At 36.5% G+C, this 60,948-nt stretch overlaps 3 protein-coding genes and 1 pseudogene across 3 annotated transcripts; all 4 read right to left on the bottom strand.

Moving 5' to 3' along the window:
- Window positions 1-592: 592 nt before the first annotated feature.
- On the bottom strand, window positions 593-1,342 carry LOC146739221 (uncharacterized). The gene has a single exon (XM_085502641.1). It carries the CDS (start codon window positions 1,340-1,342, stop codon window positions 593-595), a length of 750 nt encoding a protein of 249 aa, XP_085358767.1.
- Window positions 1,343-7,567: 6,225 nt separating this feature from the next.
- On the bottom strand, window positions 7,568-9,497 carry LOC144358593 (uncharacterized; annotated as a pseudogene).
- A 1,354-nt stretch (window positions 9,498-10,851) lies between these two features.
- Window positions 10,852-11,781, bottom strand: LOC144345070 (uncharacterized). The gene is made up of 3 exons (XM_085502640.1): window positions 11,593-11,781; window positions 11,127-11,493; window positions 10,852-11,009 (listed from the first exon to the last, which is right to left on the bottom strand). The coding sequence occupies exons 2-3, from the start codon at window positions 11,470-11,472 to the stop codon at window positions 10,852-10,854; spliced, it is 504 nt and encodes a 167-aa protein (XP_085358766.1). The 5' UTR covers window positions 11,473-11,493; window positions 11,593-11,781.
- A 31,142-nt stretch (window positions 11,782-42,923) lies between these two features.
- Window positions 42,924-46,878, bottom strand: LOC146739220 (sentrin-specific protease 1-like). The gene is made up of 5 exons (XM_085502639.1): window positions 46,744-46,878; window positions 46,225-46,272; window positions 45,915-46,067; window positions 45,355-45,443; window positions 42,924-42,936 (listed from the first exon to the last, which is right to left on the bottom strand). Exons 1-5 carry the CDS (start codon window positions 46,876-46,878, stop codon window positions 42,924-42,926), a joined length of 438 nt encoding a protein of 145 aa, XP_085358765.1.
- Between the last annotated feature and the right edge of the window lie 14,070 nt (window positions 46,879-60,948).

The following is a 60,948-nucleotide window of genomic DNA, read 5'->3' as shown; positions in this document are numbered from 1 at the left end:
TTGGGAGGCAGATGGTGAATCTGAAGAGGTGTCAATGTTCACATCGCCAAGGATAATGCATTCATTACCACTAGCAGACAGCTGATCTAGACATGCTTCTAAACTGTTGAGGAATTCTGAATAGGGAGTATTGGGTTTTCTGTAATTAACACCTATGATAACTGTTTTGTTGTTAATGGTAGTTTCCACAAAGACCGATTCACAGTGCATAATATTAATGTCAATAGGGGTGAAAGACAAAGAGCTATGAATGTACAGTGCCACACCACCACCCCGCAAGTTATCTCTGTGATTGGTGATCAAGTTGTAAGCTGGAATATTATATAAATCGCAATTAGTTTCAGAATGCAGCCAGGTTTCACTGAGGCCAAAAAACATAAATGTTCTCTCCAATACATTAAGAAAAGTTGTTAGCTCATCAAAATGTTTAGACAGTGATCTAATATTCAGGTGAATAAAAGCACATGATTGTGAGGAAGAATTAAGACTGTTATTGAATTGGTTAACAGTATATGAATTACAATTGTACTTTAAAGGTGTTGAATCCATGGTTGTGGATAATGATAATAATGGATGCTAAAACTGAATACAGTTACATGATGCGGTGAATGTCACTAAGTTGTGTTATACTTATCACTGGTTCACCTTTGTCCTTCCTTACATATATTTTACCAGCGTTGGTCCATATGTAGCGATATTGAGCTGCTTTGCGTCTTTGATTTGCGCTGTAGAATAGTTGTTTCTTCAATGAAGTCAGGTTTTCGTTGAGGTAAATTGGATTGCTGCCGGTATTAACAATATCATTTGTGGTTTTGTTTTTCAGGTATTTTCTGGAACTGTATATTTTGTTATGCACAGTACGTCTTGTAAACTTCGCAATACTCGTTGAATGTCGTGTTTCTTCTAGTTGATTGTAGTCATGGCGAGTAGATCTGCTTGGTAGACGGTGTGAGATGTCGATGTCGCCGCGGGTGATCTTAACTCCAACGGACGACGCGACCTTAATTTCTATGTCGTCGGTGTCTTCGTCTTCCATAACAGGGATTCCTTTAATTTCAATGTTATTGCGGCGTGTGTATTGCTGTAGATCGTTCAAATCCACTTGCGTTCTAGCTAGCTGGGTTCGTAGATCTTTGTTTTCATTTTTTAGGCTAATCAACTGGGTTTTGAAGTCCTCAAAAAAGTCACATACATATGTGACTGACTTTTGAAGATTTGCTAGTTTGGTTTGAACATCTGCAAACGATTCCACCTTCGATGTTAGTTCGAGTAGTGTTTCCTGTATGGTGTCCAGTTTTGATACGTCAGGGTGTGGCAAGCTTTGTTCTCCCTTGGCAGCCATCTTGGGTGGTGATGTCGATGGGAATTGAGTCATATGATCAAAATATTACTGAATGTGTGTGCAAGCAAATTATCCGAATCAGACAATGAAAAAAAAATAAGAAGAAAATTTTCTTCGCCCCGTAAGGGGACTTCGGCCAAGGAGCTTCTGCTGCTTTCGTTGCAGTTTTGTCGACTTCAATGCGGACAAAGCAACCGAACTGATTTGTCGCCTGACCGACTTTTAGACCACCATACACTTCTCTCATCATTGCAGAAGAAACGCGGGACAGTCACTCTGGACAATATGTTCTCAAAGTTGTCTGGGCGAAACTCGCTTGCCGCTACCGACCTCTCGTATAGCTGTAAAAACGTCTCCCTGGCCAATGTCAATTGCGTACCAGTCTACAACAATCCCTCCGTTTCACCTCTGAACTTTTATGCTCACGTATTTTAGTGGTGTGGTCGCCATGTTGGATCATTTATGGCACAATTTGCATGTTTTGAGGCAATCTCTTTCCCATAGGTCTTTGCGCTTTACGTAACGCGCATCTAACTGTGCGGAGTTTGGTTTTGAGGTTGGCTGGTTCCCACCTCAAGTGTCATGGCGTAACAAGCCACAAGAGGCCGGTAACTAGTGATGAATTCTCATTGGTCCGTCACTTTCTCGTTGCTTGTTCTATTTCCCTTGGTTACCTGATAGCAGCGCTTACGCTCGTGGCCGTTCAGGGGTTTCCTTTTACTTTCGAAAGTTGGGTGAATAAAAAACTGTTTCTTTTGTTCAGAAACATCTCAAATGTGTAAATCTAAGCAGGCAGTATGTTTGAGCATGGCTTTATTGTAGTATTATAGACATGTTTACGCAGAACGGAACTTGGAATGTTTTCAAATTACGTTACTCAGTCACGTGACTTCCGGCCGGAAAACCGGCCCAAATGGAACAATATGGCGATTACTAGTTACATGCGTCCTACCTACCATTCGCAAAGGACGCCGGGAACCAGCGAAGTTTTGAGGTAGTCCAAAACGAGTTTTACGACAAGTCGGCGCTTTGCGACAATATGAGTCGGCAAGTTCCGGACAGAAAACCGATATGTGGAGACTCGTCGTAGGAGATTTTTTTTTTGAGAGAGAGAACAGGCGAAAACTAATGCGCGCGCGGATGTCATCCATAAAATTAAATCGGTGTAGCCTAATTAAAGTTTAACATTTTTCTGACCAGTTTGCTTTTGCATATTCATTCTGCACTTCAATGAAAACATTGGTGCGCTTAGGAGAATATTCAAATAAGCTCCATGTTTGTAATAATAAATGCTCCACTTCTTTGTTATATTAACTTCTTTACAAGTGTCAGTGCAAGCAAGCGCAAGTCTATGGCATATGCAATGGAAATTCAGTAGCAGTTAAGTATACAAAGCCTAGCAGCTACACCGTTTAATTTCCCTGTCATTGTAATGGCGCCATTAGATACAAAAGTTCTTAAATTACTGATAAGTAGGTTTGCTTCCTCAAAGATAAAAACTAGATTTTTGTAACAGATTCTGCATTTGCACCGCAGGAATCTGTTAATGCCTCCATTGAAAGAAACTCTGTCACTGGTTTATTTTGATGAAAATCAAAATATTTTAAAAAGATAATAAGTTGTTCCATCACTGCAATATCACTAGTTTCGTCTACGAGAAGTCCATACGATTTATAGTTCTAAACCCTTTCTAGGACAAGTTCTTTGATGGTTTCTCCTATAGTCAGAAAAATCTCTCTAATAGAAGGTCTACTACTATGACCAAAATATTGCATCTCGTCAATTCCTAAAGTTATGAGTGATAAAGAGTTTTTTATTAGGAATTTCTTCCTTGGCTAACCAGTATACTGCTGTAAACACTTTTTCTAGCATAACATTATTAACTTCTTTTTTTTCTTCAATAGTTTTGTGGAATACAGATACACGCTGCATCATTTCACTTTTAATTGCATTTTGATGTTGTGTTGATTGAATATGTTCTTTCACATCTTGTTTGCGAAGTCTGGTCGATAGTCCAATATTCGTAACTTTAGATTTATTAAACTGATTATGGGCATCATGTTTTCCACACAGTAGACAGTACATGCCAGCATTTTCCACATACATCAACCACCAGAGATCATATGCAAGTTCCCTGTCATTGATCCATGAATGAGAAAATTTACTATAAGTTCCACCACATTTCACTGTCAACAGGTCTCCTTCAGATAGCTGACAACACAACCCATGACATATGTAAAAAATATGGGCATGAGGATCATACTCATCACTGTCCTCAAATAAGGATGGAAATGCTGTTATTAATAATTCTTTTCTTCCCTCAGAAGCTGGACGCATATCCGGGTATCCGGAGTTGCTTCTTTTGGTGTTTTAGATGTTTTCTCAGCAGTTTCAGTTTCATAAGTGTCACCCTCTGTAACATTGGCATGCACTGGTTTCAGGATCATTCTGGCTGAAGTTCCAGGTTGATGATCATCCTCAGTATTAGCTAAAAGTATATAAAACATAAATATAATGAAACATTCAGGCATGAATATCGAGATGTATGGGTAAAAACAAAACAGACCTTAAAACTGTAATGTTGTGTACAGCAAATAATAAATAACAAAAATCAAATCAAATCAAAATCATAACAACTGGAATAAAGGTATTTTTCAAAGCTAAACAAATTTAAATAAAAATCCATGAAGATCAGTAAATAAATAAATGAAAGTAAGTTGGGAAAAATAGCATGCTATCACCTCTTAGGTTAATTAGCGATGCGTTTTTTTCTGAGTGTGTTTTTTCTGTGAACATTATTTAAGACGATAACGTTTGACAATCACATGCACATTGCAAAAAATATTTACCTGTGCCAACAGTTTTTGTGGAATCGGCGATTTTGAAAAACTTGATGATTCGAGAATGAAAACATATATACACTGCATTTACGAGACTGCGTTATTAATATCGTTAAGAAGCACTGCTGCTACGGGCTGTGTAACAGCGATTCAATGTACCAAGAAAGACCGCATATGAAGGATGTATTTACTTTAATAAACTTCCCCAAACCAAAGACGAACAGAGAAAAGTGTGAACGCTGGATTCGTTTATGTGGCCGGCCGAAAAAAACATTTTAATGTCGACAGAGTTAGGAAGTTTACTTATATATGCAGCAGACATTTTGTTGGCACGACCACCTGACCTCATACCTGCCAAGTAAGTAGAGCGATATGAATGTTTTTTTTACTACATCATACATGATAAATCAGAACTGAATTGTCCACTACTGCTGTTATAGGTAATTTTACTATATATACGATTGCTGGACCCTGGGAGCATGACATCGGTTTTCGAATACGCCCGTAAAGTTTAAATACGCGCTCATCAAAGGTTACATAAGATAACACAATAACGAGTGTTACATGTAAGGGTGATTTTTTTTACCACCTAATTTCATTCATATGAAAATGAAAAAAAAAATGAATATTCAACTTATTTTCAAAGTGCCTATATTAAACTATATATCTACCCATACAAATTACTTATTGGTTCTATTTGGGGGTGGGGGGGGGGTGGCCAACACAATAATTCAATTTTCTTATTGGATACTAGTATTACCTTCCAAGGCTGGTAGAATGTAACATGTTACAATAATCAATAATAACTATAGTTTATTTCGCCAGAAAATGATTACGTTTATAATACTGTGTTATTTTATTATTTGTATAGGTTATAACCATGGGAACATTTTTTTTTGAAAAATGAATTAAATGTGCAAAAAGCCAAAACAAAGGTCTTCAGTTGAAAGATAATTTTTTTAAGTCCTGATGACGTAAAAGATGACAATTTTTTTTACCGGATTTACCTTTTTACGTTTTATTTTCTCGGTCCAGTTGTCAACCATCTGACATACTGAAACTAGTCTGAGAAAAAAGGTAGTAAGACTAAGTTGATAAACAAGACAACTAATCCTACTGATGAATTATTCATGACACTTGTAAGACTTTGACGTGGATACTGCTTTTATACAATAACATTTTGCTTTAAATTATCTGAATCACGGATTAGATGTATATTTACAACCTGGCTCCAACTTCTCTGCTGATATTTTAATGACATTAGAAAACTCATGTTTGCTGACCGCACTGTTTTAAGAAAATTCATGCCCAAATTATTTTTTGACTTCAAAAATAGCCAAGGCTCGAATCCATGTAAAGAGATTTAATGAACGCATAAAGAGGTTTTTATTGATATCTGGAATAATTCCACTGTCCCTAGCTCCAGTAGCGAGTCAAGCAATGTTTGTAGCCTACTATCTTGTGAACTTTCAAGATCAACTTACCAAGTGAAAAATAATCTAAGAAAGGGGGTTATATTCATGTCAACTTGAGACATTAGCTTTCAAGTGTAGTACCAGGACTTGTGACTTTATATATTAAAGCGCCCTTGATTTTTTTCTGGATTTATGATGCTATAAAAACACCAACATTACCTTATATAATGCTAATGTATCGTCATTTTTCAGTTTCCATATTTCTTTTCTTTCAATGTTAAGGTATAGATGCAGGTTCGTGGGCACTATTTTGTAATTAATGCATACTTTTCCATTTTAGGCTAAAGAAGTTGGGCCACAGGACATGTCCTGAATTATGTTAGAATATTATTGCCAAGAAATGTGAAGGCAGATGTGTGGAAGGTAAACAACTATCTGTGCAGTATTTTCTTTCATTTAATGTTTCAACAAGATGGTGCAGATTTTTTTTTGCTTTTCTCTGTCAAGTTGGTTTCCTGTAATTTTGTGTGACTTATTTATGTACATTTTTTTCAGACTGCCTATGATGTCAAAATTGAAGAATTTATTGATGCAGTGTCTGCTAAACTTTGATTTTCCTACATTTATTTATTTTTTATCAAAGATAGAAAAAAATTAAGGAGTGAATAAATAAACATGTTGAATAATTTCTTCAGCGGAAATTTAGTATTTTACAGTAACATGATCTTTCAAGGTAATTTACCACATTTTCGTGAATCCAGAAAATAATTTCCAACCTAGGGTATTACTGTCCCTCAATTAGGGCCGATTTATATGTAACATGGACAGCATCAAGTCCATTCTAGGCCATTATCGAATCAATCAATTATTCTGGTTCTACCCAACCTTACCACCCCAAACAAAAGGGGAATCAACTCCAGGGACCAGTTATCTGCAATTATAAACTTTTCACAGATGACATTATTTTCTGACCAAATAAAAACAACAATTGAGATAAATATAGATTGGAGCAATATTAGAAATGATATTTTGAGATATTTTATTACCAACAATGTATCAATAAATAAACTAATCCCACTAAATTGTAAATGTCATTGAACAACATCATATACATAAACAGACTTTCACAAATTATATACATGAAGGAAGTAAACAAGAGGTTCTGAATGGCTTTACAATGTGTAAGAAAAGATACAATTGTTGTAAGAAATCCATAGAGAAAATATTTAATATATGCAATCTTGGTTATGCATATATAATGTACAAAAAGTGTTCTTTCGTTCTTCCAACAAATACAGTTAATTGTTAAATGGAAAAAAAATATTGGAAGAAATGTTACACATGCTATTTGGATGGGTCTGCCCATGCTGGCTTCACATCTAATAATTACAGTATTATATCAGCAACGTATAGGCTCATAATGGTTCATGAAATTTATAAATAAAAATTATTATGAGTACCGGTAAGCTAAATAATTGGATTTGCTGACATACTCTGACAAAAAAATCACTTGACAGTTAAACCAATGATTTATGAGCAGGCACCCAAAATGTACAGCATGTGACTTGCCACATGCTGTACATTTTGGGTGCCTTTTGTTTTTTAATACTGTACTATGACTATAAAATGCCCCAGACTGATAAGTTGTTTCTTCAGCATAAATAAACTTATCAAGTTTGCGTAGTCTTCTCCGCTTGTTTTTTTTCTCCCTGCAATTTCACTTTTTTAGAGTGATGGTTTGTGCTGTCCCTGACTCTCAAATAATCTAGTTTCCTCCAGATTTCATGGCTAGTCTGACTGGGGGTTAAATCAAAGTATTTGTGATGTGTTGATCCTTGTTTAACAACATCACTGCCATGTTTATTCCGAAACTAATTTCCTTATGACCATGACTTTGGTCCTTTGGAAGGATGTTCCACATGACATGGTGCAAGCTTTGATTTTGAGTGAGTCCATGCTTCACTCATACTTCAGCTTTGAGAACACTGGTTGCTACACATTAACAATAGCAGGAGCAATTGGTGTTTGCAATGGCATGAATGTCTTCCTTCCTGTAACTTTATCAGATTGCCATTTGCACCAACTGGAAAGTTATCATGGTTTGGGGTATCAAAGGTACTTGTGTAGTGGTCCAGAATGGCCTGGGTCTGTGTGCTCATAGCTGAAACATCCCCTGATTAATAAAAAAAAATATTGAGTCACTGAGTGATTTATAATTTCCTTTTGTAATACAAACTCAACATACCACATACCTGACACTTTAGTTTAGAGCCTAATATGGGTTACCCATCATTTGGGTACTAGAGAATTTTTAGTGTGAGAAAGACAGAGTAGATACAAATTTGTAAATGACTACACATTTATATTGTGAAATAAAATAACTACGCACCATGCAGATGTGAACAAAATAATTGCAGAAAATTAATTTTCCCAAGCCATACATATCTATAATGAAAACAATTTTATGTTTGTAACAAATTCTTTCAAAACTCGCCTTTGTTTTGTCGAATGGCAACATCGTAAAACAGCTGGAAAGCATTTATCATCCTGTTGGTCAATCGGGAACGACTGGTCAAGCCTTTGCCATCTTCCAACTTTTTACCTGATTGGCAAAAAGAAACAACAATAAATAAAATGTTAATATGTACTGGTAGTCTATTTTGCAAACAAAGGAAATGTGCACACTGCAATCAAAATCATAATAAATTAAATCTATGAATACGCAAGCATTATTTTGGTGGACTAATTGAATACAATGCTAAAACTATATCCCATTCTCTTTTGAATGTGGCCAACACAATCCAACTTTTCAACAATTATGTTGTCCTCTTGATAAATAAACTTCACACCTCGGTAAGCAGAGCTATCACCACCCCCTAGATACAAATAAAGATACTAAATAGCCATTCATTTTACCAGTGAGAAGTACATCATTCTGTTGGACACATTCGGCCATATAACCAAACTCACTCAAATGTAGTAAAATAATCTACAAGTTGATTAGAAACTCTGCTGGTTAAGGATATGGAAAATTAGAGTGACTGATTTAGCAGTAATAATATAAATTTATTTATTAATAAATATAAAGTAGCAAACATCTGGCAAGTTCAATGGTTGTAAATGATGTTATATAGTTACAATAACAGACCACAAATAAATTATAATAAATATGCAACACATAACTAATCAAACAAATATTTACTAAATAACAATAAATACATCAACCTGATGTTATGCCTTTCCTTAGACCTTTCAAATTAAACATAAGCACCACCTTCCTCCATGCTTTTGGCGAAACCGTCGTGATTTAGAGGACAATTCGGTTCATGCTCTAAAAACCATTCTGTGTAGTAAAAGTCCTTAACCTTTTCATCCCATTTGCTACACTGTGCGCAACTATTGCACATGATATGTGCGTCCAAAACTTTGCCTGAAAAGTAAGTGCAAAATAGCGATTTAAATTGGACACATACATATTGGGAGGTAAGATAAACTCCATGCCTTCAAGAATTACGTACAAATTCTGTCAGATTAAAATCATACATCCCACAAAATTGAAACGCTGTTGTGAAAATGAAAAAGTAAACAAAACATGTTACTCACCAGTGTTATGACACTGACAAAACCAAGACGAGAAGAAAATCCTCTCGAAATCCATGAACCATCCACAGATACTGTTACATTTGCTGTGTCGTTGATATCGGTAATTTTCCCAGCCTGACATTGCAACTCTCTCAATTCACCTGCAGCTGAATCAAATTCGGCAGCAATAACGCGGTCAGTCACTTCCGCGAATGTCGAACAATTGTCAGCGTACGGATGGTCAGACAGCGGAGTGGGAAGGCCAATATAACTTGCGAACTTTATGAGAGCTCTTCTAACTTTCCCTATTGCTCGCATACCCAAAATCTTTTTGCGGTTTACATCAAATGATCTGCCCGTCTTCGCAGAGGATATGATCTCCGTAGTAGAGTGAATCTAAGTCTACTGGATCTGAAAGGGAATCTGATGACTGTCACACCGCGTGACCTGTCAATCAAAGAGCAACGTAAACACTCTTTCCGGATTTTTAATCACATACGCGTGCCTTGATTCCCTATATTTTAAAATTGATTTTTGAGTAGGTTCCACTTATGATTGAGCTCCAAAATTTCAACAGTTTCTGGCCAAGACTGTCTTAGTATGAAAAAGCCCAAGTGCCCACGAACCTGCATCTATACCTTAAGTAGGTCAGGTATTTTTTGTAGGAAGATATCTTGGGATTTTGATCCAACTCGCACCAGACCAGCTCGCACGGCATCAATGCCAACTCGCACCAGACCAGCTCGCACGGCATCAATGCCAACTCGCACCAAAACCAACTTGCATCAATGCCAACTCGCACCACGACTATATTTCTAAGCATTTGTGTGGTTCGCTTTGTCCCTTTGTTGCTAGGGACGTTTCTTGGATAATAAAAAATTACCTAAAGTAGGGTCTGCTTAATTAATCAGCGGCAACCGGTACAACCGCCTATGAGTGGGAGGCGAACGTACCGGCGACTGACTAACCATGCCGACCCTACTGTAGGTCATTTTTAAACTCAAAGAAAACGAACTGCATTTATATCGAATTAATCACGATCAAAAGTGAAACCCGACAAGAAGTCCGCCATCGGGGCGCTGATGGAGTGCGTGGTGGCGGGGGTCGACGACAGACAATGGAAGGCTACTGTAGTACATTCAAAAACTAGTAACATGTTTTTTTAATGTATGTGTCTTAACGAAATAATATACGATAGAAATTAAATAACATCGGAGTTCTTGAAATTATTAACGGCGAAATAATATACGATAGAAATTACATAACATCGGAGTTCTTGAAATTATTAACGGCGAAATAATATACGATAGAAATTACACAACATCGGAGTTCTTGAAATTATTAACGGCGAAATAATATACGATAGAAATTACACAACATCGGAGTTCTTGAAATTATTAACGGCGAAATAATATCGATAGATCACTAACTTACATAACTGTTCTGTTGAATTCTTTACTGTGGCCGGGTAACTGTTGGGGCGTTTCCATATAACGTCGATGCTTTACTTAACAAATGGTCAGCCGAACACTCTTCTGTTTGAAATTTCTCCCACAAATTAAAAAGTTTTCCCTGCATCTCTACATATGTCCTCCTCTGGTATCTTCGTAGTTTATTTTTGGATACCATCCGAGCTTGTACTTTTAATAAAATTGCCTCCTTATATAGCAGGTCAATTAGTAAATAAAACGGCAAATGATTGTTCTTTCCGCGTTTGTTCAACCGTGCATGCCAACCCTCCAGGTCGCACACTCTGCATATAACAAGACCACGAGGAGGGCGGCATGACGGTCGAGTCGATCCATTGCGTTTCAATGTACATAAATACCTTAAAAAAATAAAAGACGAAAGCATTTAGACATGGTGAGTAAAATACATGCTTTTTAGCCGACATAATTTTACACAGGACTAGATAATAATTGAGTTGATGTAAAATTTGACTTGTCTCTTTGAGCTTATCTGTCCTTGCATCCTCTTTCAACTTGTAGAACATCGCTGGAATTACTTCATGCGGCAAGCAGGGTAATGCCATCAGTTTTCTTAAGAATTTACATGTGGCGTCGCTCTCTAAATAATCCCTTTGTAAACCTGTCCGCTGTATGTGTCTCCACACGGACTGCTTCCAGTGGAAGGCACATCCTTTTACAATAATTCCTGGAAATACACTTCTTATCGCCCGCCACATAGCATCTTCAAAATCTACCATGGTCTCTTTAAATTCTATCTCTCCTGGTAAAAGATCTTTGATTCCCTTCAGTGTAGCTTCGTAGTCCTTCTTACTTTTCCCGGACATGAGGACAAAGCAGAGAGGAACCTGACGGGGGTGAAAAAAAAACATTTAGTACCACTTTTCAACCTCCACGGATCACCCAAATTTTGATATATTCGGAATTTGTAAAAAAAATAAACACACTTACTTGCTTTGTGTCTTCACCTTTTTCAGGAAGCAATGTCTACTTAGAAATTGGGTAAACGGTGGTCTGATGAGCTTGAATGTCCCATCAATATACCACCGTTTTCCCCTTGCTAGAAAATCCAACTGCTGTCTAGTAGCAAATATAATGTGCCGTTTTCCTGCCCTCTGTCGCTTGATGTCCTTAGTTATAAAATCTGTGGAAGTAAAATTTAAAAATGGCCAATGTCATGATTGTAATCGTTAGAAAAATACGTATTTATTTTTAACGTAACTATATAAACTCTAACAATTAACGTTATTGAAATACCTGCTGAGATATCATCTTCGCTTAACTCAAAATCCATTAGATCCACGGGGTCTTCTGGCCTCAGCTTCTGTCGAAGACGATTAGCTACTCTTGCCAGGTTGGCTGCCTCTGGCATTGTCGGTACGGGCACATTGCCATCATGCTCCCCCAAAGTCTTTCCACTATTTCCGCTGCTGGAGTGAATATGTTGTCGCAAGCCTTCTTCTTTACAGTTGCAATTACATTTGCGACTATTGCTTGTCCGGGTTGTGATGAATGAATGTGATCATGACATCCTGGATGAAACCCATTACAACGTTGCCAAACTGTCGCCTTGCAATAAATCCGACCATTGCGCTTTGTACAACTAAAAAATAACATATATATATATATAAATGCATAAAACACTGTCCAGTGCTTTTAATGTATATACTATATAACTGAATAGAAAGTAACCCACTTCCAAATAACTCCGTTATGCGACCTTCGCTTCACTGTATATGTGTATCCAAGTGAATCAATGAGTTCTTCTTTTCTTCACTGGGTTGAGCCTTTCATAATCGTGTAGGATATTTCCACATCGCCGTTGGAAGGTAAATTTAAGTCTGTGGGCAAAGCATCTTCCAAGGAGTTCTCCATTACTTCACGGACCCGTTGAAAACCGTACTCCCCGGCGTAAATTGACGCGTCAGAGCCATGACCTGACTCTGCCTGGGATGTGTTCATCTGCATATCCCCATGGGATGTATCCATGGCTACACCAACTATTTCTTCCCGAGGTTCGGAATCATTTACCTGTGTTAGAAGAAAAATAGATTATATTGTGTACTAAAACGTTTTAAATCCTGTGGTATCTGACCTGTGGGGTGGACCATGAGCCTGAGTTCCATCACTTTGGTTCAAAAATTTAATGTAATTAAGGATGTAGTTCACTCAATGTAATTAGCATAAGATTTCGACATTATGTACCGTCCTACTTACCTCTGTCTCCATAGCAGGATTGGTTTGCGCCGAAACCTCGGTCTCCATAGCAGGGGGTTAGCGGGGTTGGTTACTATTTCTGCCACACAGTCGGAACATTTCCAGTCAAAATCCCCTCCATTATTGACTGCGTCCATGTATAAAGCCAATGAAAAACCTGTTAAATTTTATAAGAAATCTTACATTAGCACAGATAGGGCTAAAAAGTACAAAAATATGAATTGGATAATTTATAGAAAGAAATAAACTCACCACTTGTACATTTTCTATGTTGCCAACGGTTGCACTGATCACACTCCATCGCTTGCTGTCTTGATGTAACATCTTGTTTGCACTTGACGCATGGGTTTTCGGCAATGAGGATACGGCGGTTGTTTTTGTTTCTGGTATTCATTCTGGAATGCAATCTGTGAATAAACTAAAAGAAACTGGAAACAATTATAATAAAACGTGCAGTACTGTTCAGTGTCAACAAATCAATAAGAATGTATTAGTGATATATGTAAAATGTTAATGAACAAAATAAGATATATAAAGTTAGATAAAATAATCGTCTTGATAATATAATTGTAGCTGTAGAGAGTTTGCCAGTAATGTTCACTTGATGAAGATCAATCGAAGTGGTTAAACTCTTTCTAAAACGGTGATATTTTATACTGTCTTAGCAGCATGTGATTGGTTAGCGTATTGAATGAGATAGATGTATCTTGGATGTCATTGGCTTTCGAGAAATGGTTGAGAAATCTTAATGTGCAAAAGTGTTAATGTGACACCACCGTCGGTTACTGACAAAGGCAGATGAGTCGTTGACACGGAGCGTAACACGTGATGTGCTTTATCTTTAGTTGTGTTTGCTTCAAAGCTACATCGTTGACGATGCTGTTATTATGGCAAATATCGTTTTATACGATATCTATCATATCAATTTATTAAACGTTCTCTAGAAAACGTTCCTAGAAAATCCATTGTACAAACATTACTTTATTAAAGTTCTATCGATGTTTTGGTGCCGAGTCGGCACGTGCCGAAAAAAAAAACATCGATCTCGGTCCCGAAGGATGCGTTGGACCGTAACTTATTCCATGCCAAGATTTGCTGCCTGTACGCTTCGCACAGCCGAAATCACGCCCTCGGTGGTAAATATAAGAGAACATATACTGATTCATACTGGTATGACAAAACGATGGAGGGAAGTGCATATATGGTCGGTTGTTGTAGTAGAATGTTATCGGCGTTATCGACGTGAACAAATACTAGTAGTTGTTTTTAATCTTCTCCACCGTTTATGTGCACGATGCCCAACATTGAATACTATAACAACAAATGAACATAATTTCAATATAGCAATTATTATTATCATCATATGCGTATTGTTTTCCTTGTTTGGGCCAAATAACATATCCACGAATAAAGACGTGATTTTGGCACGAGCCGATTCGGTCCTAAGCGGATCCCCAATAACGTGAACGTAACTACTATAATCCCTCTACAAACACGAAGAATTAAAAATGTTCCGAGATCCCGTAACGTGAACGTACCAAGTGCGATTTATACACAGGAAATAATACGGACAATAGTTGTACAAAAATAGATTGGGGGGGGGGAGAATCCATTCTTGGAGAACATGTTGACATATATACTTACTGGTGGATTGAACTGCTGTTGTTCAAATGTCTGTTAAATATTTATTAAAAATCACGTGTACGTGTGCATTTTTTTGTACGTTGTGAACGGAGGATTAACATTATCCCCGAGACCGTCGCCTTTAAAAAACAGATCCATTTCATTAAATAAGCTTGGCCCCAAACTCGTGATCTTTTGTGATATCTGTAAATAGAATATGACAAATGCTTATCATAAGTAAATGTGACACCACTAGCGGTAACTGACGAAGGAAGACCGGTTGCTGACGCCACACACTCTTACCAGTATAAACATGCTAGCGTGGTGCTTTGTCGCAGCGAACAATGAAAGTCTTATAATGCGTCACTCTCCCGACAAACGAAGTACTAGTAATGGAAAGATCACACGTAGAACAATGACTAACACTGCGTTTAGTTATGAATAGAACGGATTATCACACCAGCAAGTTCAAATATTTACACATAGAACAATGACTTACGTTGTATATAGTTCTGAACGCATCTCATTAACATGGCGGCAAGAGCAATTACTCACAGGTTGCACGGTAGTTTATTCCGCCGATTCCCTACTCTGCTTGTAGTATACGAGTGTATGAAAACGAAGTAAATTCTCTGATACAACATTCATGATTACTAGACAGTTTCACATCGTGGATAAGCTGTCCAAAACTTCACGTTCGTCCACCCAATCGGCCTCATGCTGATCATGAAAAATACGAAATAAGCTTAGTCTCTGCAACGCTGTATAATAATAATTGCGTATCCCTATTGGGATTTTGACTAAAATGCAATACAGGTGTGGATAAAAACAAACAATTAAAATGAGAATAAAAATACACACAATCAAACAAGCAAATAAAACTTGAAAAAAAAATGAATGATAACGTAATTTGGAATCTTTTCCATATTTGTGTTGGTGAATGTTTGGTTTACTAATGCATGTACATGACCTTATCTTGAGTTAACTGACTATATTGTTTTCAGTTTTACCTCTCTTGTTTTGAAACAGTTTTCTTTGTATTTTGCTATTTCTATTATTGTTTTTGCATCTTTATTATTTAAAAAATATATGTATGTGTTAATGTGTTTATTGAACATTGAAGTCTATTCCCTACTTGAATTCGGATTGGTCACAAGAGATCCTGGCACCACAATACGTACGAGAGAACCCGGCACCAAACGTGGTGTGGATTTACTATTGTTCAAGGTGTCAGCGTTTGAACCTGCCGACTTGCGCAAGTATTGCGCTATTTTACCATTGTAGGAGGGGTCAGTATTTGAACCTGCCGGTTCGGTAATGTGTAGCATTCATAACTGGCGTAGATCGTCTCAGGCGTCGGTATTTGAAACTGCAATTTTGGTAATGTGCGACTTACACAAGGATTACGTAGTTTTAGCATATATATAGCGATAGCCCCGAGTACAGTCCTGTAGGTTGGCCTCCTCCCGCTGTTCATTCAGTTCCCACAGTCCTGAAAAGTCGCATAGACCGAGGATTCGACACCCGCCTACAAATGTATGGCGTTCTGCTAAAACATCCATCTAGCGACCACAAATACCTTTTTTTGGCCGAAAAATGAACCTACAGTACTGGAACTAGTTTTACGCCAAGAACAAGATGGCGGCGTATGTTTTCGGTTGACATTGAAAATTGTCGATTTTATCGACCCTGATGGAAAATCTTATGTAATTTTGCTTCCAGTTAGACGTATCGACCTGTTTATTTTTAACTGCAAAGCTGAATGCCTCTTAAATCGCCCAATACATTAGTGGTGGTGCGAGTTGGTTTGGTGCGAGTTGGTCTGGTGCGAGTTGACCTGTGACCATATCTTGGACCCTGTTGTCCCTGGCTTCTCATACTTTTTTGATGATATCAACCACTTAACGGAATGGAGATTGGCACAAGGTAAACGGGTACCTGGAATGAAGAAGGAATGTCCGATTTGTAAAAATAGGAAGAGCCATAGACGCCTGGACATTCATTTATGATTTCAAGATGGTCTCCGCTAATGAGGATGTACCTAGAAAAAGCCTACCCTCCTATCGAGAGTGGATTACATTTACATAGAGAAACAAACTATGTGGAAACTATTGCCTTGTCCTTCAAGGGATACCTACAATCAGTTGATGGGGGTCTGGAATTCTCACCTGAAAAAAAAAACGTCATGCAAAATGTGAACCAGGTGAAGATCTTACAATTTGTATGTGAATCACTAACTTCATTGGGTGAGTTGCGGCTTCATTCAGTAAAGATACATGAAGTTCGAAAGTGTTTTATATCATCAAAAAAGTACGAGAAGCCAGGGACCCAAGATATCTTCCTGCAAATAATATCTGACCTACCTAACGTTGAAAGAAAAGAAATATGGAAACTCAAAATTGAAAGAGAATGCCACAGCATTAATGAACCAGATGACAGTATGGGGAAGAGGGGTGAACAAGGACAAAATAATTCAGATGAAAAGATCGTATGAAAATGGTGACAGAAGATAAACTTAAAAAACTGTTTGAGAAATGCACAGCGAGCAGGTACAATATTCCATATAACACTCCAGGAGGTGGGTGATGCTGTGTTCATTGAAGATACAATGGTCATCCATGTAATGCAACATAAAACATTGACAAAATATGGACCAGCACGATTATGTGCACCAATGCCACTCTATCGCCTGATAAAGCTGTATATTCGGTTTGTCAGACCAATAATGGCCAAAACAAACAAAGTGTTTCTTAACACATTAGGCAACCCACTGGACATTGCTGCGTTCTCTAGAGCAATATCAAAAGCATCATTGGAAATTGACATAAGACCTGTATCAGCAACCAGTATAAGGAAATCAATTGCAACACATGTACGTATTAAGCAGCCTTCTCTAACACCAACATCCAGCAAGCACATGAGCCATGCACAAACAGCGCATGAACGGTGTTATCAATTACCACTAGCAGCACGTGAGACCACTATGTTTACCCACGAACTGCATAATCTATTCTTTGGTGATGAGTCCATGAATGGTAAAGATACAGAAAATGAAGTCTCTTCTCATCAGCCAAAATGCAAAATCTGTACCAGATTTGAATGCACTTACCAACAAGGATACTTCAAGGTTTGCATCATCAACACAATCATCACCTAGAAATGAACAAATGATTGAAAATGCAAAATGGGTTTCATACCCCCAAGGTCTCAAAATTACTGATGACCTGCCTTTTGATGGGACGGATATGAGAATAAAAAGGTCTCCTTTACCAGTATCACTGTTAACCTGCCAAAATTCCAATGCTATGCCTGAAGTAAATATACTAAACAGTAATGTAACTCCAGATTGTGCATATTCATCACCCCCACCTATAAATGAAGCAGTAATTAATGCTTCATTTATGATGATATATCTGTGGATGGGGTGGATATGAGACAAGAAAGCTCTCCTTCACCAGTATCACTGTCATCTTGCCAAAATGCCAATTTGATGCATGAATTTATTATACCTATCATAAATTTATAAACTCTGAAGAATACTCAACCAAGTCCAATGGGTTAAAACAGAAAAGTGGGAATGGAGGTGAATCACAAGGATCACTATCTCTTATGTAACTCTGTCTGCATCAAACAAATCACGTCTTCCAGATTTGTTTTTGGCAGATACATTTTTCTGGCATTCATAAGCAACTATTGGTGCATTGTCAATGTTGGAGTCCTGTACATAAGTGATAAATAAACTTTAAAAAGGGTGGTTGTTGTAGATGGCAGTCATTGTGCTGTACCAGTATTGGATTTAGATGTTTTAGCTGTGTGTGGTGACTTAATGCAGTAGTACAGACAGACAAAAAGGCATTGATATCTGGAACACCCTTTACTATCTACAATATAATTATTACACAATTCTTTACCATTGAAGTAGGTTTTTGGGCGTTCTTTGATGTTATTAGTCAAATTACCCCGTTGTTAGTTGGCTGTAGAATATTGTTTACATGGGCAGAAGTCTGTAGAATGAGTCGTACTACCACGTTTTATTTTGTTAATATAATATTATTCATATTTTTTCATATATTGTATTATTTTTGTTTCAAATTAATTTGCTGGTATTTTTTTAAAGTTTTGGTAATCGCGAAAGCCCACAAGGATCTGACAAACTACCTATCCAAATTGCGTTCAAGTACCTTTCCGCTGATGGGATTAGTCAACTAATCACAGAGCGCCTTAAGAAAACATGGTGGTGCACTTAAAACAAATCGATTATTAATATTAATAACGCGTTAGCTTTGTAAATAATAAATAGTAGTAATTTTCATTGTTCAAGTAGTTCAAACAATTTCCTACTGTACTTAATCGTTTTAATACTTACATTTTCTCATTTTGTAGATTTGTGCTAAATTTGGTGTCGAGTCATTGCGAGATGAACAAGAGGAAGTGTTTGACATTTGATGTCATTTTGCTGACTAGTTTTGGAAAGTCATTAATCTATCGAATATTTCGCCATGTATTGGAAACACCAGGTTATGTTTTAATAGTCTTGTCTCATTAATGAAAGACCAATTAAGTTTTACAATTAACTTTATTATATATGTAACCCGGGCTTACTTTAGGCATTTTTGACCCATAAAACATGGCATTGTTGTCTATTGTTCGACTTAAATCGCATTTGTATTTGGCGTGAGTGTTAGGCACTGCCAGGTTAATTTAGTTAATTTATAGGCAAGTTCCTGGCAGGTTAATTTTATGTGATTTTATTTTTCCAGTGACAAGGCGCCACTGGGTTAATTTGGTCAGCCTGTTGGATTGACTTAGTCTGTTTATTGACTTGGTTTATTTGCCAGGTCCTGTCAGGTTAATATTGTAGGCCTCAATTGTGTTATGTGGCGAGGTTAATGTTGACGTTATTATATTAAATTGGCAGTATACCTGTCTCTGTTTATAACCGAAATATATGTGTTGGTTGGCTTTTTTGGGTTGACTGATTCGTTCCCTGACTGTATCTGCATACCAACTCCTCTACCCCGGACCATCAAGCCTGTCTTTGGTATGTGAGGCAGCCCTGTGATTGTGAGGAGGAAGACTACTATTGGTATTCTGCGGAGTTTATTTAGACTTGTGAACGGAAGTTTCATCATCTGCCTCGCCCCGTCAGAGTCCCATGAACGGCGGAGGGCGGGGGTGGCATATACATACAAGTGAATGTTTTATTTTATAAATGGTGATTTACTTGCGTGTATCTATATGTGCACAACAGTACTGTCACATTTCGGACTCCTGTAATCTAGATTTTTATTTTGAGTATCCTGATGGCCCAGTACCCATAATGATAAAATTATGACAAACATGACATATTCATGAATTCAACATGAATCTCTTTAACATCTAAATTTGGCATAATTTCTTTGATCAATTTAACTGGGGTGAAAAATCTGATGCAAGTAACAAAAGCAGACAAAATGCACAAGAAGGTCATTCCGTATGGAAAGCCAGTCTTATGTCAATAGAAATCACGTTATACTATACATTGTCATTCCATGCAGCGCATTTTTTACATTTAGACAGTCTATGTGACGCAGTAGTTCAGTCGTTATATTATGCAGTCCATTCGTTATATTATTCATTTCATTTGATATATTAAGCAGTTCATTCATTATGCATTTCATTTGTTATATGTTGTTCATTCGTTGTATGGAACTGTTCAATGAAACGCGTGCCATGGCTTCAGAATTAACTAAAATTTGGAATGTCTTGGACATCTTGTTAACAACTTTGTAATTGAGAAGATGTCTCTCGAATTGGTTTGTAAATTGTCAGCTTTGGAACTGGAAAGCCTGGGAGTTCAGAACAGAAATGATATCATGGCACAATGTGTTGCATGCACAACCACTGGAGGTATACAACCGAATAAAAGTCGCGGCGATTCTGGAGATTTCGAAGCGTTTTAGAAAGCTTTCTGGAAGACTTCACAATCCAAGAAATAGCATCAATGCTTTCTGTTTACCAAAGCACTATTTACCGTCGAATGAGACGTTTTGGCCTGAGCAAGATGAACTTTATTGGTATATCAGATGCTGAACTCGATGTACGCATCCAGCACTTTCAAACTAATTACCCATATTGTGGTGAAAACATGCTGAAACATATGTTGCGTGAAAAGGGCGTACATGTGACTGAGAAATAGTATTAACGGGGTAAATGCACGGAAAAAAAGGTCGCCTGCATCAACAAATATACAATGTATAGGGTCCAAACCATTTATGGCACATTGACACTAACCATAAACTTATTCGATGGAATTTTATTATTATTTCGTGGTATCGATGGATTCAATCGCCTACCTGTGACAACAAGGCTCAAACTCTCCTTGACCATTTCAAAAATGGAGTATAAAATGTTGGTCTTCCTAGTCGAGTGAGATTCGACATGGAACATATAGAAGTTGGTACTTACACGGTAGCCAGAGGGTAGTGAAGTATGATAACCAGTGTGCACAAAAGATTGAAAGGCTGTGGAGGGATGTGTTTTGGGTATATACTCTGAAATATTCTACTTCTATCCAGATCGTGGAATCCTTGATCCTCTGAATGAAGCACACATCGCCACCCTTCATTACGTTTACATGGGAAACATCAATGGAAAGTTGGATTTATGGAGAAAAGCATGCTCTTGGCATCGTATGAGTACAACGAGAGCATCACCCTTTCAGAGGTGGTTTTCTGGTGAATTCCAGATCCTGTAGGACAAGGTGATGAAGAACTTGAACTTCCCAAACATGTGTTATTATTTAATAGGAATATGTACCATCGGCAATCACATTTGCTTGAAGGAACTTTGCGCTGACACACCGCTGATGTCGTTAGTGATGCGAGTCCGTCTACATCGCAAACTAATGTTCAATCTAGTGTCGCTGTCCCTGAGGCAAGGTTAATTTTTAACTTGGACAGAAATAGTCATAGAAGATTTGACCGAGGAGTTAACTCATCGGTTAAGAAAGCAAAAACAGACAGAACCTAGACTGTAAACTTAGTTTGTCTTTCAGATAGACATGCGCGTAACCTTCCCACAACCACAGAAAAACGAGTACTGTTTAGAGCAGGTCTTGACGCGCAGAGAGTTGTGTTCAATACCGATGACATAGAACAAGATATGAAAAAGAAAATACTGGAAGTATATCCGATGTTGGTTTCATGATGTTACAATGTGTCCGATGTGTGGGCCCGGGGGGGGGGATAAAACTGAATCTGTATAATTGTTTTTTTATGTTTGCGATCAAGGTTAAATGCAATGAATTGTTATGCAAATTTTGACAATTTGAGAAATGAATATTGTGAACGAATTGTTATGCAAATTGAGTTTGTGAAGTTCCAGCAGATTTGGCAGGGAAAAAGAGAAGTGTGCATTCGTTGTCGACTAGGCTGACTATGGGCAGGTTGGTGAAAAGGCAAGCCAGTTAACCAAGTATTAAACAGGTCCTGGCATGGTACTGCATAGGCTCCGGTGAGAGTTTAAAACATAGTTAATGTAATTGCCGCGTGCAACAAGTGAGAACAGTAATGTCGTCCACGTGTATTGAGGTACGTTGCTAATCTAACTGAACTTTCGCTACGTCAATATTGGGCATGGTTCTAGAAGCAATACCTACACACGATTTGATGACACAAAATACACGACCTTCAATCGGGGTCGTTTGCTCGGTATATACGAATTACAATAAAAATACTTAGGACATTAAACACAAGGTGAAACAAATCACGTGACAATATAATGATAAAAACGGTAATAAATCCTAGCCTAACAGTTGAACAGAACGATCATATGGTCACGCCAAGGGTCGCGCACTTCGTTGCAAAATGGCCGTGTGGTTGAAACTGGGTCATGGCCTGACGGGTGAGGAAGACATACTCACAAAATCACAATAAAACGGGGAAGTGGTTGCATATTACGGCATAGCCAACATGGGAAATGAAAAACTGCCCAATACAAACGACATGGGTTCGAATCCCACTACATACACACTCACCGGAACGGGAGCAATCAGAACCCAGCAATCGTTTTGGCTTTCCCGTTCAACTCATCAAAACATTGAAGTAGTTATTAAAATGAACACCACTCAACGACCAACGTCGTGGTACACAAGCGTGTCATCGTGATAAAACAAAATTAGCTTGAAAAGGCAGTGGATTCGAGTCCCGCTCAGAGCAACCATAAAAACGTAAATCAAATAAACTAAAATCCCTCAAACCGTAACAAGTAAAACTGAATGAATAAATAATAAAATAACTTGCGTCTTAAACTGGACGACGCGCAATTTGTTCAACAGTTTCCAAATTGTGACAAGAGATAAACAAGACCCAAGTCAAGGTAAATTTTGTTGAAGTGTCGATGGCGTTCCCTATATTACGAAAACAATTCAGGCAACAGACGAATATCTTCTGTGGTGTTGTGGAATTTATACTGTGTAGGGTTCGAAGTCAGCAGTTAACATTTTGTTAGAAAGTTTCAGAATCAAATCAAATATTCAATGATACCAGTATATTTATTTCATTATTTTAACAAATTGCAATGGTGGAAGTTAATCAAACACGAGTTCTTACACCTAAATAAGTATCAAATATTTGTCAACACATTTATTCCCTAATTTAACAACTTGCAATTGTGGGAATTAATCAAACGTGCGAGTTGTTTACACCAAAATAAGTTTCAAATATTTGTCCACACATTTATTATCACAATTTAACCACTTAATGGTGGCAATAAATTAAACGTGACTTGTTTAAGCAGTAATAACGGTATTTTTCCCCGCTGGATAGAGATGGCAGGAACAGACAAGACATTTGAGGGGCTTAAGGATGTGCTCTTCAGAGAACAGTCTATTCAAGGGTGTGCGCCAGAGTTAGCTGTGTTTCTGAGAGAACGAGTGCCAAAGAATGTTGCTGAGATGACAAGACTAGCAGAAAAGTATGTCGAAGCCCATGGTGGTAGCATAAATAAACCCGCTCGTGCACAACAACACAGCAAGTCTGCATGGAAAACCAACTCCCAACAAGCCAACACCCAAGCTGAAACAAAGAAAATAAACCGTGCTTTATATGTAACAAAGAAGGACACTTTGCAATAAATTGTTACAACAATCCAGTAAAGAAAAAGATGGCAGCGGTTGTTTCAAGTGATGATTACCAACAAAATAGAAAAGGTGGCTGTAGCCGGTGTGGAAGTTGAAGGAACCGAAGTCAAAGTCGAGCAAGATGGGAAGACCAAGGACAATTGAAATGTAATGATACAGAGACTGCCGCATCATGCCAGGTTGAGGTGACGAATACAAACCCTCTTGTCAATTGTATAGAAAACGGCTGCCTTAAATTGGCGAATGGTACATCGTTACCGATGATGATTGGTGCATGTGAGCAGCACCGTAAAATCAAGCCTGTAAAATCATAGTATGCCTGTTTGTGATGCTTATATTGGTAGACAGAGAGTCGTTGTACGTAGGGGGACTGGTAGATGCAGATCAGTTCACTGGAAAGGAGCACTTGTGCGTTCTGATAGATGGAACTGCGAGACGATTTCCCATAGCAAAGGTTAACATGGATACCCCTTATTTTACTGGTGAAACCGAAGCAATGTGCTAACAGCTCCTATCTTTGATTTGATAGTTAAACCTACTTCTGATGAAAACTGGATTCCAGGCAAAGCTATAATGTCAGGCAGAGGCAGAAAAACGACCAATCAAATCACTGAATGTGATGATAGAGAAGGTGGATGCCATTGATATTGACAAGTTGAAAGAATCTCAACGAGAAATGTGGGAGTCAGCACAAGAACAAGGGCATAAGAATACGAATAATGCTAAAAAGTGAGCATAGTATGGAAATTAAGAAAGGTGTACTGTACTCGCAGCCACGAGGTGATACAAAGGTCAACATTAGACAGATAATGGTCCCAGCTAAGTATCGGAAACAGATAATGGCCTTAGCTCATGAATCTATAGTTGGTGAGCATTTAGGGATGAAGAAGACAGTTGATAGAATAACAACCAGCTTTCATTGGCCAGGTGTAACTGGTGATGTAGCACTGTTTTGTCAATCCTGTGACATCTGCCAAAAAACCATACCAAGAGGCAAAGTTCCAAGAGCACCACTGGGAAGAATGCCTCTCATTGAGATGCCATTTTCAAGGGTTGCAATAGACCTCATTGGACCAATTTATCCAGTTTCAGACAAAGGGTACAGATATATACTTACAATGGTGGATTACGCTACAATATATCCTGAGGCAACCCCCCTGCAAAAAATTGAGACTGAGCGGGTGGCTGAAGCACTACTTGAAATATTTTGTAGAGTGGGATTCCCCAAAGAAATCTTAAGTGACCGTGGTACACAATTTATCTCTGAGCTCATGGGTGAAATATGTCGCTTGGTGTCTGTTCACTACACCATACAATCCCCGCTGTAATGGTTTATGCAAGTGAATAAATGGTGTATTGAAAGGTATGGCGAAGAAAATGTGTCAAGAGAGGCCGAAAGACTGGGATCGATACCTACCTGCAGTGTTATTCGCATACAGAGAAGTGTCCCAAACCAGCACAGGATCCTCCCCATTTGAATTATTATATGGTCATGCAGTCAGAGGTCCCATGCAACTACTGAAAGAGCTATGGACACAGAGTGATGATCAAGAGTTATGTATTAACCTACCAATACGTGATTGACTTGAGAAATAAACTAGAAGAGACACATGCAAAATCGCCCGGGAAAGCCCATTTGAAGTACAGGGAAGACACAAGCATCATTATGATGAGAACAGAGGCTCGCTATCTAAAGGTCAGTCAAAAGGTAACTATCCTACTACCAACAGACAACAACAAATTGCTTCTTACGTGGAAGGGACCTTATGACGTAGTGGGTGTAATAGATGATCTGACCTATAAGATCAAGGTCAGAGAGAAGGTCGAGGTCTATCATATTCATTTGCTTCGCCAGTACCAGATGTGAGAAGATGTGAAATGCATTGATGAGGGACTCAATGTTGCAGCAAGTGGAGTAGCAATTATAAAGGCAGATGATATTGGTGTGGTGAGAAGCTCCTGAAACTGGGAAACATCTTTGGCAAGGAGGCTTACAAAGACATCAAGATCAGTGAAGGCTCGACTAGGCAACAGAAGGAACAGGTATTTCAACTAAGGTGCATTGGCATATCTTCACTGAAAAAAGAATAAAAAAGAATATGGATGAGGTAGAGAAGATGTTTAATAATTGTAAGTTCTCGTTTAGTTGTGTAGTAATGTTAGGTTGATCATTCTGCCAGATATTAATAATTATGTGTAGCCAGCATAAAAGATGGCATAACATGGTGCCTCCCCTTTAATGTTGGAGGTTTTAAATTTAATAAAAAAATAGTAAGTTTTTAGGGTGAACATTATTTACTACATGTATTTAATATTTCCAAATGCACAGAATTCATTCAGTCATTTGTGTCAAATTTACATGTGATTTCCTTTTTTTTATTATCAAGTGTGTTGATGCTGAATATCAGTTTACACCAAAAAGGTGCAAGACTCTGAAAGAAGAACCTGATAAAAAAAACACATTCTGGTAAGCATGCATTATTTTTTTTAATTTGATCTTAATTAAAAGTATGTAGTAAGTACACTATTTTTGACACATCATTCTCATTTTATGATAGTGTTTTTTCCCACAACTTCCTGCAATTATATCATTACTACATCATACATGTATAATTATAAATATTTTTTGGTGTATGGCCTAGTTACATCATTGCTACAGATTCAGAATAACTGTCTTCATCATCTTCACCAAGCATATTTTCTAGGATGGTGAGAAACACTTTCCAGTGAAAACTAGCACAGGTGCAAAAAAAGATCCAAGTTTGGTGGTGAGTATATTATTTTAAAATTTTAAAGAAATTATCACATTTCTCCTATTATAAATGCACATATAACATCCATTATTTGTAAACTTTTTTTGGCTGTTTACTGGCACTCTACTCTGTCCCAATGAAATAGGGTAAACTAGGATATTCATGGAATATTTGTCAATGGCCTGCAAAGATTCCATTCAAGGGATTGTTTTACAAAAAAACTGAGCCAAAAGCTATACAAATGGATTCTGATGATAGTGTCAGTGTTCCAGTAGACATGCCACCAACATGTAATGTCGACATCGTCTTTACAACCAGTGAAGCAACTGAGGAAAAATGCAAAGATTATGCAGTAATGACAGAAAACCAGAGCAAACTTCAAAAGGAAGCCAATTTTCTAAGCAAGGCAGAAGGTGCAAGTATTGTTTATAAAAAGCAGATAAAGTCTTTGTTAGTTGCTCAGTGTGCAACACTGGTATTGCAGCTGGTACTGAGAAACAACATCTCAAATTTTTAAAACCCATTTGAAATGTAAAGTCAACATAAGTAACAGGATGGCAGCCTTTCATAGAGATGGGGTGATGAGGAATCCATCGACTTAGTACTTACCTGTCCAGGCTCAATACAAGCATGTAACTATAATTGAGGATAAATCAGAACGTTGCCGTTATTGTAATGTAAGCCTGACATTAGACCCTGCCAAACAGAAGACACCACTACATAATATTAAACAACATATAGCCTCATCTTTCAAGTACACTTGGAAATGAGGATTACAGTCCACAACATGAAAGTAACAAAGAATACATACAAGTACTGTATTGGAGGAAGGAAGATTAGAGTACCAGTATTGGCAGCGGAAAATGACTCTTAAAAATTGCAAAATTGGGACTTATGGAAGAGCTATTATTTTGAACCCACTCCATCCCACTCTGCCTAAAATTACCATACTAGTTATGCCAACATGTAACAGGTTTGATACCACATTTGCTTACAGACAATGGCAGTCTATTCAACGCTTATATGGGGAAATAATAGAAAAAAACTGTAGGGCCATTGATTGACCTTTCATCTGATGGAGACTGCAGAAAAAGACAAATCATGCTCCAGTTGATGACATCTACAGGTGAGGAACGATTTAGACCAATTCCACGCAACCTGGGGTTTTGTTCTCCTGTTGGAAATAAACCAAGGAGGATGGAAAATACACGATAAGAGAAGTTGCTGATCAGGACTATATCCACAACCACAAAAAGATCATTAATCTGATATATTCTGCTGCGAGAACTGTTACAATGTCAACATACTTAATTCATGCAAACCATTTGCAGTTGGTTTACCAGAGGTTACCATTTACTGACCACAGACTCCAAGCTGATGATATCACACGAAGGGTCAACAGAATTGTAGGTCAGCACAACGCCTCTCTTCACTTAAGGTGACAAGTTCTCTGGAGAAGATCATGGAGGGCAGACCTGATGAATGACATGTTCCTGATGGCAGTGTGAAAGGCACATTGGTGTGTATGAGAATTATCTGGTTCTACATGAAGATATTGTATAGTGACATTGCTTCATATACTACACGCATTGAATATGCTGACATTGTATGTCATTTCCTGGGTATCTGGCACAACTGGGTCAGTGATAATTCCAATCAACTGTTATCTACTCACTTCATCACAAGAGAAACGTATACAGATCTGCTACTTTCGTGTAACTTTGCTGTGATGATCATATTTTACAGGGATAACTTGAGCAACGATACCATTCCACTCGTACTGATATAGTGGAGGAATTTTGGAACAGAAATGGCTAGTGGGTTGGCAACCATCACAACTACACGTTTGCAGACTTACAAAGAAATCTAAGCCCTACATGATACAATTGGAGATTAGAGTTGATCCCAGTGGTCCAGATTTTGCAAAACCCCACCCAAAACAAGAGTGTATTTGGAACATCCAACTTGGTGATGTTGCTAAGGCTGATATGTTGGCCTACCCAGTACCTGGTGATGAAATAGAAGCCTGGAAAAATTGGATGAAAAAAGCCAGACAACTTGCCAAAAGTGTTGGCATGGGTCCTGTGAATGGTCATGGAATTTCCCATATTATCATCCAGATGATGACAATCGTGATCCTGATTTAGCTTGTTTTTTCAAACCATTTGAACATCCCGGAAATGTTGGTGATAGTGATGACCGCCTCCTACTGGTACCGGAGATGGCTCCCATTGTGACAGTGTTAATATTGTCACCTTCTGCATTCCAGAAATTATGAAATTGAGAAATACATGTTTTTTGCTAAGTGGTTTTTGCTGTGGCTAATTTATTATCACAGGAGTGGCTTGCGGAAAGGGTTTTATATATAGAGCAATAGTATTAACTTATCATATTACCCATGTAATTCAAGCCCAGTGAGAACACCATGTTTGAAAGGCCTTGGAACTATGAGCACAATTTATACCTACCTGATTTTCATTTAAAACTGCCTTTTTCTCTGGTGTGCTCAGAGTTTTGTATCATGGAACAGAGTGGTGATCCAACATTAGAGGTTTTTCTGATGACTACATTACTATTGACTATGAAAAAAAAGCTTTTGTATAGGAAATTCAATTTGAATGACACATAAATCCATTGATCCAGAATTTAAAAGGCCAATCAAGTATAGTAACAAGCGTGTTTCTAATATTACTGTCATTTTACAAATTAGATGTAGGATTTGATCCAACAGGTACATCTTTAGTTGAAATGCCTTTTAAAGATATGTCATGTGAATTTAACAGCAAATGCTGACTGCTTTCATTTGTCAATTAGTCAAGAACACTATTCTTTCTCAAGTAGATAACATATTACAGCCAACAGTCCACACTACATAGTGTAGAAGAAGAGTACAACAATTTGATGATGATCTTGTGCGGACAGTTGTGCAACCAGTGTTCATCAAGTTGGTACAAGGAGATCAACTAGAAATAGAACTAGAGTTGCACTTACATATATTACGTAGAAAAACATATTGAACTAATTGTTCCTGTGTCGTACAAGACAGAAGTATGTAACATTGCCATGAAACAGTGTTTTAAGAGCGTAGCTTGAGTACCAGACCGCTCACTGATGCATCCATTTCACACGAGCAGCAAGTACGAGTTTCACCCCAACTTCAGATGAACACACTAAAACCAATTTATTAATATACATAACATTAAAATGTGGGGGACGATACGTTGCGGATATGGAAATGTAACGAAATATAGTATGCAAAATTATCTGCTACACAATCAGCACCAATCACCACAGAAGAACGACTTAAATGTAAAACTCAGAATAACGTAAAACTCGCTGGCAATCCGGAGACTTACAACTGGATATCAACGATATAACACAAATTGTAAGAATGATACAGAATTGGCAGTATGCCCATGATATACATCGATAAACTCTTGACCGTGTAAGAAAATTAGTGGGAAAACTTCTAATTGGATGAATATAAAAATTGAAACAAAAGAACACACTGTGGTGGTTTCTACCACGTTCGCATTCATGTCGTCGTCTCCCTTCAGAATCCGTATTTTTGATAAAATGCTATCACGAATAACCATATTTCCTCTATTAGTAGTGAATGATAGACTATCATAGTCTACGGTAAAAAGGGGCATTTTAATCATCCTGTATACAATACATGTAATGTGCGATTTACCTTTCCACAATTGAACATTAGAATACTTTTGCAAGTTTGTCGAACTGGTCGACATACTGTTCTGTTCTAAATATGTGTTGCACATCGTTTTTGACTTGTTTAATATAAAACAATGAATGTTGTTAGAATCACGTGTGTGAAAAACTGGTGCTTCTAATACAGCAAATAACTACACACCATGACGGCAAAAAAATAGTCTTTGCTTATGTCTGAAAATTGATTGAGGTAATTTTCTATTAACTTTAGTGTACAGTTTCCCATCTCTTCTCAGCTTAGTGCATTTTATTCTTCGCCGAGGGATTTGAATCATAACTTGCTTCTCAATTAATTCTTAGACAATTTTGCGGATATCAATTTCCCTCTGTGGTGTTTTGTGAATCCCCTTCCTTCGACGAAAAACCATAACACAATCAATATGCGAAACCATCGCCATTTGAACTTTGTACAAAGCAGTTCGATTAATACATAATTTCTTGGTTTGGTTGCCAACAACCTTTTCACTTCACGGTTGACGAGTTCAATGTGTCCATCTATAGCTTCATTGCTGTTAATACCACCATGAATGTTCACAGTATTCTTTCAAGTCAGTCTATGGGCTTTTTCAGCGCTCAGTTTAGCTAGAACAATCGACTGTAACTGAATACAAGCAGTAAGATGTTTTGTTTGATAGGATATAAATTCCAAGTTCGTAGTTTGACGACCTTACAGATCACCTGGCTCCATCACCAGCATATGTTGCCATTACAAAGAGTGAGTGTAGCCAATACAATGACAACAGATTGGTCGTTGAATATATATTTATTTCCCTTGTGCTGAACGCATTCACCACTAATGTTTACAGGTAGTTGTTGTTATGTTGATAATTGTTATTAAAGTTAGTTGATAGTAATAGTAGTAGTTGTTGTTGTTGACAATATCAATAAATACCACAAATGCCACAATGAGTAGTAGTTACTGATTGGTTAAATGTTCAATGGTAGAAATGATGAGCAGGACGGTAAAATCTTCCCTTGATAAATGGCGAACCAATGAGTTGTTGAATAAGTGGTCAACGAATGGTAATTGACGAATGAATGAATGGTCAAACTATAAATACAGAAGAAATAACGAACACTAATAAGAATACAAGTTGCAGACGAGTGTGAGATCTATTCAGCAAAACTGCACAAGTTCGAAGTCTACTGTAATGAATGTAAACTCGACTGAATTTACGCGAAATATAAACTCACAATAATCTTAAATAAGTCTGCTTGTAGTAGACAACTCAAATAATTAACGATTTATGTAACTAAACCTACCACGTTGGGAAATCTAGTAGAGTAATTTTGACGTAGAATTCAGTGTACAAACAGTAAAGTAAAAATGGCGGTTCTCGCAAAACACGAGCCTCTCGCAATACACGAATCGCACTAATAATATATTACTGCCACCGGTGGCGCTCTAACCACAGAATACTCTGGTAGCTTACAGTGAGTTTAAAAAAGAACAATTGATATTATGCAGTTCATCATCTTCGTTATTTGCTCTAGGTATGCTTTGTCTTGTTACATTAGCAATGATTCCATGCACATGTTTTTCGTGCGTGATGGCACTCTTTAGATTAACGTAGTCTTGTTCAATCAATATTTGCTTCACTGAAACTTTATTGAGATCACGTTTAAACAATATACCCGACATTGTCATTAATTTTGCAAGGTTTATGGTAAGTGAATGCATTTTTAGATGCTATTATGTTGAACTTTTAATTTCACTGATTTGCCCATTGTAACAAAAATAATTCCACAAGTCATTGTGCAATTGTAAACAAAAACAGCCGTTTTGAATCAGTCAGTATGTGTAACGTTTAAACATGATCCGACCAAGCATGTGGATACAGGTGAGTATGCATGCAGAGATCAAATTACGAGGCCCTGTTTTGAACTTTGTTAAAACTAGGACAAACAAGTGAATACAATAACTTCTGAATGTAAAACAGCGTTTTCAAATCACCAGATGGGCATACACCATTGACCACACCAAAGTTGATGCTTCACTGAGTCTGGTAATCATGGTCAACAATCACTATGTTAGCTTTGCTAGAATATTGATGTGTGATATAAACTCACCTATTATTTTCGGTGAGTTGTAACTGCCAAGAATTTTCCATTGCGCCATCTAATGTTTCATGCACACAGATTTGTGCATCCAGTAAAAGATTGTAAAACCATTTGTTTGCTCTGTATGAGCACTTTACTTCATTTGTAACATTAGTATATTTCAGAAGGCTCTCCCATCTGTCACCACCTAAAACATACAATTATTTTGGCACATGACACACATGTTGTTCCATGGGTAGCATACTATTTCATAAAAGAAACCTTATATTACACAATCAGGGACTGCCTTATGTCCCTACATCTCTAGGTACCGACACCCCTATGTTCCGACACAGTATACGAGTGTCATACTTAATCTGACTAGCCGTGCGAGACCTTTTACTGCTATGATATAACCAGGATGTCCTGTGGGTAATACTAGAAATCCAACTGTAGTGAACCAGAGTCCGGTGATGATGCTCGAAAGTCCATGAAGGCGGAATCTTCCATAATGTTAGCGGATAATTATCAGAGAATTATCAAACAATGTTTCCCATTGTATCAGTCTAATACTTCGACAATTACTTGGCAATATCCGTGTGTGTTGGGAGTGTTTCAACAAGTTTATATTACCTGCAAATTTGATGCATAATTCATCGTTCAAGGTTCATATTAGACAGATTTCCTTAAGGAAGTCGGAAAGCACTATTCTATTCTATATTCAATTCTATATCCAATTCATGTTTCCTTGTGTCTTCGCGTTTTACTTTGTTGTTCCATTGCATTGTTCTGATATTCCTCTTTATTCTGAAAATATTCCCACATGTTACACTCATAAATTTGTCAATATCCTTCATGTTCTGCCGTTGTATTTTACGTTTGTGCAAATTACCCCAACTTCTTTGCTACATATGTTTAATTTACTTTTATAAATCTTAGGTCAGGCAACGTCTCACCATCTATTTGCATTCCATTTAAGTCTATATGTAATTTCGTGGCAGTTTTATAACGTTCTCTTAAATAAATAAGTAAATAAAATATTGAGAAAACAGAAAATGCCATTTGATGATTTTGAATAATGTATAATAAATTTAAACAAGTCATTGAAAATGACACAGTCCCCGTATTTTTTTTAAAGTTCTTTTTGTGCTTGTCATATTATAGCGGAGAGGTTGTCGCGAGCGTGTCCTTGAAACTTGAGTTACAAGTGGCGCATACAACAGATTGTTTATTTACATCAAAACACGTGTTGCGTGTAGTAGTAATATGGCCAAAAATAAAAACAGCCGTTATTTGGCCATCTTTGTTTTGATTATGAAACACACTGATATGTATGATGTATGTGCCAAATACAAATGAAAATGGTACATAAATTGTGGAAATATAGTAGTAAGGCCAAAAGGTCAGATGGCTGTCAATTGGCCATCCTTGACCAGATTTTGAAACAAATTGTCATGGACATGCATCCTAACATGTATAAAGTACATGTATGTGCCAAATTTGAATGAAAACTGACAGAGCACGTCCAAGATACCGCATAAAAAAAACAAAAACAAGATGCCTGCCAGTCGACCATCTTTGATCCAATTGCGAAATAAATCATCATGGACATGTATCCTAACATGTATAATATATGTACCAAGTTTGAATGACAACTGACAAAGCACGTCCAAAATACAACATTTTCAAAAAACAAGATGGCTGCCAGTCGGCCATTTTGAATCGAATCGCTAAACCACTGCATGTGCATATGTCCCACATAAAGTACTAGACACATGCAAAGAATGAACGGAATCGGTCCAAGGGATTTTGAGATATGACTCTGGACGGACGGAGACCGAATTATAAGTCCCTGTTTTCGGACTTCATTCGAACATGTCCAATTTTTTAAAGCTAACACATTTACCCTGACATACGGGGGGCAAATTATTGAAAATTGACCAAATTAATTCCCATGTTTCTGTCTAATTCATGGTATGTAAATTGGACAGCTTTGTCTTAAATTTTATTTGTACTATCATGGGGAAAATCTCTCTCTGGGTTCTCCACACTTGCCAGGGGGGAAACTCGTCTCGTCTCTCTATCTCGTCCCCTTGAGGTACGGGATCGGGAAAGTCACTTAAGCTTTACAGTCAAATAAGGCACACACAACGAAATACGTTTCAGCTCTCGTCTTAGTCGGTCAATCGAGCACTCTATAAGACACAGCGCCCTGGGGAAAAATCCCCAAGACTCTCACAAGGCTGAACCAAGACTCGCCCAAGACTGGACTGCCTCAAGGCTCGCCCCTAGACTCTCTCGGACTTTCGACTGCGTCTGCACTTTCTCTCTCTTCTGCGTCTATCGTGGAGTATTCGCCAAGACCAACTCAAACTCTCTTTATTCATTTTCAAAACTCTAACCAATTACAAAGCAGTAAAAAGACTCTAAGGCGTAACCTTCAATCATAAAGCCAATCACACTAAGTACTGAATACGTCATATCTTTTGATTAATCATTCACTACATTAATAACTATGGATATAAACTGTCAGAATGGCGACGATTATCTGGTAATTAGTTCCAAATCACTGAGCCAAGTTCCGTCCAAAACTTCAAATAGGCCTGAACGATGACAGACATAACACAGCAATTCAGCTAATAATCAACTAATTAAGTCGGTTAACAGATACGCGAAAACAAATTCATGACAGTACAACCAGTATTCTGTAACTAGACTGATCGTGTTGAACTGGGAAAAAACATGTTGCTTTGTTCTATCATGGGGAGGTGTATTTGACCACGTTTGGCTTCCGACCACTAGCGTACATATTGCATATTCTGGCCGGCTCAGAATTTATTGGATGATCTTCGACCATAAAAGTACTGAACAATGTAATTTAGATATCCCCGAGTACAAGTTGTGTGGAGCCCACATGAAGACTGTCAGGTACATAGTTTATTATTGATCTGAACGTTTGGCAATAATTAAAAAAATAATATTTTGCGTCTGGGGCCTGATAGGTGTCAGAACTTATTAGCATCTCAACATAGGGTTGTCGGAACATAGGGTTGTCAGAATATAGGTGTATAACCACCCAATCAGTACTCAAGTTACACCTTTGTATAATTTTCCAAAACTACATCAATAAAAATCAATGAAACGAGCTGCAGGTACAGATGCAAGAATGGGCTATAGAACATGGAAAATGTGTGAATCAGAAAACAGTGAGGCAGGAAACTACAAAATTCAAAGCTGGTACATTACCACTGAACATGTAGAGAGAATCAACAATTCCAAAAGAGTAAGTAGTATTTCCAGATGTCACTGAACAACCACATGTTGAGCCTGAGATACGTGATGGGAATATCCATTCTGAGAAGGAAATGCCGACTGGTATGGGGAAAGAAGACTCTGAAGACAAGCAGTGTATGGGAAGTGATTCTGAACAAGAATCAGAATATGACGCGGACACAGACTCTGAGTTGACTCCCATGCCTTCAGTGAAATCTTCAGTCTCAGACTTGAACAATGATGCACTAACATTTATGAAAGCATAACCACACGAAGTGGACGTATGATAAAAGTTCGGTCATATGTAGACTGGTAAATTGTCCAGATTGTCAATTACGGACAAGGTATGAATAAATATGTTGATGTCTATATTGTTATTTAGTGCCCTTATCTTGTCAATTGCACCGGTAATCATTATAAGCTACAATTCAGATACATTTTGTTTGTGATCTGTGAATTGGAAAATGTATTTCCTGTGAAATGTGATTTGCCTGTTTTAATGCCTGTGAACTGTGATATGTACCCTATACCCCCTCTACGAACATGCCGAAGTCTCAGTAAATAAAGTCGTATCATCCGGAGCTAACAATAATAATAGTAACTGGGGTAGCTCAAGTAAATATGTGACACCGGAATCAAGAAAACATGAAGATTACAGTAAAAGGGGAAACTGTTGGCGAAGCGGAGGACAACATAACCACAATGTATGTAGATTTACAAACAGTAAATGTCATAAATTTTCTGCAATCATATTGCTAGACGTTGTAAATCTAACTTTATGGCACACCTTGATACAATTGATACTATGGTATCTAGTGAATCTGAATTTGATGAGGAGCTTAATGGTTTATACACAGTGACTGATAATGACAAAACTTTAGTGAATCTGTAAATATAGAAGGTTGTCTTGTGTTGCAACTTTAAAGTCTTCCTGTGAGAAATTGCTATCCTATTCTGATCAAATGTTAATTGTGATGGGGGAGGTGAAGGTTAATATTGAGTCACAGAAATTTCAATTACCACTTATTGTAATTTTAGGTAACCAACCATCATTATTGGGTCGTAACTGGTTGAGGTATTTGAAAATTGATTGGTCAAATATGTTCAGGGTACAAATTGAGAAGTAGCTGCCTTAGATAATGTACTAAAACGTCACTCTAGTTTTAATGGTGAGACAGGTTGCATTGAGGGTTTAAGGTTGATCTTTAATTGAAAGAGGAAGCCAAACCTGTGTTTGTTAAGGCACGTTCTGTACCATATGCTGTGAAACAAATGGTTGATCAAGAATTGGATCGATTAGTTAATGCAGGTAATCTTAAAAAAGATACCTTATAGGGAATGGATGGTCATCACCAGTTGTTGTGGTACTAAAATCAGATAATTCTATACGAGTGTGTAGGAATTACAAAGATGCTCTTAATCCTGCACTGGAGGTATACCAACACTCACTTCCTAATACTAAAAATGTATTTGCATCTCTTGTATGGGGAGAAGTATTTACTGCATATCTGCAACTAGAAGTCTTTTCAGATTCTAAACAAATGCTTACTATAAATACTCCTAGGGGTTTGTTTCAATATCAACTTCTAAATCATGAAGTGGCCTCAGCTCCTGCTATATTTTAAGAGACCATGGATAAGTTAATGAATGGCCTAGATGGGGTGTGTTGTTATATAGATGATATACTTATTAGTAGTATAGATATTCTTATCAGTAGTAGTTCGAAAGAACAACACTCATTAATGTTAGATGAGGTATAACAGAGATTAGAACACCATGGCATTAAAGCGAAGAAATTAAAATGTGAATTCATGAAGCAGTCTATTACATATCTGGGTTATGTTATAGATAAAGATGGGTTACATCCGACCCAAGATAAGGTTAAAACTATAAATGATGCTCTACGTCCACAAAATACTACTGAGTTGAGATCGTGGTTAGGGTTTAGTAAATTATTATGGTCGTGTTCTGAAAGACCTTCCATCAGTGTTGTATCCTTTGAATTATGTTGGTTTAATAGTCACGAACAGAACTGTTTAAATAATCATCATTTATATCTTCATAATTTACATACCATTTTCCAATTTTTTTGTTGTTGTTGAATAGGTGAAAGGTTACAAGCTAGCAGTGGATCACAAGCATTCATATAGGAACATGGAGAATTTGCGCACATAAAATATGTTTTTGTTAGGGTATGAGTTGTTACACTTTGAGGAATTGATATATTGGACACGTCAGATAGTTATAACTGTATATACTAATCTATGTTTTATCAGCCAAAAGTATATTGTAATTTAAAGACTTGTGAGATCAAAAACACCCATAAACTCTTCAACAACCAAAATGTCTTATTAAGCATATTTATTACCAGCCAGTTCCGTATAGGAACCAACAGTGATGCCCTACTCAAATATAAAAGATGTCTCAGGGGAAAACATAATTCAAAATCAATGCAATTTTTCAAGAGAAATTACTCTGAAAGAGTTCAGATTTGAACCTAAATTGATATTGTCGCTGCATTGTGGGATACTTGAATATCAGCACAGTGCAGATGAAGGTGCCAGTGAAAGCAAAATCAGTGATGGTAGTGATTCTGTCCCTAACCATAGATCAACAAGAGCACAGATTATAAGTGATTTAGCTAGATAGACTTGCATACAGTCAATTTCGATGAACTAAAATATTATATGCACATAATATTTCAATTTATTAAATAATACCAATCAGAGACTGTTGCAAGTTTAATGGCTGGATTACCTGTTAGTATTGTACAGTTTTTTCAACTATGTTGCTATGGTGATATTGTTGGCGGTGTTGTTTTTTTGACAGCAAAACAGAAATTCATATAGTAACATTGCTAGCTATTTCAGTCTTTTAGACAATTATAATGATGAGTAGTCAATTTATGAAGGTACCTTCTACACAGGACAGATGATGTTAAACAGTTTTTTCTTCTCACCAGTTCATTATATCTGTCATGGAAATGCTTGAAATAAAACGTTCTCATAAAAAACCTGAATTCGCCACTTTGAAGACAGATGAAGTCTATGACCTTTCCTCAAATCACTTTATCCACTGTTAGGTCTGGCACATTAATTTGGGTTCTGTCTATTTGGGCATCCTTATGTAGACACTTCACATAAAGACAATATATAGTGACTTACATATAAATATGCGATTTCATTAAAACTTAGTACGAGGATCATGTATATTGGGTTACAGGTACAGGTTATATTTTACAAAATGGTTTTATTCACCCTTTGTGCTGATTACTCACTAATATATCTCATTCTTTTGAAAGTTTGCACACAAGCAATAAACTCACTTGTATTAATGCAGGTTTTTTATTAGTTATTTTCTGCCAGAAACGTTGATTTATGGATTGAACTTGCGTGCATATCGAGTTCAAAGTTGCCGACTAGTGTTTTTTTAAAGAATGCTGCAATCCGTTCTACATCTCGGGCATGCCCGGATCACACATACATCATATCAAACAAACGTATACATTGAATGAAATTCACATAAAACAGAGAAGTGAGCAGCTGCAATTTGGGAACAAATACTAATCCTAATAAAATAATAACTAATAAAACTAATGTTTCATATAATTGCTTGCATTTTAATACTACACCCTTTTGCTACAAGTTAAAAGTAGGCCATCTTATGTCAGGGGATTAGTATTTTTGCCAAATTAAATCTGCTTACTGCACTGTTTTATGTGAATTTCATTCATTATTCTTAAAGATGACGACCACACCCTGTTAAGAAAACCACGGAAATCTAATGTATTATTTGTATTTATATTTGTTTGATAAATGTTACTGATAAATGTGAAATCAGTCTAGTTTTCTGCTATGTAAATGTAAGATAATTTTATAAATAAAATTGGTCTGACCTTGAGTCGAGCCTAAACCAAACCAAGTGTTGTATTTGCTTGGTACAGTGTGTGGTGTGGGTATTTGCGTATGAATGACAGTTTAATGTGAGTTGTGTGGTGGACGTGGCAAGTCAGTACACCACAGCCGTCGAAGTGTGAGCACCGAACTCAGCTCTGCCTAGCAGCAGTTTGTAAGGACATTTCAGGTTCTTCGTCTTTTTGCTCTATGCTGCAGAACCAGACTAATAGTACAACCAGCTTTACGTCAATACATGTGCACAGACAGGACAGGTTTCTTGGTTTCAGTTGGGCTCGGGTGCAGCCAACGGCCAAATTTTCCAAAACCGTCATTATTAATAATTGTCCATCATGTACATACTTTTTATGGATATTTGACACGTTTTTAAATTTGGAGGGGAGGGGTTAAGCTGTTCGTAATTCCCCTCCCACTAACGTAAAAAAAATGCGACTCCCACTGCATCTTGGTTCCCGCTGCCCTCTCCCCACCCATCATACCCTCTCACTACCTCCCCTCACACTAGTGCCTGCAAAAACAATGCCCTCCCACTGGGTAGTGGTCTTCAGAGCCCTCTCTCCACCTGTTCTTACACATCTTCGAAATTCATTGTACAAGAGCTCAACCTACTTAAATTCTACATGCAGTTAATTTTTGAAATTGCAATAACAGGCTTTGAGATAGGGATACTAGATACTGCTACAGCGCCCTCTTGAATTTCGTGTAAGAATATAATTGCAAAAGTTGTCCCTCTTCCTGGGGTGAGCGCACGGGCATTTGTATTTACTAGTTTATGTTTAGTCATTGACTTTTTTTGCAATAATACTAACATAACAAGCCCAAAACCTAACCTAAAATCTCATTGATTGCTACATGACCAGACCAACGTAAGTATATTTGCCAATTAAGTTTAGGGGTTTGTTCCAGAATTATTATACAATAATTGAAATTTGTGTCATTATATGAATTGCAACCTGACCAATTTTATGTTCCTGTAGTATTCAAAACTTGTTTCTGTAAAAATAAGACATTTTGGCCGTTTCTCTATCTATGTTAAATTGTTATACAGAGTGCTAGACTATAAATCAGGTGATACTGACAATTTAAAACTGTTATCATGACTGCTGTTATCAATGAGTGATGATATCCAAGAAAGCTTAGAAAGGGCTTCACGTGATTGTACCAAAGGTAGAATAGTTAAAATTGATTGGTCATCAAGAAGTATTATCTACAATAGTAATATGGCATGTGAATTACATCAATGTATATCGATTCCTAGCAAATGTGGTCAAAATCTGTTTATCTGTCATAAGATAATCCCAGTTTGGGAAAGAAAAATATGCAAATAGTAGTATGGCATGCACATTATCTCAATGTATATACCTAACAAATTTGATCCAAATCTGTTGAGTTGTTCATGAGAAAATTCCAATTTAGGGAAAAAATATTATGCAAATTACTCTAATAGTAGTATTGCATGCAGATTACATCAATGTATGCCTATTGAATTTGATCTAATTCCATTGATTTGTTCACGAGATAATCCTAATTTAGTGAAAAATTTTATGCAAACTACCCAAATATTAGTATGGCATGCACATTACAACAATGTATGTGCCTATCAAATTTGGTCAAAATCTGTTGAATTGTTCATGAGATAATCCCAATTTAGTGAAACACTGTATGCAAATTTAATGTAAACATATTTGGCTCAAAAACTAATATGGTCAGAGGAATACCCCAAGGCATACGTGTACCAAATTTCATCGAAGTATCATGAACAGTTTTTGAGATTTTCGTGGGACATACACACACACACCTTAAATCTCACGAGTGCTTCGCAAACAGGAGCCATAATGGGGGTGGGGTCTTTCAGGGAGGTCATTTACTAAAGGTGTATGCCCAATGTCAATTGGGACACAACTTACGGTTAGACATTTTCAAGGCGGTCACATTTTATCACCAACACACAGATGCAAATTTTATTTTTTTCATCCAATTTCTATCCTAAAGTGCACAATTTTCCATATAGATTTTTTAGCAAATAAACAAGAAATTCAACCATTCATCATTGCTACTTTAAATACAACAATTACACAAAACTGACTGTACAGTTCTTTACACTTATAGACATAAATGTATTGTTCATACAATACTATTCCAGCACAAAAAATAATACTCTAAGGTTAGGATAAATAAACTGACATGCACAATCATTGTCCCCCTCCCCATGATAACTTGGTATTTAGTAAATTATCTGGAAAACTACTTGTATTGGGTTTTATCATTTATAAATTAAACGCTTTCACACCATCATCAATTGCTGTCATCCACAAAATGACTGAACACTCCCCTGGGGTGTTTGGTTATTTATAAAATTTAAAGAAATTGTAAACAACTTTGGACTGGGGGGGGGGGACTTGCGCAAGTGTTTAAGGGAGAACTACTGAAGACCAAGTGAATGAAAATGAACAATTCAGGAATTGAATGCTTACACTGAAATCAATGGAAATGTTGACCTGTATTAGGAAATCATGGCAGAATCATAATTCATCCATGAATTCACAACTAATCTTATGAAATTAGGTACATGAAGTGATTTTCGAGAAATAAAATGCACTGCTCATAGCAATCTTAGTAGTATTTGTTTGGCAATGAAAGGGAAAAGTGTACTATCAAATACGTATAAGTAATTCCTTTAGCACATGATCGCTACATAAAGTACCCTTTTATTTCACAATAAGTCATAATATTGATTCTTAATGAATGCAGTATCAAAGGAAGGTTTTTAAAAGTTCCCAATGAAGGAAATAAAATAAAAAGTAGCAATAATTAAAAGGGCACAGTCGCTATCTTTCATACAAATTTGGTTTTGGGCGTTACCTGGACTACGTTCTCCTATTTGGTAAAGAACACACAATTGTCACACGTCTTGTCATTGTATGTGGATTATGTAGTAGTCGTTAACATGTACTGCACTGTAAAATAATTTCGGGGACGAACTCGAAACTCAAGGACAGTTTTAATGAAACAGCGTCACCATACGTCTTAGATGCAGATGCCATTACCACGCATTCAGCAGCACGACACGTGCTCCTTACTGTGACTAATTCAATAAAAGACACTACCCTGCCATTGTGGATGTTCAAAATGAATGGTTGACCGTTATTGTGCAGTAATTCTGGCGATGGTATTCAAACGCCCAGATTTACTCCGACATTGACATCATACATTTGCAGTCAACCAAGCTTATTGCACTTATTTTCACATACATTTTTAGTTTTGTTTCGTCATAAAAATGACAGTATGTCAAATATCGGGTAGTATTGAGTATGTAATAACCAAAAGATAGCGACTGTGGCCTTTTAATTCAATAAGTATATTGATTGACAATAAATACAAGAATTACAGTGGTAATCGCGTCTTCACGAAAAACTTTACAATGACGACAAACATTTTGTCACTACTACGACTTTGCCCTTAAATAATAAAAAGATAATAATTATGTGCACTTCTAATATGGCATATACAGTATCTATAACAGCAGCTAGCTGTGTAAACATTTTGTCAGCATTCCAATTATATCAATGTTTCATTCAGTATTTCATAAACAAGTTGCCTTTGAAACCTTAATACATCTTTCTGCAAAATAAGAAAAAATGTAATTAATGCAAAGAGATTAGTTTGTGGCAAGATTTGGAATTGGAAATTGCTATGGATGCATAGCTTTTAAATCATCTACCCTGTCAGACTGTCAAGGTTGCTATAGACTCAAAACAAAGACCAATTATTTTTGGGGTACTGGTATTAAATTAAAAAGGGCTGCACTGATTTCTCCACTGTTCTACTATAACTTAATATATTTGATTGTCCACTTAAAATTAATTGAAGCAATCCGAGTTTGAAATCTTTGTTATCACCTTTAACTAAAATATCTAGCATCAAGATTTGCGATTACTGCAGAGAAATGAACAAATTCCAACAGAAAACAAATTCGTACAGGTTCTAGAAATTGCTTCTCCAGTACATATAACAGTTTGTTGGTTTGTATATACTGATAAGACTATTGAAATATATGGTTGGTCTCTGTGCCAATCAACGTTGAACCAAATTGGTGATTTACCCATTTAAACCAGAGGCACAAAAACAAGAAGGCCGCCAAGTAGGTCATTGTGAATCAAACCATGACAAAACTACAAATAGTTAGTTAAACTACAAATGGCTTGCCCTATACATGCTGGAAGCAGCATTAACAAATATCTAAAAAACACATTTCCCACCAAATAAAATTTTGGCGGGAAACTTATTCGGGGGTTGGGGGTGTTAACTTGAGATGGCATTGATGTACTATGACCTATTAATTTAAAGTAGATGTGTTGTGTTACCTTTGTTCACGATTCATTACACACAGTAGAGAAATGATGTATTAGACACTTCAAAAATACAATTTTAGCCAGATCAACTCCAAAAACTATACAGGTCATCTATGTATACTTATTAACAACATATATAAGTTTGACAGTGGTAGGATAAATAGTATTGGAGCAATCACGTCCACAAGAAAAAGTTTACGACAACGACGGCGGATGACAGACATTTTGTCACTACTATGACCAAAAATGATCTATTGTAAACCACAGTCATGCCATTTATTGAGATAGAAAGATGTGAATTGCAATCACCATTATATCATTGTACTTCTGCAAGCAATAATTATTGCTATTAACAGAACTGATACCCCCTCTCCCAAAAAATATAAATTTTACTTACTTGCGTGAAGATGTGAAAACTCCGCAGTCATAGCCATTTGTTTGCTGTGGGACACTTTCCATTTGCATTGTTGGACTTTTCTATTCATGTAGTCCCTACATAAATACCTCTATTTCTATTCTTATTCTTTAAGGTAGAGACGCAGTTTACCTGACAGGTATTTTAATTAGTTAATTAGGAAACCAAGATGACCTCCCTTGTCCACAAAACTATATATTTTCGGAAAGCTTGTTGTATGAATTTTAAAATTTTTTTAGTATTTTATTTTTATGGACACTGTAGTTTGGTCAAAAGTGATTTAAAAAAAAATAGCTCCTGTTTCCTTTCAAAATTGGTTTGTGGGTACATCTGTTTACTATGAAGAAAGCGCCGTCTTGAAAACTGTCTACCAGTTGTCAATTTTGCAGGGCAGCAGCCCAAATTTCACTACTTCAAGTTTATGCATAAATTAACACCCAGGCTAGTTGTCTGTACGATTGTTATAACACTGATCAACCAAAAACAATGCCCCGACGGCGTTTTGAAGATAAACACATTGTCAATCATTTGTGAAAATTTCAAAACAAAAGGTCAAAGCGTCTAGTAGCTATTTTTTTAAAGTTCTGGGATGTGCACTAAAAAGAAGCTGAGATAATTCCTAATTTGCATAACAGTTCACTCAGTAAGAAGTTTGCTAATGCTCATAATTAAAATGGCTGTAACAGTTTCAAATTTAAATGTATTATCGTTTTGTTAAAAGTTAAATATAGTGCATAATGTGGAGATACCGTCATTACTTTTTTCACCATGTTTCTTTTTTTATTATTTATGTACAGCCTTGCTAAATCTTGCTAAGCATTCAAACGAGAGAAAATTTGCACCTGTTATCTATATTTTAAAATCGTTTTTTGAGTATGTTAAGATTTTGTTTAATTGTGAATTGTGGACCAGTCTATAGCCAAGACTGTTTGGATAATAAAAACCAAAAAAAAAATCACTCCCAAGTGCCCACAAACATGCATCTCTACCTTAATAGTAAAATATATATAATTTAAAGATTTCATCTGGACGAGAATGATTATTAGTTTGTCTACATTTTAAATAATAAACATAGCTGCAAGCAGCGATCAACAGGTTTCAAACCAATGGCAATATCTGTATCTATCATAGTTCTTGAGCAAAATACAGTAGTTAGATATTATGCATCATGTAATTAACATACACAAAGTATCCCAAAAACTTTCGTTGCATACATATTACCTAAACATATGCCCCTAAAGCTATTTGTACAAGCTACATGTTGATATTTACCTTAGAGAGTTTAGGTACGTCATCTGAGATGTAACACTTGGCATTGAAGAGTCATAATAAGTTATACTTTTATTCTCAGGGTTTATCACCTGCAGATGTAATGAATATAAATATAGTTCAATATTAGTTGAAGTCTTTGAAAATGTCACAGTCCCTGTTTGATTTTGTCAACTTGATCTATGTGTGCTATATATACACAAGAAAAGGTAGATACAGGTGAAAGTAAAGCAACTAATGCATTTATCACAAAATTTGTATGTTCGAGAAATGACACCAATGTTGGCTCATCTGCATAATGTTTGGCATGAACAAAATCCACAAGCAGTGTGTTGGCTGAAATAGCTTCACTGCCTACAAAATTACTTACAAAAAAATACAGCTTCGATACAGCTAAATGTAAAAAGATATGAGCCACATAAGATTTCCAGAAGCATTGGCTAAGGTGGAAAATAGCCGGCGATAACACAGAAAATGAACAAAAAAACTATTCTAAACGCTATACCCTTTTCATCGTTCACTCACAACTAAAATTATAGACAAGGCAAATGTCTTATACTCACACAAAGAATCCAATGTTGGTTGGCAATATTGATTGGTACTAGAATAATCTCACTGGAAACCAAATCTTTATTCCAATTCTTCACATAATTGTATCCTCTTTTTTGGAGCATTTGATAAAAGAATGTGCTGCACACATTAAGTTTTGGGCCTCCCTGAAATGGCAAAGCGCAAGCTTAACATGTGTGCGAAACTTTTTCTCATGATCAAATAGATGAAACAGTAACTGAATACATTAACTTTTCCAAAATGTACAATCTAAATTATCAATAGATCGATCAATCAATCATTATCCTGGAATGCAATACTTACATTTTTAATGTTGTGCTCCTTCAACAAGTTATAATAGAATTTTATTATCTGGAATACAATTAGAGAAAATGTACATTATACACAACACTATTAAATAACTAGGTAAAGTATTTGCTCTATCTACCCCATCAGGCTTTTCACTGCAGTACAAATTAGTAATTGGTTTGACAGGTCACGTACATTTATTGTAATTAGCACATACCATGGCTCACACGAATTGCCAAGTATGTTATTGGATGTTATGATTTATTCGACTGATAAAGTATCAATATAAAAGTGAAAAATTTTGAAAAAACTATCATTTAGCCATGTTTAGTCAAAGTTGGTTAAGATCGCCATGGAAAATTGTTAATTCTATATGTTAAGTGGGGTTCAATTTCAATTGTAATTGAGTATATTTTGTAATTTTGGGGGAAATTAAATACTCCATGTGTAAGAATGTATAGTAAAGTTGGATCTCACTAAATGTTTTTAATATCATATGTTCTGTATTCCATATTGCATTATAGGTGTACCTACGTTATCATTCAGCCATTCACCTTCTCGCAAAGTCCCCAAATCCACATATAGTACTGTCAGTCCAAATTTCTCCTTCAGTGTTCTTTTTCCAAGTCTTCTACATTTCCTCAGTGTGGTGATCACTTCATTTTCCATTATCGTAGTAACGCTAGGAACAACATCACCATGAGAAAAGTTGTTTGTCAGTTGATTTGATGTAGAAGCTGATACCTGGTGTAAAGTAGACATCTGGTTTGAAGCTGATGATACATTGCAAGATGATACTTCTGCAGACATTGGTTTTGAAGTGGATACTGCTGCAGAGACTTGTTTTGAAGCTGATACTGTAGTAGACATCAGATTTGAAACAGAGACTGCAGTAGACATCGGTTTTAGAACTGATACTGCTGCCGATATCGGTTTTGCAGCTGCTGCAGAGATTTGTTTTGATGATGATGCAGAAACTCGTTTTGATGATGATGCTGCAGAGACTCGCTCAGATGATGATGCTACAGGTAGATTGCAAGAAGGTGACTGTTAAAGAAACAGTTTTGAAGTGACTTCCTGTTCTCACTTCAGTGAAAGTTTTTTTTATCAGATTTAGGTTTGAGTACAGAGGTCTTGAACTTCTTGTTGATGTTCATGGTCTTTTCTTCCTTACTTGGATTTTCATAATCCATTATCTTTCGTTTAATTAAACGACCACTGTAGCTGGATGTCGTTGTGAAGTTTATAGTTTGATTGAATTCAGATGCAGGTAGCCACTGATCGCCATCTTCTGAATAACCTTTGAACCTTACTTTGAATTCCGGGCACTCATTTGATTTGTTGATTCTTTGGTCTATTATATTTTCAACTTCCAGAGTTTCTTCATTTTCCCCATCTTCACTTTCACTTCTGTCTTCAGATGTTAATTCTTTAAGCACATCATTACAGCCTTTGCTAATTTCATGAAGATGACTTTTCCTTAAAAAACATCTACCACTTAACATCGGAGTGACTTTAACTGGATCTGAGATTGTGATAGCAGCTCTGATAGCATTACTGTCACCAACAGCCTCTATTTTCTGGTACAGTCTGCGTCTAAATTTGACATTTTTATTATTTGAAGAAGCACTCTTGACATCTTTACTATTTTCTCTCAATGATATCAATCGAACTATTTCTTTTTTGTTATTTACTTTAATAAGTGCATCAGTAAACAGAACAATGTCAAGACGTTCATCAGTGGGTTAAAAACCTTTCAGATATTTAGATGCAAAATGTCTTTTGCTTCTTTCTCGTGAAATGTATTCACGTGGCTGTACAAGTTTAATTGCTGACTCAATATGAATACTCATTAGTTCATTATTTACATGGCGACTTGTGTACCAATGTTTGTTTTCTGAGGTGCATATTTCATCCTCACGAACACCAATGGTATGGTTCGGTTCATCAATACACTCAGGATCCTCTTCAGATCCACTATCACCTGATAGAGAGGGAACATTTTTATCACAAGTCATCTCATCTTCATTAAAATCGTCAAAAGTAGAAGTCATCTCTGGTAGAGGAACCAAGACATCCGAGAAACAGTGGCAACTTGATGCAGGTAATCCTTTAGTAACAGACACAATACCAGTTGGAAAACTACCAGTAGACTGAGGTTCATAATCCCAATTACCATGCTTGATCAATTCCTCTTCAAATTTTCTTACCAAAGTTTTGGCCTCTTCCACCCCTTTACATGCATCTTCTGCTGTCTTTTCCGAAACTCCACAAAGGTTGGTGGGTACTCATATTCTAAAGTTGATTTGTGGGTTTCAAACAAGTAGTTTTTCTTTTTTCGATGTGATGTGGCTGGTATGCTAACCTTTTTCATAGAAAGTCGTTCTTCTTCCCCTTCATTAAATTGGACTTGCGATACCTTAGAAAGCATGTCCTTGAATGTTGGCTGTGCATTCATTGATTGCAATTGGGTTGTTTTCCCCTCAGCGGCAACTCGAATATTATTCGCTCAGTTGATGCTGTTCCAGATCTGTTTGGTGAGCACCACTGCGTTCAAGTTCCTTGAAGTGCAGATAAATTGCCAACATGTGAAGACTCTGTGCTGCATAAAGCAATTCAGCATTGGTGAAAGCAGTGAGAAAATGCCCACATTTCTTATGGTCATCTTTAGCACCTTTCAGGGCATTAACTCTAAGACTAGTGGTTTTCACATAGCTATGCCAATATCTATGTATTGTGATACCAATTGAAAGACTTTTCTGAATATCTTCTGGTGATCCATAGCTGATGTTGCGAAATGGCTCAATGAGATGTGTTCCTTCAGATCCTGGTACATATCTTTCTAGTAATGTTACAATATTATGTGTAAACATTCTATGAGAAGCATCAGGATTTTGATTGAAGAATTTTACTAGCTGTAAATCTGTATCCTTAATGCATATCTCTACAGATTGTGCTTACACGCAGTTCTAGGTTCATAGAGGTGGTTACCATTTGCAACAACTCTAGTTGAGTTAGTTTTACATAATGTTAGCTCCAAGGTGTTGTACAGTAAGTTACGCAAAAAAGTTCTTTGGGCATGGTCGCAGTCGATATTATCACCCACATCACAGATTCCCTCATTGTGTAATTTCACATCATAACCGCAAGAGTCTCCTTCAAAAATGCAGGTACTGGCATCATCTTTGGTTTCATTTGTATCAGTGTTATTTTCTGAACATCTATCTGAATTTTTGTAGCAAATATCATCCACATCACAGATTCCAATATTGTCCAATGTCACAGCACTTAGGTTAAGAATCTTTCCTTTTTTCAAAGAACATTTAGAAAATCCAACACCATCTTTCCCAAGTATGTATCGGTTCAACAAATTGCAAAAAGTCATCTTTCTTCAAGACTTTTCCCACAGACTTTGAGTAATCATTGAAAACCACTTGTGTTTTCACTTTGCTGTTATTTGTTTCCACGAAGTGTTTTTTCATCCACGCTGTAAGGTCTGGTACATGTATCTCTGCAATTCAATACAAACAGTCAAATGACAATGTAGACAGAACTTAGAAGCAAGGATGTAGTATGGACTGGCAAAGTTGGGACTTTTTATTTGTTTTTTCTAAATAAACAACATCACAAGCTTCACTGTCTTATTATCAGTGAAAGAACAATGATAGTGAACAAGTAAAAAATTTTATTGTTGTTTACCATTTAAGTGCATGTACTGTATTTGCTCTATTAGAAGCACATCTCCAATAAAATGCATGTAGGCACCAAACTGTTATGTAACCAAATGTAGTTTAATTACCGAAAATTTGCAGTATGATCCTAAAATGCTGCCTTTCTATCATGGAATGGGTTTTCAATAGAGCAAAGATTGTACTTGTAATAGGAAGTCAAAGAACTTGTATATGTGATTTGAAACCATTTTAAGAAAATACCAGTTTTCACCAAAAATTACCCAAATATTTGTCCACATACAAAAATTGGGATATAGATACAAAATGGACAAATCTGAGAGAACCACCCAAGGTACTTGCATATCAAATTTGAAACCATTCTGAGTTGCAGTTTCTGAGAAGAACATGGTAATGTAATTGTTGACGAACGAACAACGGATGAATAATCAGTAATATGAAGATCCCCGCTGTGTTATCTTTGAAGCTGAAAGGGACTCCTACCGGAGTCGTATTTCAGAGCCTGTTTTTGAACATTGTTCGAACAGGTCTAAAAATATTTCAAAATACATGTACACATACCTCTTTCAATTGGAGCTTTTTTTAGGTTTTCTACTGAAATGAAAAATAATATATACAAAAATTACTGGTAAATTTATGAAACACTGGGATTATACAACATCTTCATACCCTTGCCCATGTAATAACTGTGGATACTTGGAAGGAACAATAATATAAGATTGTGAATGAATTAAACCTTTCAATGCCAGAAATATTTTGGTACAAAATTGTCCACTGGGTTCAGTGTTTCCTCTGCCACTTGAGAAATGTTTAATTAAAGTGATAACGGCTAAGAAAGATGTTTTTGATTAGCCACATAGCTATGAGGAAAATGTATAATAATTTGCATTTTTTATAATAATTATGCTCAATGCTGTAGGAGCTACTTAAGTCCTTGTTTTGCTAATAACCATGGGGATTATGTAGCCAATATTACTTGCATATATATATAGGTCTGTATATTGTTTTAGGGTGCACATGTACAAAGTTTCAATATAATGTGATGATTAATCCTAATTAGATTAGTGGAAAGCTGAAAAGTAAATTATTATGCAAATTGGGTAATTATTACAGATGAATATAAACCTAAAACTATTTTGATCATCGCATTGTGTTAGAGTATATATGTACCAAGGTTCATTAAATTAAGATAAGTACTGTCACAGACCATCTATGTACGAAGTTTCTTTGAAATGTGATTATAACCAAAAATTATGATTTATTATGCAAATTAAGTAATTAATATTATCTGATTTTAACCCAAAACTAATCAGGTCTGTGTATTGTCACAGACTATCTATGTACGAAATTTAATTAAAATGTGATTATAACCAAAAATTAACTAATTATGCAAAATAGTTGAATAATATGAACACGTTTTTACTTAAAATTAATTAGGTCTTTGGATTGTTCTAGAGCATGTACCAAGTTTCATTGAAAAGTAATGTAGTAATAGTACTTGAAATATCAAAAGCTGAAAATTGATTAATTATGCAAATTAGGTAATCAATATTTCACACATCTGTCTGTGCACCGTCCTATGTATCTATGCAAGTTTTATTGAAATGTTATGATCAGTACCTGAGATATCCGTGGAAAAGCCGAAAATTGACTAATCATTATGTAAATTAGGATAATTATATGCATAGATTTTTACCTAAAACTAATCACGTCTGTGCATTATTCCAGACATCTATGTACCAAGTTTCATCAACATTTAATGAATGGCTCTTTAGAAATCAGTTGAACAGTCAAGGAACAGCTATAAATTAGCTAATTATCATGCAAATCAGGTTTCTATACACCAAGTTTCATTAAAAACCAACATACGGTTCTTGAGATATCAGTGGAACGGACAGACAAACAGACACAGACACACACAGACACACACACACACACACACACACACACAGGGTAACTGCAAAGACTCCCATTGTGTGCTTTGCACACGGGAGTCAAAAATAAATTAAATGTAATAAAATAAATATTAAAATAAGTGATATTAAATATTAATAACAATTTTTGTCAGCAAGTGCTTTACATCACACTCTTACAGAGCAATCTCGTTCTGACCTACAATCAGACTCTCACCACCCACCTCATTCACACCTACTATCTCATTGTCACCACCTACCTCGATCACTCACACCTACCATCTCATTCTCGCCACCCATTTCACTTTCACCAACTATTCCACTCACACCACCCAACTCACTCACACCAACCATTCCACTGTGATCAGCCACTTTAGTACATGTAGAAATCACCTGCACTTTAGTCCTTTTTGTTACAATGCCCAAAAATCGGGGACTATTAATTTGGGTTCTGTCCGTCCTTGTGTCCATCTGGAGCCATTTCTCGGACACCCTTTGACCGATCTCGTACAAACTTGGTATACAGACAATCTATGGTGACCTACATATGCCAATTTTCGTTATGATTCGATTAAATATGGCTGACTGGCTGCAATTTGGTCTCACAAATTTGCTAAACTCTGATATTTAAACATGTCCGGAACTGTTTCTTTCTTCTCTCTTCTGAACTTTTCAGTTCAAAGTTTCCATGTAGGTACTATACTGACAGTAACACAATCTATAATCTGTGTTAGTTTTAAAAAAAACATTGATCTTTCATTTCTACATGTCACTTGTACTGAACATTTAAATCGACTACAGCTAATATTTAACGGGGACTAAGTATTATCAATGCTTGTTCAAAGTGAGTCATTACACCTCAGCATTCAGATATGGAAGGAGAGGATGGATGTTTATGATGGTCTGAGGGACCAACCCTTATCAAAGTATCAATCTATCCCACCTGGCAGTAAAATATCAAGTCTTTGCTACTGTCAGGGTAGGGTACTCGGGTATTTAGCAACAATACCAACCCCAGTGTAATTATAACACTATATCCACTAAAATAACGACAGTGTGCTGATCGGACTGAATGATCGTGGGGACTAATACGCATTGGTGTTGCTCAACACAATATCAAATAGTTAAATTAATAAAGACACTACTATGCAAAACATACGTCTCATAGATGTATTATTGGAATGCACTATCATAGTATATACATGTAGTACACATTGGTGGATATGAATAGAAGATACATAACACACGGAGTCAGAAATACAATTTACACCATAGTGGTACAAAAGTGATAGATGCAGTTCAATACACACACGATCACGATTCAACTATAATGTCCTATTTACTGGATTGTCCCACGTCGGCCTGGGCAATGTAGATGACCACAGGAAGCCAGTAGACGGTAGATTTGACGCATTCGGAGAATTCATATGGTGGAAAAATTGCAAGCAAACCTACTGACAAAAATTTGCCTTTCACTGAGCTGACCTCCCCCCTCAAAAATCAAATGGTCCAACCCTAATTAATATTAACTAGTAAGCCCAATTTATAATAAGCTGCACACCTCATCACTCTCAAATACATTGCATCTAAACTTTTACTGTAATCAAGCTCACAAAGATCCTAAATATCTATTTTGACACAAAAAAACGCACCTAAAATACACATTTCAAACCCCAAAACCTAATCAGGTCTTAATCTCATGTGGCTTTATATGATCTATTACTATCAAATACATTGCATCAAAACCTTTCATGTAGCAAGCTCATAAAGGTAAAAAAACACCAAAAATTTTAACAAAAAAATATCATCAACACTTTTTGTGTAATTGACTTCACCAAGAAGTACTTAAAACTTTGGTAACAACCTATTCAAAATATAATCGACAAATGGCCACAAAATGTAAATAACTGGTTATTGGATGGGCAATATATACCACACTGGGAACACAATGTTTCTGTTTCTACAGCTGTATTTTAAAAGACCATTTTTCTTTGGTAGATTAATAAATAATTATTCAACTTACATATGAGCAAGACGAATGAATTTAACCCCACTTAGTATTCTCAATCCATGAAGCGAGCTGACAATTAGACTTGCCTGCCATGTCGTGTGGTTGAAAGAGCAGGTGCATCATCATCATCTCTGTTATCAGAATCAGTAGCAGTAGTGTGATTATTGACTGTGAGGCACTGTGAATAAATGTCATAATCAAGCATGAGATGCAATCTGAGCACAGAAACTCCACTCACCAAATTGGATAGTAGTTTGATGGTACCTCAACATTAAACTTTGACTTCTTGTTGCATCTGAAGCACTGATGACCTGGTTTTCACAAAAATGAAAGGACTCGAAATCTCAGGGAAAAGACTGCACTGCATTTGGAGGCACAACACAGACCGAATCTTTATCTACAAGTTCTATTGCCTCAGCTTCATCAATGTCCCTTTGTAGCAGTATCTGAGACAGGTCACTTTTGTCAATATTTTGAACATAAGCTGATATTGGCATATGGTCCTAGTCCAAGGTTTATTCTGGGTTGATAAAACATGAACAGTCATCTGGCAAACAGGCTCCCCATGAGCAGTTACAAATGCACGCATAGTTTGCATGTCGATTTTGGACATACGAGTTGACAGTGGTTTTGGAACCTTTGGAAACTGGTCTAATTGGATCATGCATTGTAGTACCTCATAATGTGAAGTGCGACCAGTGTAGTAGTGAAAACCTGTGGATGAAATGTGCTCTTCAACAACTGAAACCAGTGTTTGAGAGAACTGGAGTGTAGGCATTGGATAGCGTTCTCTCATGCTGATGTGCAAATATTCATTTGCAATGTAGTGAGGGACTTCACATTGGGCCATTCCAGTTAATATCTGCACCCCCCCTGTTGATGAGTTTGTGTGTTTACTTCATACAGGGTATAATTTCCATGGGTGTATAAGTCATACAAAGTTGTATGTCCAAATCACCATTCACCATACCGTAATGGAAATCCAAAACTATAGTTCATACTTATGGTGTTGATGAGTTCTTTTGTGCCACCATACAGAGTAGTATTTCCAAATATACTGTCGTCATATGCCAATTTCCCAAGTTCAAAATTTATGTTTCATAATGGAAATCTAAATTAATCTTGATTCACGGTGTTGATGAGTTCATTCGTGCCACCATACAGAGTAGGATTTCCAAATATAACTGTCATCATATGATGCAAATTTTCCAAGTTCAAAATTCTCCATACAATAATGAAAATACTACTCCAGATCTTGAGGTCTGAGTTACACCAATTCTTCACAAGACTCTTTTGTATTCAATGTCACTTGTCGAATGGATGGGGAAATGGGGCTATTTCATTTGGTTATGTGAAAACGCACATAAATGCGTCTCTTGTGTGAAGCATTAGCATCAGACCTCCAGTTCCCTTGTATAGAAATCCAAACTGTGGACTGTATATTACGGTGGTACCTTTGTTTAAAAAAATGTAGAAGGAAGTGTTACAATAATGATTAATAATAATGATTACTAATGACATATCTGTACTTTTTGTATCATTGATTTTAATTAATAAAACCCCATAATCTTCAATTTCAGAAAATACAATTTACAATTCAGTACCATTTAAAATGCATTTTTACTCATTAAACAAGTGAATCAGCATTACATTATGTATGCATAGTTGTCTACATTGTATCAAAGTAGAGCTGATCTGCCAAGCATATGTATGACTACTTATTCATAACAATAAGTTGCAAAGAGATATTTAAAACATATGTAAAAAGCTAATTTAATTCATATTTTTCCAAGTTAAGTAGTTGGTAAGTTGTAACTGGTGGTCATTAGTTAATTAGAGCAATTACATATCATGTTGGATTAATTCATCTTGACATCCCAGAGAAACTGGTTAGTCCATTTATTGAGTTGACTGCATTTTTATGGTCCATCACTACATGTATGCTTATTCACCCAAGTACCCACATTGGTCCAAAAATTTCTTTAAAATGCTGAAGAACAAACCAATAAACTGAATTCTGACATTCAAAAAGTACCCCAGTCAGCCATATTTAATGAAATCCAAAACTAAATTGATGGGCACATCTATGGATAGGTACTTTGTCTTTGTACAGCATTTCAATAAAGTCATCTTACAAAATAATGACTAACAAGAATTTTGACATTCAAAATGGCTGCTAGTTCTTCATATTTGGTTGAATCATGAAATGCATTTATGTATGGTTAGTCACTTTGTCTTGGGGTGGTCCTATGTTAAATTTTTGTCCAAATATAAAAATTTAGTTACAGTTGTTTATTGGAGTCCAACGTATGGGAAAGTGAAAAGATACAAAAAAATAACAAAATTCATAACTTCCACAAAAATAGAGATATCATCACAAAATGAACAACTTTGAGACAGGAACTAGTACATGTGTCTACATTATACAATGTAAATGTGAAAGCAATCTGACTGGCCGTTTTCGGGAAGCAGTTGAAAATATGCGTTTTACAAACAAATTCACAGATGATCAGTCATACTATGAGCTGACTGGACTGGATTTTGACATTCAAAATGAACAATATTTGATTAATTCAGGAAGAAAATTGATGTGCATATGTATGGTTGACCACTTCGTGCCAATAGGTGGACCGACAAATTTTGTTCAGCTGGGGGCTAAATATGGTATATCCAGTGTATGTACACCCGAAGATTTTAATCAATGATTAACTAGGCCTACTTTTCTTTACTACTTTCAATTTTCCCTGTGAAAGTTCTCTAGTGATGTCTAAAGAGTAAATTTGGTTTTGTTCCTTGTTATACTCTATTTCTATTTCATCCAAGTCAGCATTATATGACTGCACAACAGCTGTATGCCAACCAGGTTGTCGTGCGCTGTCTTTAACATCGTTCTCAGTCAATTTCACTTTTATTTTTGCTCCAACCTGAATGATTTCTTGGTATTCTTCATCAACATACATATTATCAAAACTGTCATTTTTGGCTGAAGAATTCGAGATTAATGATAACTGTTTATTGATGTTTTGATTAATTCTTTTTAAATTATCAATTTCATCTTCGAGTGGGTCAAATACAGTGTGTAAATTTTCTAGAATGATATTTCTTGGGATTGGTACATTGTTGCAGTATGGCTCTGGAACTGACACAGATGCACGATCCCTTGGTCTGTCAGGTGATATATGAGGCAGAATGGCAGTTGTGTAGGCTCTTTTCTGGTTTACAGTTGTGTATCTTACCTGGAAACGTCTCTCTTCCAAAATTAACTGTTTTTCGATCTGAATTAAATCCAGCAAACCATTTTCTTGCTCATAAAATAACAGATGTCGATGATTGTGCTTCAGCAAAGAAACCCTTAAAACAAGCTCATCTTTGCAGCCAACAAAAGGTATATCATGAAAATTCAAAATTTCTCGCAATTTAGGTGCTGATAATTTTTTAAGTCCTGTAGTAGAGTCAGGTATATCCCTTAGGTTACCAGCATACACCACATAAACTGGTTGCTGCAAGCCATCTAATTTAGCTATTCTTTTAACAAGTTCGTGTTTACTCCCTGAATCATCTATGTGTCTGGTTTTGCACATACTTTCTAATTGTGCATGTGTATGGTCTTTGTAAATTTGTGACTGTTTCCAGGTTTCTTTCTCAATGTCATCTTTGATTTTCTTTTCATTGCCTTTTTTAGCTTGGTCGTAGTAATCTCTCACTTTTGCCACAGTAGTCCATGAGAGGAGTGCCAATAAAGTAAACAGGTCATCATTTGGCTGAGTTATCACTGTACTGGATAAGTCCAGTATTTTTTCGGTCAAAAAACATGACTCAGTTCTATCCCATGGTCCACTGCCCAAATGCTTTCTGTTTTCATACGAGAGGTAATGCAGTTCACCAGTTTTTAACCATCGTAGAAAGTCTGGTACTGGTTCTTTGTCATACCGTGAATGGGGCATGCCAATCCAACTCTCATTTTCTCTATATATTGTTGTTGAATATTTTGTAAGATGGGCTGTTCTATGCTTCATTTTGTTGTGAATTATTTTATAGTCATCTGTGTATTTTCTTTTGAACTCTGCATTTACATTCCATACTACTTGTAATGAATTAACTATACCATTTTTATTTACACTATAATCATTGCTACACTCCTTTTTTCGCTTCTCTGTCATGGACAAAAATGCCTTGAGGCTATCATCATCTGAGAAGACCTCTTCATTGTGTGTTACACCTCTGAACACATGAAGAGGCTTCCCAGCATATGTGCCTGTTTTCAGGCAGTCCATCACTTCAGTTGCCATACTTGTCATTGCTTCTTTGTGGGCTGTTGAATGTAGTAGAACTGTTGGGTATGTGTCAGGAACTTTAAATGGACCATGTTTACTCAGTGCTTTGTTTTCAGAAACATGTACACGTTCTACAAAATTTCTCTTTGAATGGTACTCACCAAAAGACTTGCATGACACGGAATCCAAGTTAAGAAATGTTTGTATTCTTACCATGATCATCTGAACAATAGTGTTGGATGGAGCTTCTGAAGCTCCATTGTCCACGACAAACAAAAAATTTTCCTTCAAAGCATTTGTTTTGCTATTCCTAAAAAATGGATCCAAAGCTGGTTCTGTCATCAATAGAAAAATTTCATTCATGCATCTCAATGCAGTTTCTGGTTCATAAAATGCCAAGTTTACAAGGCTTACAGCATCCCCAGTGCGTTTGATATACAATGTAACAGCTGAATTTCCATTTTCGATAATAAATGCAGCTTCATTTAAATGGGGAGTCTTGTATACTGTTTCAGTTTTCATAAAAAGATGTGTCATTGGGGTCACAGCGTTGTATCTTGACTGATCCCAGTCATGGTCTAAAAGGATTCCACCCCTTTTCTTCCATGTTTTCCCAACTGTTTGAACAGGTGCTACATTAGCAAGCACAATGCTTTTTGCATCCTTAGAGTCTACCATATATGAATCTTGGTTTTCTCTTGCTTGATCAAGGCTGAAGTTGACATGGCTTGTAGACCAATGAAGATTGAACACTGCAGCTTGCACACCTGTTCTTGGTGGTACATGAAGAGAGATACATGCATTAATATTCTTTCCATCATGGTGTTGTCTGGCTTGGTGAGTTTTCTGCCTGTAATTTTGTGTGTAATTGAAACAGGTTGATAAGGAAATTGTAAAACCAATAGGCGATAACTGCAGCAAAATTTGTTTTGCTCTCTTCATTATCATGTTGCTATCAGTTGCTCTGTATAGTGTACCATCAGTTAGTCTTGGATGGCTTTCTAACCCACCGGATGGTGCGTCGTCATTACCACCACTTTCAAACATATAAGTCATAATTTCGGTCATTTCAGGAAACTCGTCACATTTCATCATTCTTCCTCTACCTGATGCTATAAGTGTTTTCTTCATTTTCCTCACTTTTGCTTTTATGATTCGTTTTGTGAAGGCATTTTGTTGTTCTAAAGTCATATCATTTCGCACCATTTGTGATAACACATCAATAGCTTTTACTTGCTTCAATTTTGACATTAAACTATCTCTGCTATTCTGTATTCTTTTTTTACTTTTTATGTTTCGTAGTTTCATAACAAAGTTCACACTAGTTATTTTTTCAATCATACTCATAAGAAGATCTTCTTCAGGTTTACCATCTAAGAATTTTAAACCAAGGTTAAAAATATTTCCAATGCTGTTCCCAACATGCTTATTAATGAGAGCATCATGGTTGACACATTTCTCTATTACATTTAGTAAATTATGAATGTCATAATTTCTGTTTTCCATGATGTATGCAGTTCCACCAATATATATTTGTGTTATATTCAAGTGTGCTGCAAGAGTGTAATAATAATCAAATGATTTCCGTGTTTTTAGTTGATCATCAGTGTCTTTGATATTGATGTACTTCGATTTAGCAGTAGCATAGAATTTTCCAGTCGACTGAGTATTCACATAAGGACCATGCTGTTGAATGTATCTTGCAGTATCTTTTATTGCTAATAGATGAGCTCTTTTCTTAAGATTTACTTCAGTGCTTATTTTCTGTTGAATGGTTTTAATATTGTCATCCAGAGTGCCTGTTGTTTTACCTCTTGTCACCTGTTCAGGATAGTTCACATCTTCAAGATTTTCGATCTCACGTGTTCTGGCTTCATTTGCTTGTGCAAGGCTGCCAACTTTAAAGTAGAATTGTTTGCTAATAAAAGGCATTGGGTGTGTCATATCACAAGTAGAATCAACTAGAGAAAATTCTTTGTTTTCACATTCTCTAATTTCACATATAATCTCTTGTTTATCACCTTCACGTACACCCAATTTTTCTAAAGGTGTACTTACTAATGAAGAATTAGGCGTTTTTTTTATAAATTGCTATCGGGTCATTAATTTGTTTCTGTTTTGTTTTTTTCATTGGTGGACTTCCATGTATTAAATTTGATATTTTAGTAAATTTTCTTTTGAAAGTACATGTATTACTGTTGGATAAATTATCATTAGTTTTGCTATTTGTATTATTTGGTTTAGGAATAGATGTATGAACCTCCTTATTTCCCTGTATCATAGCATTTTGCACACAGTCTTCATTTGGTTTAGTCTCTTCTAACCTATATGTGGTTGAATATACTTTCTCTTTAACAGTCTTTGCTTTTGTGCATTTGCTTCTCATGGCATTGTAAGTAGGCATAACTGATTCCTTCTTTCTGCACTGTAGGACATCATTGATGTTGAGAGATTGAATTGTTTTGGCAGGACTGAGGAGTTCTGTTTTAAAACATGGCACAAAATGATTTGGTTTCCACCAGTTACCAGGCAATGGATGTTTATTCATTGAATGGGACCATAATATTGTAAGGATGTCATAACTTCTTCTTTGACATGGATATATAACGCGGTTTAGAACTTCTCTCACACATGGGTTAAAATCAGGATAAAGTGAGCTTATTTCAAAACCAGTAGCAGATGCAAGCCCCATCATATGCCAAAAGGTGGAATAATAGTAATTGTTACAGGCAGAAATTGTTTCTACTTCGAAAGCTTCTAAGATGCCATCTCTGTTTCGTGTAGAAATATTTTCTGCTGCTTGAGAAAGGTCTGCAACTCTCCTAGAGATAAAATGCTCTTCAACAGCGACA

This window comes from Saccoglossus kowalevskii, chromosome 8 (genome assembly GCF_978046115.1).
Source record: "Saccoglossus kowalevskii chromosome 8, keSacKowa6.1, whole genome shotgun sequence".
NCBI lineage: Eukaryota > Metazoa > Hemichordata > Enteropneusta > Harrimaniidae > Saccoglossus > Saccoglossus kowalevskii.
This window is presented reverse-complemented; position numbering and strand designations above follow the sequence as displayed.

Coding starts and splice junctions, on each gene's coding strand:
- LOC146739220 (XM_085502639.1), bottom strand. CDS start 46,878: ATGGAAAATGAAGTGATCACCACACTGAGGAAATGTAGAAGACTTGGA. Junction 46,273..46,743: donor GTGAATGGCTGAATGATAAC/GTAGGTACACCT, acceptor ATTGTATTCCAG/ATAATAAAATTCTATTATAA. Junction 46,068..46,224: donor AGGAGCACAACATTAAAAAT/GTAAGTATTGCA, acceptor TTGCCATTTCAG/GGAGGCCCAAAACTTAATGT.
- LOC146739221 (XM_085502641.1), bottom strand. CDS start 1,342: ATGGCTGCCAAGGGAGAACAAAGCTTGCCACACCCTGACGTATCAAAA.
- LOC144345070 (XM_085502640.1), bottom strand. CDS start 11,472: ATGTCCGGGAAAAGTAAGAAGGACTACGAAGCTACACTGAAGGGAATC. Junction 11,010..11,126: donor AAGGACAGATAAGCTCAAAG/AGACAAGTCAAA, acceptor TTTATTTTTTTA/AGGTATTTATGTACATTGAA.